Genomic DNA, 72,089 nt, shown 5'->3' on the forward strand with positions numbered 1-72,089 from the left:
TTTGTAGACTTGAATCCTCAGAAGAGGTCAGATTTTCTTCATAAGCTTGGATCCCTAGAAAAGGTCGGATTTGCATTTATAACTTCTTACACCACTTTGGATTTCGTCACTTAAAGTCAGAAAAAGTGTGCATTAGGGAGTAAGGTGCGCTTTTTAGCTGTAGTATCCCTTTTGTTGTAGACATGGTACAATCTAGGTAGATCATTTTTGAGTAAGTTGGATATGTTGTAGTAGTTCTTTTCCAAGTCTTAAGTGACTTTGTTGGAATCTCTTCATTTTGGTGTTGGCTTTTCTTCGTCCGATTTTGGCTCGATGTCATTTTGGATCAGGACAAGGTCGCCAGTTGAAAAATTCTTTGTATGACCTCCTTATGGCAATTTATGCTTGGGATCTGGCTCTTGAAGTCATACCTCGAGAAAGCGGTCGGAATTTCTTTGTAAGCTCTAAGCTTATCCGACCTTGTTGTAAAGTCTGACCTTTAAAAGAGGTCGGATTTTTCATTGTGAGCTTTTAAAGAGATTGGATTTTTATTTGTAGACTTGAATCCTCAGAAGAGGTCAGATTTTCTTCATAAGCTTGGATCCCTAGAAAAGGTCGGATTTTTCTTTCAGGTAAGCTTCGAGGTTTTCGACTTCTTTGTAGAGTTGATCATGAAAGAGGTCGGATTTTTTTTCATAAACACCAAAAAGAGGTCGGATTTTTCTTTATCAGCCTGGAGGTTTTTTATCTCAGTGTAGAGTTTGACCTTTAAAAGAGGTCGGACTTTTCTGTATGAGCTCTAAAAGAGGTCAGAATTTTCTTTGTAAGCTTGGAGATTTTTGACCTCATTGTAGAGTTTAACCTTTGGAAGAGGTCGGCCTTTTCTCTGTGAGCTCGAAAAGAGGTCGGATTTTGTACAGTATTTTTTGATCTGGAGACTTCTTTGCAATTGCTCAGATGGTTATGTTGATCAGTAGATCTATCACAGGAATCTACTTTGGGATGTTGGAAATTTCTTGGGACCTTTGTGCGTATGATCTCTTTAAAGAAAAGATCGTCCCCTCCAATGAAGACTAAGCCTTTGTCATCCTGACTTTCTTTTTTCCTTGGCTCGAATTCCAATTTTCTTGATTTATCTTCAATCTCTCTTCTATTGTGAAGCTCTTTTTGGAGTTGGCTCTCCGATTCTCTTCGTCGTTGTAACTTGTTTTCCAAGAGGCCTCCATTTTTTTCTGAAGTTGGACGCAATTTATCCTTCTAGATGTTGATCATCCACCATTATCAAGGGTTGAGCTCCAGGTTCCCGGCAATGGTGCCAATGTTCCGGGACTTACCTAAAACCGGATGATTGGGCTCGAATGGAAGACCCAAACATTGAAGGAAGGTGGCCTCCGAGTTATCCTACGTCAGCGAGCCGCCGTTCGAATTGTGTGTTTGGAAAGGTGGGAGGTGGTACCTGCAAGACACTCCAATGCCTAAGTCAGCAAAGGGTTAAGCAGGTTTAAGTGTATTGGAACCTAGATGTACCAGAGTATGTCAGGGTATTTATAGGAGACGAGCCAATAACCACGCTGAAGTAGTTCCACTTCTGATGGTGGATAACCGTCTCTTTATCTTAGAATTGTTGGGATCTCCCTTCTAGAAGTGGGAGAGAGATTTACAAAGGCAGTTATTCACCTAGATAAGTGTTAAGTGCCTGCTTACGTCGAACCCGACCTCTTGAAGAAGGTAGGATAAGTGGTGAAGGCCAATCTGCTAGATTGAGCCTTTCAACTTAATTTGGGCCTGGTTTATGATTTGGGTCAGGATATGATTTAACTTAATGGATGTGAATCTGCGATTCCCTTCCACGTAGTTTTTTATTTTGCTATTTATTTTATGTAAAAACTCTTTTAGTCTCTAGCGGTCTATTTACAATTTAATATAAGTATAGATTGCGATAATTTGTAATAGTTTATGTATAAATTTTAAAATTTCTATACTCTATAATAATTTATATAATTAAAACAAGTTTTGATACATGTTTTAAATGTTCGTAATATGAAGAGTTCAAGTGTTATTTAAAAGATATTAGTTTATATTTTTAGAATGTTTTAATTTAATTTGATATATTTTGATTTTGTATATTTAATTATTAGATTGGGGTTTATGTTTGTGAGTTTAGAGCTTTTATATATTTTAACCTAATAAGAGGTTATAAATATCTCATAAACGAGGGTAGTCGTAGTATAGAATGATTTAGAGGTGTAAAATTTTCTTTTGGTTTCGTAATGAAACCATGGTGTGGACAATTGAAGTTGAGAAGTCTCTATTGTTGCATCAGGGAATTGGATAGAAGATTGAGAATCCTTCGATTCAATTTCCAAACTAAGGTGTTGACAATGCAAGTTAGGCTGAAGAGTCCCTTTCTTGTTGAGTTAAGAAATTGGATAGAGAGTAGAATAATTCTCTTTGTATTCAATTTCAATATATCCTTTTTGTTTCTATTTCAATTTCAATTTATCTTTTTTTTATTCCGTTTGAATCTTTATCTTTTTGTTTATCTTTTATTTCTTTATCAATTCAAAAAATATAATCATTATCCGAATGTTGTAATTGATTAATTTAAATTCTACTTTGTTTATTTATGCATTTTGTCTTAAAAAAGATAAATAACTGCATATTATCAGTTAAATATTATTAGGAATATTCGATTTAGTAGGATATCAAATGTCTCCCGAACGGAATTCTTTCTAAAATGGTGCCAAACATGCAAATTGTAAAAAAAAAACAAACGGATTGTAAGTGAAGTTTGGTATGAGAAGAAAAAAAATAATAATTTATTTATAAGAGATAATAATATTTTTATTTTGACAAGTCACTTTTTTTTTAACAAATTTATATAAAATATAATAAAAAATTATCTAAAAAATAATATTATCAATGCAAATTCAATTGATCATTGATTTTTTTTATATAATTTTAAATGAGTAATAAATAAATAGTGAATATATACTAATTGCAAAAATTAATTGAAAATTGGTTAATTAAAAATGATAGATAATAGACATACTATTTAGCCAATTAGTTATAGTTCGAATGGCATAATCTCCACATACTCAATTAACAGGTTTGAGTCTCCTATCTTAGGTAAAAAAAAAAAAAACTATTTAATTAATTATTATGGAATCCTAAACTTGAGAATCTGGAGCAGCAATTTTGTTCTTTTGAGCAGAGGACTTGACGAATTTGTTCCAATATGAATTTCTTTTGCTTGAATGGAAGGAAAAGTAAGAAGAGAAAAAATTATAATAGAGAAAAATTATATTAATGGTTTTATATATTATATATAAATTATATTTCAAATGGTAACTCTGTATTTTTATCCATGTTTGCACTTTTGAATCAGTTTTCTTCGCAACTTTGAAGAGAAAAAATTTACATGAGCTTCATATACACTTTTATGTTTTTTATTCAATTTCTTTGTTGAACCAAATAATGAAAAATTGATTTTTCCATCCATTTTCTTCCCCAGCATGTTATTTCTCTACAAATTCTTCTAATATAAATAATGCATAAATATGCCACATTTTTTATATATATATAACAAAAACTAATATCACATATTAGGTTAATTTACGTTAATAAACCAAAGTCACCCTAAAATTACCTGAATCCCCTAAACTCAATAACGTTATCTAGTTGTCTCTATTTAAATCGAATTTAATGAATTCGAAGTAGGGTAATAAGTAATAAATCTAATTTATATTTAATAATTTACCTCTATCTTATGGTAAAAAGTAAGATATGATACCAAAAAAAAAAAACTAAGGCGTCATAAATTTTTTACTAACAAAAAAAATATACTTTTTCATTTTTTAGACACGTATCTATCTTTTTAAGTTATATATTTTGATTTATATAAATTAATGATAATTAAATATACAAAAAATACTAATTAATAAAGGAATAAAATTTAAGATAAACATGTCCTGAACAAATTGAAATAAAATAAAGACTTTTAATTATGATCATTAATTATAATTACATATATTTACTTCAAGATTTATACTTCAAAAATACAGTATATTAATATTTTGTATTTTTATTTTTTAATTTTATACTATCACAAACATTAGTTACTCTTTAATAATGACAATACTTTTAAAAAAATAAACATAACTAAATTATCTTAAAATTATATAATAATTTTCAACATAACAAAAAATATATACAATTACCTAAAATATAATATTTGTGTAGTAATAGAAATTTAATTGTCAATATAAAGAAATATATAATATCATTTCATAATCAAATAAGTGTTTAATCAAAGAATTTAATATTTATATAATAATATGACAAAATAAATTAAAGTTTGAGTTTAATCATAGCAAGCGTTTAAATTTAAATTTTTATAAATTAATTTATTTGTGTTAAAGTGAATTGCGTAATAAAAAATTCATAAAAATTTCATATATTGAAGTAGACAATAATTTATTTATAAATACAAAAAGTGTATTGAATAAGTAAGAAATTATTTTATTTTAATTTGGTCCATAATTCACATGATTTGAATTTAGCTCAATATATATGATTTGATTTGATTTGATTTAATTATTAGTTGAAAGTATCTCAGTTGCCTATTTTATTCATAGATTTATTATTTTAATGACTAATAAATTAATCAAATTAATTAATTAGTACACACAATAAATTTGGGTTAATAAATTAAAAAAAATTAAAAATACTAACAGAATATTAAAATAAATAAATTAGAAAATACTACCAAATCAAATTGATATAAATTACAATAAATTATATAATATTTAAATATTTAATCAAATTAATTAGTTGATAATGTTAATTTATCGTAATAACTTATAGTTAATGAGTTAAAAGAAATAAATCGAAAAATATTTTCAGAAGCATGCTACGTCAGGTTCATCGATCATTAAGTACAAAAATTCGATTTTTATATAATAGAATAGATAAATTTAAATGCGTAATATTATTCTTATTAAAATTATCTAATTATATTTATGCAACTTAAATTTTTAGAGAAGATTATTAGCGACATCTTATTGGTCAAAAAACTTATTAATGACTCTAGAGTCTTAGATAACTTGATGTGAATTTTTTTTACATTAACTTTAGATAAAAAAAAATTAGTTCTGACATATAATTGAAAACTTAAAATGCAATTAATAAAAATTTTTTATCTATAATTATTAATGAGATATAATCTAGATATAATGAGAAATAAATCATATAAATAAAGATTTTGTATAATAGATAGAGTTAAATTCAAGAATAACGATGTTTTTTAATTAATTTTTTTGATTTATTCAATTACAATAATAATAATAATATATATTTGTCTAACTTAATTTAATTTTCTCGTAGACAATTCCTAATATATTTTATATTCATCTACATTTAAAAAAAAGAAATGAAGGATATATAATCTTTAACACGATGCTCTTTTAGGTATTTAGAAATCTGGAAAAAAAAGCCTTGAAAAACCAAATAGCCACCCAACTTTTCTTACCCTCAATTCTATGACTTCACTCCCAAGAACCCAGGAGAGTAGAATATTGCTTGACTTGCTTTTGAATGCAATAAAGAAGAACATGCAACTTCCATCTCGTCGCCGTTATTTCACCTGCCCAGTTACTACTGTTGTCGTGTCTGTTCTGCCACCGTATGCGTTGCTATGCATCATCCAATTTAATGAATTAATTAAAATAAATAATAAATTATTTATTTTATTTTAGATTTTATAAATGAAAAAACCAATTCACTGATATAATGAATTATAATTAACGTAGTCTAATTAATTAAGTTATATAAATTTTAATAAATTATATTAATATTTAAATATTCAATCAAATCAATTAGTTAATATAATTAAGTCATTGTAATAAATTGTATTTAATGAGTTAAAATAATTAAATCGAAAAACACTATCTGGAGCATGCTACGTTAGCTCCATTAAGTGCAGAAACTCAATTTTTATATAATAGAATAAATAAATAGAAAAAATAAGTAAGTAAGTATTTGCACTATTATACTTCTTGTTCTACTTGATGATTTAAGATATTTGTTTTGTATGTTAAATAATATAAATAATATTTTGTATCTTATATTCATTAAATATTGATATTAAGATGAGAAAATTATGTAATAAATTTTATAAATAGTAATTATAAAAAATAAATAATTATTTATTATCTATAATAATTCTTGGTATACATAGGATCATGTATATATTAGGATATCTATTTTAATTATGTGAGTAATTATTGTTATTTTTAATTTTTTATTATATTAGTAAATAATATTTAAAACTAAAAGAAAAAAATAACTAAAAAATTTTCTTAATTTGAATAAAAACTCTCTTATAAATATAGTAAAAATATAATATGTGATATAGAAAAAAAGCTAAAACGACATAAATTTTTACTAAAATAAAAATATTTTTTTGTTCATTTTGTTTAGACACGTAACTATTTTATTCAGGATATAAATTTTAATTGATATTTTACCAAAAACAAAAAGCAATCAATACAAAAATAAAACTTAAATAAGGCAAATATATTTTGGAAAAAATTAGAATAAAATAAAAACTCCAATTATAACCATTAATCATAATCATATATATTTATTTTAAGATTTATACTTCAAAAATTTAGAATATTAATATTTTTTATTTTTTATTTTTTTTTTAAACTATTATAAATATTCATTGTTCTCTAATAATAGTAATCCTTTTAAAAGAATAAACATAATTAAATAATTTTTAAAATATATAATGATTTATAAAATAACAAAAAATGTATAATTACCTAAAATATATTATTTTTGTGTAGCAATTGAAATTTAATTGCCAATATAAAAATATATATAATATCCTATCATAAACAAATAAGTATTTAATCAAAGAATTTAATATTTATATAATATAAAAAATAAATTAAAATTTGAGCTTAATCATAGTAAATAGTAAATGCTCAAGTTTAAATTTTTATAAATCAAATTTTATCATTTTTTCTCGAAGTAACTTATACGATAAAAAATTTCTAACGCATTATTGATACTCAAATAATAGAAATAATATATTAATAAATAAAAAATATTATTAAAAGTTAAATATATAGATAAAAAATTATAACTTGAAAAAATATCTCTAAAATTTATTACATAAATATTAAAAATTATGTATTTATATAAATTAAATTATATTAAATTGTAAGATATTTAGATATTTAATTAAATTTAAAAATAAATAGTATGCCAATTCAAATAATTTAGATTGAAGATAAAATAAATATATATAATTAAATTATATCATATAACATAATATTTCTATAAATTTCTTCTATAAGAGATTTAATACAAAAATATTTATCATCATCTGTTTAACGTAACAATTTATATTTAGGTGAATTATTCCAAAAAATACCTTTTTCGAATTATTTATTGTTAATATCAGGTCAATTTCATAACATTCAATAATAACATAAATGATTATATTTGAACCACAGAGTTAACCTAAAATAAAATATAGAAATTGATGAGAACAAAATATTAAGACAAAAAATGATTAGAAGCGTAAAAATAAAAAAATATCAAATTTAAATAATGTCAAAAAGAATTTAATATATAAAGATGTGAATTGTAAAAATAGAGGGATACATATATAAAGAAGAATAGCATGCATGCATAAACGTTTTTTCACTATATCATAATTTGCTCCAGCTATACGATGAATTCAGCGGCAGTCGGCAGCTCCAAAAGTTTGCATCGGTGCACCTCGAACACATGATCTGATTTCTTAAGCTGCAAGTATGCCGAGCACATTGCCGTCCAATTCCATCAGCAACGGTAATGTCTAAATTGAGACATTTTTAAGTTATAAACAAACAATCAACGAAATACTATTTATCCATACCTTTTCATTTATCCATAAAAGAAATTTTATATAAAGAAAAAAAAAAGAAAAAAGAAGAGTTAAAATAGCAAGAGCGATACAAATGATGATTCTTATCATTTTGTTTGGCCGTCTATATATATAGAAGACCAGAAAATCATCATTATCTAACAAAATTAATTTGAATAAGCAAGAAATTATCATATTTTAGTTTATTATTTAATTCACATGATTTGAATTTGACTTAATACATATAATTTAATTTGATTTAATTATTAGTTAAAAATATCTCAATTACTTATTTTATTTATAGATTTATTATTTTAATTATTAATAATTTAATCAAATTAATTAATTAATATACATAATTTATACCTAATTTGATTTAATAAATTAAAAAATACTACCAGAATATTAAAAGAAATAAATTAGGAAATACTATTAAAATAAATTGATATAAATTATAATTATTATGTAATATTTCAATATCTAATCAAATCAATTAGTTGATATAATTAATCTCAAAATAAATTGTATTTAATGAGTTAAAAGAAATAAATTGAGAAACACTCACATAAGCATGCCACGTCAGCTCCATCATTAAGTATAGAAATCCGATTTTTATATAATAGAATAGAATAGACGTTAATTCATATATAGTATATAAATATAAATAAATTTAATTAGAATAAATAATAATTTATTTATTTTATTTTAGACTTTATAAATGAAAAGACTAATTCACTAATATAACGAATTATAATTAATGTAGTATAATTAATTAAGTAATATAAATTATAACAAATTATATTTAGAAAAAAATATTTAAATATCTAATCAAATCAATTAGTTGATATAATTAATTCAGTACAATAAATTGTATTGAATGAGTTAAAACAATTAAATCGGGTAACACTCTCCGAAGCATGCCACATCAGCTTCATCGTTAAATGCAGAAATTCGATTTTTATATAATAGAATAGATTTCAATATATCTTTTTTGTTTCTATTTCAATTTCAATTTATCTTTTTTTATTCCGTTTGAATCTTTATCTTTTTGTTTATCTTTTATTTCTTTATCAATTCAAAAAATGTAATCATTATCCGAAAGTTGTAATTGATTAATTTAAATTCTGCTTTGTTTATTTATGCATTTTGTCTTAAAAAAAGATAAATAACTACATATTATCAGTTAAATATTATTAGGAATATTCGATTTAGTAGAATATCAAATATCTCCCGAACGGAATTCTTTCTAAAATGGTGCCAAACATGCAAATTGTAAAAAAAAAAAACAAACGGACTGTAAGTGAAGTTTGGTATGAGAAGAAAAAAAATAATAATTTATTTATAAGAGATAATAATATTTTTATTTTGACAACGTCACTTTTTTTTTAACAAATTTATATAAAATATAATAAAAAATTATCTAAAAAATAATATTATCAATGCAAATTCAATTGGTCATTGATTTTTTTTATATAATTTTAAATGAGTAATAAATAAATAGTGAATATATACTAATTGCAAAAATTAATTGAAAATTGGTTAATTAAAAATGATAGATAATAGACATACTATTTAGCCAATTAGATATAGTTCGAATGGCATAATCTCCACATACTCAATTAACAGGTTTGAGTCTCCTATCTTTGGTAAAAAAAAAAAAAACATACTATTTAATTAATTATTATGGAATCCTAAACTTGAGAATCTGGAGCAGCAATTTTGTTCTTTTGAGCAGAAGACTTGACGAATTTGTTCCAATATGGATGATTCTCCCACACAAGAGAAATTTCTTCAATGGGAACACCCTTTGTCTCTGGCAAGAACTTGTAGATAAAGATACTCATAACAATCACAAAGAATGCAAAGAAGATGAAGAGCCCGAACTTCATATGGCACAACATCGCAGTGAAAACTTGGGCAATGGCAAAGGTGAAGATCATATTAACTGAAACGTTGACGCTCTGAGCTGCCGATCGAACTTCAAGCGGGAATATTTCACTGGGTACCAACCATCCTAGTGGACCCCACGACCATGCAAATCCCGCCACGTAGATACATATGAATACCACAACAGTTAAGGCAAACCACTTGGGAAGAACTCCAGGGTTTCCATCTATTCCAAATTTGCTACCTATTGCAGCTGCGATCACAAGCTATACATACACACATACACAACAAATTAAACTTATATATATACCAACAATAATATTAATAATGAAATTTTTATTTTAGTTAATGAAACACATGTAACTAATATATACCTGACAGATAAACATTTGAGCACCACCTTCGAGAAAAAGCTTTCGTCTGCCAACCTTGTCAACGGTAAAGATGGAAACAAGGGTGGCAAGGGCGTTACAACCTCCGGTAATCATGGCAGACATAAGGGAAGCAGTTCCACCAAAGCCAATAGTTTTGAACAAAACAGGAGCATAGAATGTGATGACATTCATGCCAGTGAGTTGTTGGAAGAAGGGAATGGCTATGGCCATGGTGAGGTGAGGCCTGTACTCACTTTTGAGCAAAGAAGACCAAGGATGCTTGACCTGTTTGGAGGCTTCACTGGCAGCAACAAGATCCTTAAACTCCTCGTCAACATCATTGGTTCCACGAATCTTGATTAGTTCCTCCTTGGCCTTCTCAGCTTGTCCACGCTCGATCAACGAGTTTGGTGAGTCAGGAAGAAACATTGCACCGATGATGATCATTATTGCAGGGACTCCTGCCAAACCTAAGCTATAGCGCCACCCTTCGCCGTTCTCCATCTTGGCAAAAAGGTAGTTCAGAATATTGGCAACAAAAATGCCAATGGTGATTGCCAATTGAAACAACATGTTAAGTGCTCCTCTGTATTTGTATGGAGCAACCTCGGATACGTAGATCGGCACAGACTATCAACGAATAAAAACATGTAATGATTATTATGAATTAGGAAGAAACATCATACAGATAATTATTATTATTAATAGTACCTGATTGGCGCATCCGATTCCAAAACCTAGCAACATGCGGCCAACAATAAGCATCCAAACTTGCTGGGCGAAGCCGTTCAAAGCTGCACCGGCGAGAAAGAGAACACCGCCGGAGATCATGGTGAGGCGCCTACCGAAGGCTCGAGTTACCTTGGATGCAAAGATTGAGGCCACAAGAGCAGCCAAATAGAGAGAGGAAGTGAAGAGTGTGAGCACTTGGCTATCAAATTTACAATATTGGTTATCAGTGGGCTTAATGTTGTGCTCCTTTGCGTACACATCAGGGAAGAATTTCTTCAAAAAAGGATCCATGGAGGTGACTCCACCTGAAATGCCCAAGTCATATCCAAAGATAAGACCTCCAAATGCAGCGGTGACACATGTTATGAAGACTCTGAAAGTGAGTTTTCCGGGATAGTTCTTTTCGGAAGACCCCTTCTCTATGAAACCACCTGCCATTATCGTATTAGCCAACACAAGCAATCAGTTAAAACAGATGAACACTAAACTAGAATAGCTCTTATTTATAGTTGAATTACTTAGCGGATGAGGTTTATCTAACCGATTAATTATCTTTGTAGCTGAATTACTTTGCGGATGAATCTTATCCAAGTGTTTAAAATTTTAAATTTAAATATCTATCTTCGGTTATTCAGTTAGCATCAAATCTTTTTCAAAATCATATATTTTGATTTTTGAATTTTAAATAATCTATTTTCATCTCTTATTTATCTATTTATATATAAGGTGAAAACTCAGGTTCAGTCGATATGAGTTTTCATCTATATATAATTATAATTATAATTATAATTCTTTTGTTGTTTGAGGAAGTGTGATTGTGCGCACTTGTTTAAAAAAAATTTGTAATATATGTAGCTGGTTCTCTCTCATCTTGGCGCAGTAGGTTTGGGGCTACAATATTGATTCGAGCACGAACAGCACCAATTGAATCATAGTAAAATATTTTCATCAGATCAAACCTCATTTAGACGAGGGAGAATACGCATGACTTCAGGTCCTCTGCTGTCAAAATATTGGATCCAACGGCATCAGTAACATCAATGCTTTCTGTTCCCTTCATTCCCAAATTCGGGCTTTAAAGGCAAAAGGTTTCGACGTGAGTGCTCCAACAGGACAGATATCTATCACGTTTCCAGAAAGTTCACTTGTCATAAGTTTCTTAACATATGTCCCAGTCTCCTCTCCACTGCCACGACCTAACATGCCAAGATCCTGAACCCCAGCAACCTCTGTTGCAAACCTAACACACCTGTTTGGGGGGAAAAAAAGGAATTTCACAAGAGCCTTTTAGCAAACCACATAACATTGCTTTACACAACATTTAGCATTCAAGTGAGTAAGTGAAAACATAAAATGGATTGGAAGGTAATTTTTACTTCATGTAAATTAGTTTAAGACAACTCAAAAGAAGCCAAAGCCAGCCCAAACAGGAACAAAATGAAAATCAGATTAACATATCTCCAAGGAAGGCAATTTTCACTACATGTAAATTAGTTGAATACATAATCTTTTTCAAAATCTTCCATAATGTGGTATCGACCACTGACTCATTTTAGAATAAGGGGATGCTTAATTCTTTTAAAGATTATTCCACAAATAAACATGATATAAACCATTAAAGTGGAAGTTACTTATCTAGAACAATATAATCATAGCTTGTATAACATAATGCATTCCTGACTTCCACTACACAGAACCTTTATTTATTTATTTTGATACAAAAAGAAATAGCACCTTTATATCCAAAATTCACACAATTAGATTTGCAAAATATTTACCTTGTACATTGAATGCAACGAGTCATCACAGTCTTCACCAAAGGTCCAAGGTTCTTATCTACCACAGATCTCTTCATTTCAGTGAACCGACCACGATCAGAAGCAAAAGCCATTGACTGATCCTGAAGATCACATTCCCCACCTTGATCACAAATTGGGCAATCTAGTGGATGGTTCATCAATAAAAACTCCATCACTCCTTCTCTAGCTTTCTTTGCAACAGGTGTGTCGGTCTTAATTTTCATTCCTACAGATCAATATCTCATTAGCTTAAATCTTTAACAAGAATCAGATCAATAAAAGGTTAAAAACCCCATCCAAACAAAATCCAAGCATTGTATTCATTTAGTGTGTTCGGCTTAATGCGAATGATAACTTATAATTTCTCTATTATAGAAACACAATACAGGGAAATCAGTTTGCAAAGAGAGAAAGGGAGAACTAGTGAGAAATCTGCAAAATTAACAATTGACACGGATAATTACTAAACACAGAAACAACGGTTTGAAAGTTTGTTATTTTTAAAAAAATATAAAATAAAAAAAGCACCAAAGATAACTGGATTAAAGCTAAATGATATTTCATTACCATCCTCTACAAACTACATCATGTCAACAAGGCAACAACGTAACCCGATCAAACTTCATAATATGTTCAAGGAAGCACAAATTTGGACATAAACTGTTAATAACAAAGTTTTGTACATGCCAGTGGAAGTCAATTAAAGAAAAAAGAAATCATCATATTGTGCCGAATCCCTCTAATCATGAACATGATCAAATTCCAACATGTCATAACCGTATCCGGCAATCACAATACAAGAGGGACACCAAAATGAAATCATATGCATATAATCAACAAAAGGACGAACTACAACAGCTAATCATTCAAAAAGAAAAAAAAGAAGAATAAGAAGCCGACCAGGAAGGGCAGGCATGGCGCAAGAAGCAACAGGCTTGGGAGACTTCTCGACCTCGACAAGACACATGCGGCAGTTACCGGCAATGGAGAGGCGGCTGTGGTAACAGAAGCGGGGAATGTCGACGCCGGCAACCTCGCAGGCCTGAAGGACGGTCATGCCCTTGGGGATTTTCACCGAGTACCCATCCACGAACACCTCGATGGCGTCCTCCGGGTTAGGGAAGTGTACCATAGCGCCGGCAACGGGGTCCGGGGCGGAAGATCCGGGGGAGGGGCCTGGGCCTGGGCAGCTTCGGGCTTTTGGAGCTCGGGCCTGGAGACAACGGTGCGGATGAAGATGTTCCTAGGGTTTTGAGAATTGAGTAGCCTTGAGGTGGGTCTCATGGCCTTTGAAGCTAACAAGCCCAGCCCCATTTTTCTTCCGATTCCTTCTTCTTCTTCTTCTTCTTCTTCTTCTTCTTCTTCTTCCTCTCTCTCTCTCTCTCTCTCTCTCTCTATATATATATATATATATATATATATATGAGATTGTGTTACGGCGTTCCCGTGGGATTTGAGGGGTGCTGTCGGATCGTTGCAGGAATCTGAATCTCCGATTGATCTTTGGGTCTATTGATTTGAGTGGGGAGAGTGTTGGTGTGTGTGGAGTTGAAGGGGAAGAAGAGAAATTATGGTGGGATGCTCCGGTTTATTATTCGGGTTGATCCGGTCTGTATACGAATGGTGTTGGTGAATGAAATGATGAATGTAGAATGTTGTTCAAATGGGCCTCTCAATTTCATGCTGCTTACGCTTATAGTTTCCTCTCCACATTGTTTGGGAGCATTGCCCATTCGTTCAGTCACCGACCTATGCTTGTGATTGTGACCAGTGAGTGACTACGCCAGTGATTTTTTTTTTGGATGTGGCCCAATGGCAGCTAGGCTGATCTGCCCAAAGACCCGAAACCGCCCTACCCGGACAATAAACCGGATCTCACTCAAGCTTCTCTCCAGGCACTAGGAGGACGTCTTCACTCATCATCTTCTAGCCACCACTCTATCGTTGAGAGCCTGTCTCATCTTTTCAACTGTCTCAAAATACATGAGATTTCGTTTTGGGCATAAGCCCAATTGTTGTGAAATAAAAAGCCTAGTCACCACAGACACAAATTATCTCTTGGTCTTGATTCTTTTCGAAAAGAAAGAATATAATAAAAAGGGTAAAGTATAATTTTTGTCCTTGAAGTTTGATAAAAAACTTTAAAAATATTCCTAAGTTTTATTTTGTTTCAATTTTATCCCAAAAGTTTTCGATTTGCATCAAATATATCCATGACGGCTAATTTTTCAAAAAATTTAAGACAAATTCAACAACAATTTCATAAGAACAGGTCTCAACACAAACAAATCAAACATAATTTTCATACATTATTGTTAGATTGGTCTTAAATTTTTTGAAAATTTATCCGTCGATGATATATTTGATGCAAATCAAAAACTTTTAGGACAGAATTAAAATAAAATAAAACTTAGTTATTTTCGAAACTTTTGCCAAACTTCAAGAACAAAAAATATACTTTACCCAATTTATAATTTTTAATATAAGAGGTAAAACATATAAAATAAGTATACAAAGATCGCGTATATAATATATCGTTCCATGTTATATTATGAATCTCAAATATTTACAGTAATTATCTTTTACGATTTTTTTCCTAGTGTATAGTTTTTTATGATTTTGTCTAAAGCTAGGAGGAGATAGAGATTTCTTTTTTTGGTAAAAGGAGACAGAGTTATTAGCAGTTGCCCACTTGTCCTAATACAAAACGTCTCAAATTCAAACTCGTCTACAGGCTCTATTATTTCTTTGGCCTTGCAGGCTTCACTATTTAATTAAGCCAAAATTCATAATTCAGTGTTACGGTGGGTAACCGGAGATTAATTGGCTGGATTCGTTAGGTTGGCCCAATCATCTGAGGAGGGAAGCCTTCGAATGGGTTCGCACCTTTGGGGTCTCCGTCCGACTTGTGAGCGTGAGTGAAATGGGGGTGGTACCTGCAAAGACACTCCGATACCTAAGTCAGCAAGGGTGTGAACAGGTCTAGAGAGTATTGGGACTTAAGGTGGATAACCGTCCAATTATCTTAGGGAAGTTGAGATATGGCTCTTGGAAGTGGGTTGAGAGATTTTAGGGGCAGTTATTTTAGTATTATCTGCCAGCTAATCCTCGTTTCTGACTTCCTTAGAACAAGTCGTGGCGAGAACCGACTTCTCAGGGGAAGGTCGGTGTAATGTGAGGCTTAACCTTGTGGGTTGGGTCTTTCGTTTGGACCTGGGCCCTAGCGTTGGGCCAGGGTATGAACAGTGCCCCTAATCGAGCCCAATTTCTTTTAAGAGTTGGGGTCGAGTATTTTAACTCGGGACCGTAGCCGACCTGATAAGGAACCTACGTGATTTTTCGGAACCGACGTGTTTTAAAAATTCTCAACAGTCGCTTCTAATCAAACGTCACGTCTCTTAGAGGTTTGAGCATTCATACATGGGGGCGGTTACATTGGTAACGGTGCAACTCTTAAATGGCTGCGTCGTTTTACCTTTATGCCCCTAACGTGCTTATAAATACTTTTTCCTCTACTCGCTTGTTTCGTTTCTGAAAACTTTTCTACCTGCACCCTTTACTGTTTGAAAGAAGAAAACTCCTTCCTTTTCGAGTGCTGTTGCTTCCACCTTTCTGCGTGAGGAAAAATGTCAGTTTCTTTTCTTACTCTTTCTTTATAGAGTTTTTCGTTTGCATGGTTTGTTCGGTAGAGTGTGGATGGTAGTCTCGGTGTTTCTCTGCTTAGTTTGAGAGACTTGCCTCGAACCCTTAGAGACCCTATTTTGATTTTTTCTTTTCTTTGTAGGATTCGTCATCTAGAAAAAAGATGTCTATGCTAGAGTCCCTTTCTTTATGGGTTGATGACACCGTGCTTTGGGAGAGTCCCCTGGCAGATACTGAGTACCTTTTCAGTCTGCGTGCTCATCATAGAATCTGTACTTTTGACGAGGATGAACCTAAGTATGAACTGGTTGCCCCGGGTCCGGAAGACCGGATTTATTTTGGAAGAGCTTCTGAGGAAGACCCTCATTTTATTTTTATGTATGAGAGTTTTTTCACCCGTTTGGGCGTTCTTCTTCCTTTTTCTGACTTTGAGATAGCCGTTCTATCTCATTGCCGGATAGCCCCTACTCAGCTTCACCCCAACTCTTGGAGTTTTTTTGAAAATTTATTAATTTATTAGCCATGCTTTAGACTTTCTGACTTCTTTGAAGGTTTTCTTTTATCTCTTCCACATGACTAAGCCCTTCAGTGGGCAAAATAACAAACACCAGTGGGTGTCTTTTCGGGCCATACAAGGCCGGGGAGTTTTTACCCTTTTTGATGAATCCTTCCATGACTTCAAAATTTTCTTTTTCAAAGTTCAAGCTGTAGAGGGTCACCACCCCTTTTTCCTGGATCAAAATTTTTCTCCCCGCTTTCCCCTGTACTGATTAGAGGCCTCTCCTTGTGAGAAATATAGTTTGGATGATTTGGATGAGGTGGAGGCGGCCATTGTGGAGTTTCTCCGAGAAGTATGGGGGAGAGCCCCCTACCTGGATACAAAAAAGTTTCTCCAGGGGTCTCCGACCTTTGTCCAGGCTCAACTAGGTAGCTTTTTGTTTGTTTATCATATTTTCTGACTTGATGGTCGCACGACTTGTTTCTTCCGACTTGTTTTACTGACTTTAGCTTCCTAATTGTTTTTACAGAAATGGCGAAGAAGAATTCCAGGGAGTCTTACTAGAGAGTTCAGGAAGCCAAAGCGAGGTCCCGCGCCAGAGTCGGCGGCGCCAGGGCAGCTGGTCCTTCTCTTCCTTCTCCTCCCTCTCCTTCTCACAACTTGGGGACCCCCATTCGTCCTATTGTTATTTCTTCCTCAACCTCTTCTCTACCGTCCCCTCCTCCCCGATCTTTCCCTGAGCCAGAAAAGAAGAGTCGCAAGACTTTAGAGTCTAGCTCTTCTTTTGAAGGTGAGGCCAAGGTGGATGCGCCTCGATTTGTTCGGAAGAATATCTATCCTCATACTCGTATAAGTATGGATGATGCTTCTGTTCCAAACCACCTTACTATTCTGGCTCAGGAGAGTATCAGGGCGGCAGGGGTGTGCACAAAGTTTCTTGATATTTTTTAGAAGACTTCCCTCAGCTCTTTGGGTTCATCCATGAGGGTTGAGGAGCTAAAGGGGAGGATTCTTTTATATCAGGAGGCTGAGAATAGTTTGAAGGAGGAGGTCGCCGGGTTGAAGGAGGAGAGGGATAATCTCCGGAAGGAGGAGAGGAAGTTGATGGGCCGGTGTGCCATGGCAGAGGGTCTGAGGGAGAAAGCGGAGCAGAGCTATTCGAACTTGTTCCAGGACCTTGTGGAAGTTAAAAAGGATTTGGTAAGAGCTCAGGATGCTTATGTGGATCTGGAGGACTCCATTGCTGAGGGAGCCGAGGAGGCGTGGAGGATCTTTAAGGAGCAGGTCGGGGTTATTGCTCCCGACCTGGATCTCTCCCCTTTGGATCTTGATAAGGTCGTAATTGATGGGGCTATTGTTTCTCCTCCCCGACCTGTGTCTGAGTCCGAGTTGAAAACTCGGGGCCAGAGGATAATAGAGTCCCCTCCCCAACCAGGAGATATCCCGAGTTCCTCGAAGGCTTCCGAGAAGGGTCCCGATCCTTCTGCCCCGTCCTCTGCTGGTGCTGATCTGACTTCCCCTCCTAGTCCTGATGGTGCTCTAATTGCTCTTCCTTCTGGCTCTGGCGATGATCTTCCTCTTGATGGTGGTGACCTTCCTTCTTCCAGTTAATTTGTGATGGCTACATGGGGACCCGGCCTGTGGGTCCCTCATTTTTTGAACAATTTTTTATGTTTTATTGTGGTGGTTGCTCTCTAACATTTTCTTGGCCTTTTATGGCCGTAAACAAAATATTTAAAAATACCCTTTTTGGACAAGGGTTTAGGTTATCTTCGTTGGTTGTGCGCATGCCTTTCTGTTTAGGTTTCGAAAAATCTTTTTGATCCTTGTTTTGAAAAACCTTTTTCTTGGCTGGCTGTCCCCTCTTCTAGGTTTTTCTCAAATTTTTTTTGAGGGCTTGAGACAGTCTTTTCCTTAGTGCTTTCTACAGGTTTTCTGATCTCTTTTTGGTATTCCTTGTACTCAATTTTTTCATTTATTGAGTTCTTATAACTTAGGTTATTTTTGTGATGCATTTCTTTGTTTCTCGATTTTTTTCCGACTTGTTAGTCAGATAATTTTCGAGTTTATCACGATCAACTTTTATAACCTCTTTACACCGACTTGTACCTCGTCGTTTTATCCTGACGACCATCTAGGTCGGTTCATGGGATTTTCACACTTTGTCAAGCTTAAGTCGGCGCGTTTCGTAGAAAGAAAGAAAGCGAGAAGGAATTTATAAGAGATATTGTAAAAGATCTTTATTTATTTGCGAATGTACTTTACTGCTACTAAGGGTTTTTGGCTATATATGACCCCTTAGTCTCTACTGTTATGCCTCGTTAAAAACCCCCCTTCAGAAAAAATCCTTTTCTTTTGGAAAAAAAAAACCATGAAGTTGGGAAAAGAGTACATCACGGAGTAAAGTTCGCTTTTAACTGCAGTACCTTTTCATATTACAAGCATGCCACGACCTATGTAGCTCGGTGCCGTTTAAGTCGGTCACTTTGTAATAACCTTTTCCTAAGACCTTACTAATCTTGTATGGTCCCTTCCAATTAGTAGCGAGCTTTCTTTCCCCAGACTTGTTGACTCATATGTTGTTTCTGATCAAAACCAAATCGTTTGGGGCGAAGCTTTTTCGAATGACCTTTTTGTTATATCTGTTCGTCATCCTTTGTTTCAATGCTGCTTCCCTAATGTGGGCTCGTTCTTGGACTTCGGGGAGTAGCTCAAGTTCTTCTTTGTGTCCTTGTATATTTCCAACCTCGTCGAAGAAGCTCACCCTTGGGCTTTGCTCGTTGATTTCGACTGGTATCATGACTTCTATGCCATAAGCAAGTCGGAAGGGTGTTTCTCCTGTGGCAGACTGAGGTGTGGTCCGATAAGCCCAAAGTCCTTGTGGGAGCTCCTCAGCCCAAGCTCCCTTTACGTCCTGCAACCTTTTCTTCAACCCTGCCAGTATGACCTTGTTTGCTGCCTCGGCTTGTCCATTGGCTTGTGGATGTTCCACCGATGTAAACTGATGTTTGATTTTCATGCTGGCCACCAGGTTTTTGAAGGTTGAGTCGGTAAAATGAGTGCCATTATCGGTAGTGATGGAGTTAGGTACTCCATATCTGGTGACAATGTTCTTGTAGAGAAACTTCCGACTTCTCTGAGCGGTGATGGTGGCCAATGGTTCTTCTTCTATCCACTTTGTGAAATAATCCACTCCCACTATTAGATACTTTACTTGCCCCGGCGCTTGGGTGAATGGTCCTAGCAAGTCCAACCCCCATTTTGCGAAAGACCATGGGGAAGTTATACTAATGAGCTCCTCGGGAGGAGCTACATGGAAGTTTGCATGCATTTGGCATGGTTGACACTTTTTCACAAATTCTGTGGAATCTTTTTGTAAGGTCGACCAGTAGAATCCAGCTCGGATTACCTTTCTGGTTAACGACCTTGCTCCAAGATGGTTCCCGCAGATTCCATTGTGCACCTCCTCTAGCACCTTGGTTGTCTTTGAGGTCGGGACGCACTTTAGTAGTGGTGTTGATATTCCCCTTTTATAGAGGATATTTTTCACCAGCGTGTAGTTTTGTGCTTCCCTCCGGATCTTTTTGGCCTCTTTTTCCTCCTTGGGGAGGATGTCAAATTTCAGGTATTCGACTAAGGGTTTCATCCACCCGAGATCTAACCCGGCGACTTCAAAGACATCTTGAACAGCCTCCGTTTTGACCACAGAGGGTTCGGGGAGAGTTTCTTGGATTAGGCTTCTATTGTTCCCTCCTGGTTTGGTACTTGCGAGCTTGGAGAGGGCGTCTGCCCTGCTGTTGAGGTCCCGAGTTATATGCTTTACCTCAGTTTTCTCAAAGCGCCTAAGATGCTCCAAGGTTTTGTCCAAGTACCTTTTCATGTTAGGATCTTTGGCCTGATACTCTCCGTTTATTTGGGAAGTCACCACCTGAGAGTCGCTGAATACCATTACTTTGGTTGCACCAACTTCTTCTGCCAGCTTTAACCCTGCAATCAAGGCTTCATATTCTGCCTGATTGTTGGAAGCTGGGAACTCGAACTTGAGGGAGACTTCTATTTGCGTTCCCCCTTCACTGACCAGTATTATGCCTGCACCGCTTCCAACCTTGTTGGAGGATCCATCTACATATAATTCCCATGTAGTGGATTTTTCCTCTTGATCTCCGGCGTATTCTGCTAGGAAGTCGGTGAGGCATTGGGCTTTTATTGCCGTCCGGGCTTAGTGTTTCAGGTCAAATTCGGAGAGCTCTATTGCCCATTGAACCATTCTGCCTGCAATGTCTGTCTTCTGGAGGATCTGTTTCATGGGCTGGTTCGTTCGGACTTTTATCATGTACGCTTGGAAATACGGCCGTAATTGGCGTGAGGCTACTACTAAGGAGTATGCAAATTTTTCAAGTTTTTGATACTTTAGTTCAGGGCCTTGTAAAACTTTACTGGTGAAATACACAGGATGCTGCCCAACCTCATCTTCCCGTATTAGAGCTGATGCTACAGCTCTGTCTGCTACTGACAGGTACAGGACGAGCTCTTCCCCGACTATGGGTCGGGTCAGAATTGGAGGCTGGCTCAAAAATCTTTTGAACTTCTGGAATGCTTCTTCGCATTCCGGAGTCCATTTGAACTGGCATCATTTTCTTAGTAGAGAGAATAGTGGAAGGGATCTTAGTGCCGATCCCGCCAAGAATCTGGAAAGGGCGGCAAGTCGGCCGTTCAATTGTTGGACCTCCCTTAGACAAATCAGGCTTTTCATTTCTAGAATAGCTTTGCACTTGTCGGGGTTTGCTTCGATCCCCCTTTGTGTTAGCATGAACCCTAGAAACTTTCCCGCTTCCACCACGAAGGTACATTTTGTGGGATTTAGTCTCATTCCATGTAACCTTACGGCGTTGAAAACTTGTGAGAGATCTGTCAAGAGGTCGGTCTCCTCTTTGGTTTTCACCAGCATGTCATCTACGTAAACCTCCATTAAGTTCCCAAGGTGGGGAGCAAACACTTTATTCATCAACCTTTGATACGTGGCCCTAGTATTTTTTAATCCAAAAGGCATTACCACATAGCAGTAGTTTGCTCTAGGTGTGATTAATGAAGTTTTTTCCTCATCCGGCTTATACATTGGAATTTGGTTGTATCCCGAGTAAGTGTGCATAAACGACAAGTACTGATACCCTGAGATCGCATTTACTAGGGTGTCAATACTGGGAAGTGGATATGGGTCTTTGGAGCATGCCTTGTTCAGGTCGGTGTAGTCGACGCACATCCTCCACTTGCCGTTTTGCTTTTTGACTAGCACTACATTTGCTAGCCATGCCGGATACTTGACCTCTCGGATGAAGTTGGCCTCCAAGAGGGCTTGTACTTGCTCCTCCACCACCTGAGCTCGTTCGGTTCCGAGCTTGCGCTTGCTTTGCTGTACGGGTCGTGATCCGGGGTGTACTGAAAGCTTGTGGGACATGAGCTGAGGGTCTATCCCTGGCATGTCGGAAGCTTTCCAAGCAAAGAGGTCGGAATTATCTCGCAGGAGCTTTATCAGCCTCTGTTTTAAATCTCCGCCTAGACTGGCTCCTATGTTGGTATTTTTTCCTTCCTCTTTTCTGATTTGAACCTCTTCAGTTCTTCCCCCCGGCTATGGCCGCAGCTCTTCTTTAGCTTTTATTCCCCCGAGCTCTATGGTATGAACTTCCTTGCTCTTTCCTCGGAGGTTCAAGCTTTCTTTGTAGCATTTTCTTGCCAATTTCTGGTCTTCCCGTACCGTCGCTATTCTGTTAGGTGTTGGGAATTTCATGCGAAGGTGAGGGGTTGACACAATCGCTCCGAGCCAATTTAGCGTAGTCCTGCCGATCAAGGCGTTATACGCCGATCCGACGTTGATGACGATAAAGTCTATGCTCAGAGTTTTGGAATTTTCCCCCTTTCCGAAGGTCGTGTGGAGGGGGATGTAGCCCAGTGGCTTTATTGGCATGTCTCCTAGTCTATACAGGGTGTCCGGGTAAGCTTTTAACTCCCTTTTATCCAACCCTAACTTGTCGAATGCGGGCTTAAAGAGGATGTCAGCCGAACTCCCTTGATCCACCAAGGTTCTGTGAAGGTTGGCATTCGCCAAGATCATGGTTATCACCACCGGGTCGTCATGTCCGGGCATGATCCCTTACCCATCCTCTTTGGTGAACGAGATGGTTAGGAGATCGGGAGTCTCGTTCCCAACTTGATAGACCCGCTTTAGATGTCTCTTGCGAGATGACTTGGTGAGCCCTCCTCTTCCGAACCCTCCCGAGATCATGTGTACATGTCTCTCTGGGGTCTGTGGTGGTGGGTCTCTTCGATCACTGTCCTCTCGCTTCCTTTTTTCATGATTGTCCGACCTCTCTATGAGATATCTGTCGAGCCGACCTTCTCTGGCCAACTTTTCTATCACGTTTTTAAGGTCGTAGCAATCATTTGTTGAGTGGCCATACATTTTATGGTACTCGCAGTAGTCGCCGCGGTTTTCTCCCTTTTTGTTTTTGATGGGTCTAGGGGCGGCAATCTTTCAGTATTACAGATTTCTCTGTATACGTCTACTATGGAAACTTTTAGAGGAGTATAGGAGTGATATCTCCTTGGCCTGTCGGGACCGACCTTCTCTTTTTTTTTTGGGCTCTCTTTCTTTCTCTTTTGCTGAGTGAGGGGGCCCCTGTCGCCAGCTTGGCTCCTGTAATCTGGCATTTTCCTCCATGTTGATGTACTTTTCTGCTCTCTCTTGTACATCGCTCAAAGAGGTAGGGTGCCTTTTTGATATGGACTGAGAGAAGGGGCCCTCTCTAAGTCATTTTACTAACCCCATGATAACTGCCTCTGTGGACAGGTCTTGAATCTCCAAGCACGCTTTGTTGAACCTTTCCATGTAATCTCATAGAGGTTCTCTGACCTCCTGTTTAACTCCCAGGAGGCTCGGTGCGTGCTTTACTTTATCCTTCTGGATGGAGAACCTCATTAAGAACTTTCTCAAGAGGTCCTCAAAGCTGGTAACCAACCTTGGAGGGAGGCTATCGAACCACTTCATCGCCGCTTTCGACAGGGTGGTCGGGAAAGCTTTGCAGCGAGTTGCATCAGAAGCATAAGCCAGATACATCCGACTTTTGAAATTGCTTAAATGATGCTTCGGGTCTGTGGTTCCGTCATAGAGGTTCATATCAGGGCTTTTGAAGTTTCTTGGAACTTTTGCCCTCATTATGTCCTCACTGAACGGATCCTCTCCTCCCAGGGGTGACTCTTCTCGGTCACCACGGGAGTTCCGACTTCTAAGGGAAGATTCTAGCTTCAAGAGTTTTTCTTCTAACTCTTTTCGTCACTCTATCTCTTGCCTGAGATTTCGCTCTGCCTCTCGTTGTCGTTCTAATTCCTGTTCCAGCTGTTCCAAACGACCTTGATGACCATGGACCAACCCCATTAGCTCGGCTGCATGGGGTGGCCCTTCCTTTCCTGATTCTCGTCCTTCCGAGGAGTTTACCTTTGGGTTTTTAAACCCAGATGTGCTTTCTCTATGCTGGTCGTTGGCTCCCTGGTAAAGGGCCAGGTCCGCGTCGTTATTTTCGGTATCTAGATTTTCTTATTCGGAATCAGACGCTGTATGACCATCCTCTGGTGAGTTGTCCGCCATTACTGGTTGATCTCTCGGGTCTCCGGCAACGGCGCCAATGTTACGGTGGGTAACCGGAGATTAATGGGCTGAATTCGTTAGGTTGGCCCAATCGTCTGAGGAGGGAAGCCTTCGAATGGGTTCGCACCTTTGGGGCCTCCGTCCGACTTGTGAGCGTGAGTGAAATGGGGGTGGTACCTGCAAAGACACTCCGATGCCTAAGTCAGCAAGGGTGTGAGCAGGTCTAGAGAGTATTGGGTCTTAGAGATACCTGAGGGGTGTCAGTGTATTTATAGTGGTGAACCAATAACCACCGTTGGAGTAGTTCCATCTTTTAAGGTGGATAACCGTCCCTTTATCTTAGGGAAGTTGAGATATGGCTCTTGAAAGTGGGTTGAAAGATTTTAGGGGCAGTTATTTTAGTATTATCTGCCAGCTAATCCTCGTTTCCGACTTCCTTAGAGCAAGTCGTGGCGAGAACCGACTTCTCAGGGAAGGTCGGTATAATGTGAGGCTTAACCTTGTGGGTTGGGCCTTTCGTTTGGACCTGGGTCATAGCGTTGGGTTAGTGTATGAATATTCAGCTACATGCTTTTTTTTGTATTCAATTTCAATATATCCTTTTTGTTTCTATTTCAATTTCAATTTAACTTTTTGTATTCCATTTGAATCTTTATCTTTTTATTTATCTTTTATTTTTTATCAGTTCAAAAAATATAATCATTATTCGAATCTTGTAATTGAGTAATTTAAATTCTACTTTATTTATTTATGCATTTTGTCTTAGAAAAAGATAAATAACGGCATATTATCAGTTAAATATTATTAGGGATATTCGATCTAGTAGAATATAAACTGTGTCCCTAACGGAATTCTTTCTTAAAATGGTGCCAAATATGCAGATTGTCCAAAAAAAAAAACAGACTCTAAGTGAAGTTTGGTTTGAGAAGGAAAAAATAATAATTTATTTATAAGAGATAATAATATTTTTATTTTGACAACGTTACTTTTTTTTAACAAATTTATATAAAATATAATAAAAAAATTATCTAAAAAATAATATTATTAATGCGAATTCAATTGATCATTGATTTTTTTTATATAATTTTAAATGAGTAATAAATAAATAGTGAATATATACTAATTGCAATAATTAATTGAAAATGGTAGATGATAGTTATACTATTTAATTGAATAATTAAAAATAATAGATGATAGACATACTATTTAGCCAATTAGTTATAGTTCGAATAACATAATCTCCACATACTCAATTAACAAGTTAGAGTCTCCTATTTTTGGTAAAAAAAAAAGACATACTATTTAATTAATCATTATGGAATCCTAAACTTGAGAATCTGGAGCAGCAAGTTTGTTCTTTTGAGCAGAGGACTTGACGAATTTGTTCCAATATGGATGATTCTCCCACACAAGAGAAATTTCTTCAATGGGAACACCCTTTGTCTCTGGCAAGAACTTGTAGATAAAGATACTCATAACAATCACAAAGAATGCAAAGAAGATGAAGAGCCCGAACTTCATATGGCACAACATCGCAGTGAAAACTTGGGCAATGGCAAAGGTGAAGATCATATTAACTGAAATGTTGACGCTTTGAGCTGCCGATCGAACTTCAAGCGGGAATATTTCACTGGGTACCAACCATCCTAGTGGACCCCACGACCATGCAAATCCCGCCACGTAGATACAAATGAATACCACAACAGTTAAGGCAAACCACTTGGGAAGAACTCCAGGGTTTCCATATGTTCCAAATTTGCTACCTATTGCAGCTGCGATCACAAGCTATACATACACACATACACAACAAATTAAACTTATATATATATATAGCAACAATAATATTAATAATGAAATTTTTATTTTAGTTAATGAAACACATGTAACTAATATACCTGACAGATAAACATTTGAGCACCACCTTCGAGAAAAAGCTTTCGTCTGCCAACCTTGTCAACGGTAAAGATGGAAACAAGGGTGGCAAGAGCGTTACAACCTCCGGTAATCATGGCAGACATAAGGGAAGCAGTTCCACCAAAGCCAATAGTTTTGAACAAAACAGGAGCATAGAATGTGATGACATTCATGCCAGTGAGTTGTTGGAAGAAGGGAATGGCTATGGCCATGGTGAGGTAAGGCTTGTACTCACTTTTGAGCAAAGAAGACCAAGGATGCTTGACCTGTTTGAAGGCTTCACTGGCAGCAACAAGATCCTTAAACTCCTCGTCAACATCATTGGTTCCACGAATCTTGATTAGTTCCTCCTTGGCCTTCTCAGCTTGTCCACGCTCGGTCAACGAGTTTGGTGAGTCAGGAAGAAACATTGCACCGATGATGATCATTATTGCAGGGACTCCTGCCAAACCTAAGCTATAGCGCCACCCTTCGCCGTTCTCCATCTTGGCAAAAAGGTAGTTCAGAATATTGGCAACAAAAATGCCAATGGTGATTGCCAATTGAAACAACATGTTAAGTGCTCCTCTGTATTTGTATGGAGCAACCTCGGATACGTAGATCGGCACAGACTATCAACGAATAAAAACATGTAATGATTATTATGAATTAGGAAGAAACATCATACAGATAATTATTATTATTAATAGTACCTGATTGGCGCATCCAATTCCAAAACCTAGCAACATGCGGCCAACAATAAGCATCCAAACTTGCTGGGCGAAGCCGTTCAAAGCTGCACCGGCGAGAAAGAGAACACCGCCGGAGATCATGGTGAAGCGCCTACCGAAGGCTCGAGTTACCTTGGATGCAAAGATTGAGGCCACAAGAGCAGCCAAATAGAGAGAGGAAGTGAAGAGTGTGAGCACTTGGCTATCAAATTTACAATATTGGTTATCAGTGGGCTTAATGTTGTGCTCCTTTGCGTACACATCAGGGAAGAATTTCTTCAAAAAAGGATCCATGGAGGTGACTCCACCTGAAATGCCTAAGTCATATCCAAAGATAAGACCTCCAAATGCAGCGGTGACACATGTTATGAAGACTCTGAAAGTGAGTTTTCCAGGATAGTTCTTTTCGGAAGACCCCTTCTCTATGAAACCACCTGCCATTATCGTATTAGCCAACACAAGCAATCAGTTAAAACAGATGAACACTAAACTAGAATAGCTCTTATTTATAGTTGAATTACTTAGCGGATGAGGTTTATCTAACCGATTAATTATCTTTGTAGCTGAATTACTTTGCGGATGAATCTTATCCAAGTGTTTAAAATTTTAAATTTAAATATCTATCTTCGGTTATTCAGTTAGCATCAAATCTTTTTCAAAATCATATATTTTGATTTTTGAATTTTAAATAATCTATTTTCATCTCTTATTTATCTATTTATATATAAGGTGAAAACTCAGGTTCAGTCGATATGAGTTTTCATCTATATATAATTATAATTATAATTATAATTCTTTTGTTGTTTGAGGAAGTGTGATTGTGCGCACTTGTTTAAAAAAAATTTGTAATATATGTAGCTGGTTCTCTCTCATCTTGGCGCAGTAGGTTTGGGGCTACAATCTTGATTCGAGCACGAACAGCACCAACTGAATCATAGGGCAAATCGATTCCAGACACCTCAGACAGAGCCCGAATTATCTTCCAATCATCCCTGGAGTCACCACTGTTGGAACTGCAGGCAAAGTTTGTTGAGTGCATCCTTCAGTATTTTCATAGGTTCCTTCCTTCTCACTAAATGCTGCAGCTGGCAAAATGATGTTGGCACGATAAACACTCTTGTCACCATGGTGACCTTGATAAACAACAAAAGAATCAGCTGGGATCTTGTCCAAGTTTATATCATCGGCACCCATCAAATATACAAATTTTGCAGACTCGAGACTTTGTTCAGATTGAGGCACGAGTCCAAGGTCAAGTGCAGCAGCCTGGGCAACATGAAGAAGTAATACATTAAGGCCGTTCCAATCAGGTCTGACAACCTTCCCTTGTTTTGCAATGGTTTCAATAGCTGCAAAAATTGCATCCTGGTCCTTTCTCTCGAAGATTCCAGCACCAACAATGATAACAGGGTTTTTGGCATTTGATATAGTCTTGGAGAATGGGTGGTGGCCCTCAGCAATTTCAAGTAGTGTTTGGGGGCCAGTACCAAGATGTTGGTGGTCATAGTTGAAATCAGTAGCAGGACCGATGTACCCAACCTTGGCTTGAGTTGCTCTGACAGTCTTGCGTATTCTGGCATTAACCATAGCAGCTTCCACCCTTGGCTGCAAATTTGATATTAAACACACAAGATAGTATTAGATAACCAAATACAAAAAAATAATGCACCCAAGAAAGCACAATGTGTAAATAGTAGATGAACTCAGCAAAAATATAGAATACTTCACAAAAATTCTTTGTTGTTGATAGTCTTGTATTCTCTAAACCTACCCATGCCTATAAACCCCAAAATAACAGTTATAGAATCAAGTGCATGGACACGGTAACTACTAAAAAGAAATGGAATTTGAATAAAACAAGAACCATTTGATCATCAGCAAAGTTAGAAAGACGTATATAAGGAATATTTAGAAATGACTCACTAAAATCAGAGACTAGTGATATACCTGGGTACCAACCAACAGAAAGACATCTGGATTCTCAAGACCAGCAATGCTAGTATTCATAATATATCCCGATCTCAAATCTGCACTAGTATTTTCACCAATGCCTTCACACCACACATTATTTGATCCCATCTTATTTACAAAATCTTTTAGTGCAATCATGGACTCAGCATCGGAAAGTTTGCCAGCTATTCCAACAATTTCTTCTGGTTCAACTTTGTGGGCAACCTCAGCTACCATAGCAAGGGCATCGCTCCAGCTGACAGACTTAAAACGTCCATCAGGACCACGAATCATAGGTTCATTTAACCTCTGCCTCTTCAAACCATCATAACAAAAGCGGGTCTTGTCTGAAATCCATTCTTCATTTATGTCCTGCAAAGGGAATGCAGAATAAACTATATCGGCAAACTATAAATATAAAAATGAACCTTCTAGACAGAAGAAAAAAGGTGCTACAGTAACAATGACAAAGAAGCATGGAACTATGAAAAAATATGTTGAACAACAAAAATTTTGCAGGCCAAAGTTTGTGGGGTCCAATATAAGGCATGCAGGGAGTGCATGCAGGGAGTCTAGGTAAAGCACCTCAATCTCCCATCCCCTCCCCTCTCCCCCCCGCCCCTTGTTGAGTGAAAAACTAATGAGGGAATGCAACCCCACCAAAAATACATTAACATGTTAAAACCTTACTGTCCCTCCAATATCTCAACCACAAGAGGATCAAGTGCTCCTTAAACATCTGCAGACTAACAACAGCTTAGTGTATCAACAGAGTGATGATTTTTGTTTACAGAAACAAATAAATTTAAGTGCCACAAAAATAATTGGAGCCTTAGCAACCACAAGAAATTTTTGGATGTGGCCCAATGGCAGCTAGGCTGATCTGCCCAAAGACCCGAAACCGCCCTACCCGGACAATAAACCGGATCTCACTCAAGCTTCTCTCCAGGCACTAGGAGGAGGTCTTCACTCTTCATCTTCTAGCCACCACTCCATCGTTGAGGGCCTGTCTCATCTTTTCAACTGTCTCAAAATACATGAGATTTCGTTTTGGGCTTAAGCCCAATTGTTGTGAAATAAAAAGCCTAGTCACCACAGACACAGAGATTATCTGTTGGTCTTGCAGCCGAGGCTTGGTACTAGTGGCAGGATCTGCTGCCTCGCAAGTAGCTGTACTTGGGTTCAAGTCCCATGAGAAGAAAAATAAACCCTTAAGTAAACTTATGTAGTGTGTGTGAGTGTGTTGTGTGGATGTGTAATACATGAGTAATGCCTAGGATTAGGGGTTGTCTAATCCATCTGACAAAAAAAAAAAAAAAATCTCTTGGTCTTGATTCTCTTCAAAAAGAAAAAATATAATAAAAAGAGTAAAGTATAATTTTTGTCCTTGAAGTTTGATAAAAAGGTTTTAAAAATATTTCTAAGTTTTATTTTGTTTCAATTTTATTCCAAAAGTTTTCGATTTGCATCAAATATATCCATGACGGCTAATTTTTCAAAAAATTTAAGACAAATTCAACAACAATTTCATAAGAACAACTCTCAACACAAACAAATCAAGCATAATTTTCATACATTATTGTTAGATTGGTCTTAAATTTTTTGAAAATTTAGCCGTCGAGAATATATTTGATGCAAATCAAAAATTTTTGGAACAAAATTAAAATAAAATAAAACTTAGAGTTATTTTCGAAACTTTTGTCAAACTTCAAAAACAAAAAATATACTTTACCCAATTTATAATTTTTAATATAAGAGGTAAAACATATAAAATAAGTATACAAAGATCGCGTATATAATATATCATTCCATGTTATATTATGAATCTCAAATATTTATAGTAATTATCTTTTATGATTTTTTTTCCTGGTGTACAGTTTTTTATGATTTTGTCTTTTTGTAAAAGGAGACAGAGTTATTATCAATTGCCTACTTTTCCTAATACAAAACGTCTCAAATTCAAACTCTCCACAGGCTCTACTATTTCTTTGGCCTTGCAGGCTTCACTATTTAGTTAAGCCAAAATTTAGAATTCAGCTACATACTTTTTTTCGGTCTACATCTACGTGGTTATAAATCGAGCCTTTTTTTATATATACATAAACCGAGTTAAAGGCCCACGAAGAAGAAACAATAAATTTTAAACTAAACGGGATAACAAGTAAAAAAAAAAAGAGTAACTAAACGGGATAAAATATTTGTTTAATTCGTTCATATCTATTAACAAGCAAACTATTTCTCTAGGAGGAATATGTTTGTTTATTGATTTTTTAGGCTTTTAAGTAGTTCTTGATGATCAGTGTAAAAAACAATAGAATAGTTCTTAATAAATACCCAAGCCCATCATGGGTTGTTGAGTTGGGTCCCGCCCAATGATTGCTTCCACCGTTTTTCTCAGTGCAATCCAAATTCCAAAGAAAAAAAAATCTATATATGTACAAAACAAAAATCATTATATATGAAAAAAAATTAAACTAAAAATAATTTTATAAAATATGAATATTTAACCTTTATTCATTTATAAAAAAAAGTTATTTTCTCCTTTAGGGAGCTCTTTTTCTCTCAATAGGAGAGTCTTTTAAGAACTTCAGATTCTTCTCCAAAAAGGGAGTTATTTTCAACCTTATTTCAATTACTAAATCTATATTCTCACATAATCCTCGCTCAACTTGAACCTTCAAAAGTATTGGAAAATCTGAAATACACAACAATTCTTCTTTAGCAACCTACAACATGAACAATATTGAAGGAAAAGTCATCAAGCTCAACAAGTCTGGAGAACTGGGATATAAGAAAGAATGCTTAAATGTGGTGGGTAAGTTAATAAGTGACAAGGAGATAAATTTCAAAACATGTAAGAATGCTTTGCTGAGAATGTGGAAAAACCCTCAAGGTGTTGCAGTTACAGACATTGGATGGAAGAAGATGTTATTCAGCTTCAAAGACAGGAAGAAAGGGCTGCAGATTATTCGGAATGGACCATGGAATGTCAAAGGAAACATGGTCAATCTCATATTATGGAGGGAGGGCGAATCAGTTTTCGAAGTTGACCATGACTTCATAAAATTTTGGATTCAAGTGCATGGCATTCCACATGACTTCATGGATCAGATATTCTTATCGGCGAAATGTTAGGAGTCTTGGCCGAAGCTGAAGATCCAAAAGCAGATGGAGTCCTTAGGAGACCATATCTGAGAATCAGGGTTAGTATCAATATCACCAAGGCTCTACCTACAGAATTCTTGTTAGATAGAGAGAAGTTGCCACAATTATGGGTCTTTTTCAAGTATGAGAGGCTGCTGAACAGCTATTGTTTCAACTGTGGTATATTAGGGCATGAGAAGAAAACATGCAAGAATCCAACAGTCATGGCATACTGGGATCCAACAAAGAAGAAATACTCACTGGGACTGGGAGTAAGCTAGGGACGACTAGGTCCAACCATGGGAGGAGGCATCTCAAAACAACAAGGATGGAGAGAAGAAGGGGAGGAGCATGTGCGTGAGCAACTGAACCCTGATAGAGAGAGTGGTGAAGAACAAAGCTCTAAGGAGAGTAGGATTAGGGCTGAGCGAGTACTGCAGCAGAAAATCCAGGAGGAAAGTGTCTGGGAAAACCAAATGAGGAGAGAAGAAGAGATGGCAGATGCAGAAGAGCAGGTAGAAGAAGTACTGAAAATCCCTGATTTTTAGGAAGAGAGGGATACGCAGCGTGACCTAGGAGCAGCCTATAAACTCAGCAATCTCATTAAGGAGATAAGAGAGAGGAACAACGAATGGGCCAATAACAAAAAGGCCCAGAAGGGAGAAAGGAGGTATGAGGTGCAGAAATCAGGTGAAAACGGACAAATAAGGGATATTGGGCCCAACACAAGGGCTTTACATCAGCAAGCATGGAATGTTGAAGGAAATTGGCTGAATAATCATATAACTGAAGAAGAAGAAGAAGTGAACAGCTATAAAATGGAAGATTGGAAGTTGGGCCCTGAAAAACAAAAAAAGAAAAAGAAACCATAGGTCAGGAATTAAAAAGACTTATGTTAGCAAGAATGAGGGACAAAAAAGCGTGTGAAGCCAGAACAGAGGGAAAGGAAAATCAAGAACTACTGAAGGGTGGAACGAAGGATAATGTTTTAAGAAAGCTATCCAAGGAAGCTCAGAATGGAGAACATGAATTTGTGGGTCAGCATGTCGAGCCAGGTGAGAACGTCTACTATGTAGAGTTAGCAAGCGATGAAGATGAAGATAAAGGAACAGAAGCACAAATAGATTGGGAAACACGACTAGCTAAGAAGTTGGAATTGAAGCTGAACTTGAAAAGGAAACGAGAAAACAAACAGGTTCCACTGCTAATATACAGGGAATGGAAGGAGGAGCAAGAGGATAGGGAACCCAAGAAAGTAAAGAACAGCATCACCACTCTGGGCACAGGGGAGTATCAGTTAGCTAAGCATGTCTCTGGTCAGATTAAAGGAATACAAATGGTTGAGGAGGCGGATCTTAACATGCCCCAACCTCAGCCATGAGTATCATTAGTTGAAATTGTAGGGGAATAGCGGCTGCCCCGACAATTTATGAGTTGTATAATTGGTGCGCGAAATTGTGAACTATACTTTTTCACAACTCTCATAATCCCTGGTAATGGCTCCAAAAACTTGGTGCGCTCACTACCATGGCATTACACAACTTCGCACAACTAACCAGCAAGTGCACTGGGTCGTCCAAGTAATAAACCTTACGTGAGTAAGGGTCGATCCCACGGAGATTGTTAGTATTGAAGCAAGCTATGGTCATCTTGTAAATCTTAGTCAGGCAAACTCAGATATATATGGTGATGAACGAAAATAACATAAAAGATAAAGATAGTGATACTTATGTAATTCATTGGTAGGAACTTCAGATAAGCGCATGAAGATGCCTTCCCTTCCGTCTCTCTGCTTTCCTACTGTCTTCATCCAACCCTTCTTACTCCTTTCCATGGCAAGCTCGTATAGGGTCTCACTGTTGTCAGCAGCTACCTCCCATCCTCGCAGTGAAAGCTAATGCACACACTCTGTCACAGTGCTGCCAATCACCGGTGTGGTTCCCTCCCCTACCGGAATAGAATAACTCTTTTGCGTCTGTCACGAACGCCCAGTAGGTTACAGGTTTGAAGCACGTCACAGTCATTCAATCATTGAATCCTACTCAGAATACCACAGACAAGGTTAGACCTTCCGGATTCTCTTGAATGCTGCCATCAGTTCTTGCCTATACCACGAAGACTCTGATCTCACAGAATGGTTGGCTCGTTTGTCAGGCGAGCACTCGGTTGTCAGGCGATCAACCATGCATCGTGCAATCAGGAATCCAAGAGATATTCACCAAGCCTCAAATGCTTGTAGAACAAGAGTGGTTGTCAGTCACTTTGTTCATGAGTGAGAATGGTGATGGGCGTCAATCATCACCTTCATCATGTTGAAGAACAAGTGATATCTTGGATAAAGAACAAGCGGAATTTGAATGAAAGAACAATAGTAATTGCATTAATACTCGAGGTACAGCAGAGCTCCACACCTTAATCTATGGTGTGTAGAAACTCCACCGTTGAAAATACATAAGCATAAGGTCTAGGCATGGCCGAATGGCCAGCCTCCCAATGATCTAAGAACTAAAATGTCCAAAGATGATCTAGAGATCTAAAAGTGATCAAAAGATGAAAATACAATAGTAAAAGGTCCTATTTATAGAAAACTAGTAGCCTAAGGTGTACAAAGATGAGTAAATGACATAAAAATCCACTTCCGGGCCCACTTGGTGTGTGCTTGGGCTGAGCATTGAAGCATTTTCGTGTAGAGACTCTTCTTGGAGTTAAACGCCAGCTTTTATGCCAGTTTGGGCGTTTAACTCCCATTTAGGTGCTAGTTCCGGCGTTTAACGCTGGAATTTCTTGAGGTGACTTTGAACGCCGGTTTGGGCCATCAAATCTTGGGCAAAGTATGGACTATTATATATTGCTGGAAAGCCCAGGATGTCTACTTTCCAACGCCGTTGAGAGCGCGCTAATTGGGCTTCTGTCGCTCCAGAAAATCCACTTCGAGTGCAGGGAGGTCAGAATCCAACAGCATCTGCAGTCCTTTTGAGTCTCAGAATCAGATTTTTGCTCAGGTCCCTCAATTTCAGCCAGAAAATACCTGAAATCACAGAAAAACACACAAACTCATAGTAAAGTCCAGAAAAGTGAATTTTAATTAAAAACTAATAAAAATATACTAAAAACTAACTATATCATATCAAAAACATACTAAAAACAATGCCAAAAAGTATACAAATTATCCGCTCATCACAACACCAAACTTAAATTGTTGCTTGTCCTCAAGCAACTGAAAATCAAATAAGATAAAAAGAAGAGAATATGCAATGAATTCCAAAAACATCTGTGAAGATCAGTATTAATCAGATGAGCGGGGCTTTTAACTTTTTGCCTCCGAACAGTTTTGGCATCTCACTCTATCCTTTGAAATCCAGAATGGTTGGCTTCTTTAGGAACTTAGAATCCAGATAGTGTTAATGATTCTCTTAGTAAAGTATGATGATTCTTGAACATAGCTATTTATTGAGTCTTGGCCGTGGCCCAAAGCACTCTGTCTTCCAGTATTACCACCGGATACATACATGCCACAGACACATAATTGGGTGAACCTTTTTGGATTGTGACTCAGCTTTGCTAAAGTCCCCAATTAGAGGTGTCCAGGGTTCTTAAGCACACTCTTATTTGCCTTGGATCACAACTTTATTCTTTCTTTTTCTTTCTTTTTCTCTTTCTTTTTTTTTTTTTTGAAATGCTTTTTCTTGCTTCAAGAATCATTTTATTGATTTTTCAGATCCTCAGTAACATGTCTCCTTTTTCATCATTCTTTCAAGAGCCAACATTCATGAACCACAAATTCAAAAGACATATGCACTGTTTAAGCATACATTCAGAGAACAAAAATATTGCCACCACATCAAAATAATTAAACTATTATAAAATTCAAAATTCATGCAATTCTTTCTTTTATCAATTAGGCACGTTTTTATTGAAGAAAGGTGATGGATTCATAGGACATTCATAACTTTAAGGCATAGACACTAAGACACTAATGATCACAAGACACAAACATGGATAAACATAAGCATTAAAATTCGAAAAACAGAAGAACAATAACAAGGAAATCAAAGAACGGGTCCACCTTAGTGATGGCGGCTCTTTCTTGCTCTTGAAGATCCTATGGAGTGCTTGAGCTCCTCAATGTCTCTTCCTTGTCTTTGTTGCTCCTCCCTCATGATTCTTTGATCTTCTCTAATTTCATGAAGGATGATGGAGTGTTCTTGATGCTCCACCCTCAGTTGTCCCATGTTGGAACTTAGTTCTCCTAGGGAGGTGTTTAGTTGCTCCCAATAGTTTTGTGGAGGAAAATTCATCCCTTGAGGAATCTCAGGGATCTCATGATGAGTGAGATCTCTTGTGTACTCCATCCTTTTCTTGGTGATGGGCTTGTCCTCATCAATGGGAATGTCTCCCTCTATGTCAACTCCAACTGAATAACAGAGGTGACAAATGAGATGAGGAAAAGCTAACCTTGCCAAGGTGGAGGTCTTGTCCGCCACCTTATAGAGTTCTTGGGCTATAACCTCATGAACCTCTATTTCTTCTCCAATCATGATACTATGGATCATGATGGCCCGGTCTATGGTAACTTCGGACCGGTTGCTAGTGGGGATGATTGAGCGTTGTATGAACTCTAACCATCCTCTAGCCACGGGCTTGAGGTCATGCCTTCTCAATTGGACCGGCTTTCCTCTTGAATCTTGCTTCCATTGTGCGCCCTCTTCACATATGACTGTGAGGACTTGGTCCAACCTTTGATCAAAGTTGACCTTTCTAGTGTAAGGATGCTCATCTCCTTGCATCATAGGCAAGTTGAACGCCACCCTCACACTCTCCGGACTAAAATCCAAGTATTTCCCCCGAACCATAGTGAGATAATTCTTTGGATTCGGGTTCACACTTTGGTCATGGTTCTTTGTGATCCATGCATTGGCATAGAACTCTTGAACCATCAAGATTCCGACTTGTTGAATGGGGTTGGTAAGAACTTCCCAACCTCTTCTTCGGATCTCATGGCGGATCTCCGGATATTCACCCTTTTTGAGTGAAAAGGGGACCTCGGAGATCACCTTCTTCAAGGCCACAACTTCATAGAAGTGGTCTTGATGCACCCTTGAGAGGAATCTATCCATCTCCCATGACTCGGAGGTGGAAGCTTTTGCCTTCCCTTTCCTCTTTTTAGAGGTTTCTCCGGCCTTGGATGCCATAAATGGTTATGAAAAAGCAACGCTTTTACCACACCAAACTTAAAATGTTTGCTCGTCCTCGAGCAAAAAAGAAAGAAGAGAGTAGAAGAAGAAGAATTGAGGAAGAGGGGGAAGATGGTGTGTTCGGCCAAGAAGGGAAAGAAGGGGTGTTTAGGTTGTGTGAAAATGAAGGGTTGAAGAAGGGTATATATAGGAGAGAGGGGGGGGGGGGGTAATGGTTCGGCCATTTGAGGGTGGGTTTGGGAGGGAAAGTGGTTTGAATTTGAAGGGTGAGGTTGGTGGGGATTTATGAAGGAAGGATGTGAGTGGTGAAGAGAAAGATGGGATTTGATAGGTGAAGGGTTTTTGGGGAAGAGGTATTGAGGTGATTGGTGAATGGGGGAAGAAGAGAGAGATTGATGGTGGGGTCCTGTGGGGTCCACAGATCCTGTGGTGTCAAGGAAAAGTCATCCCTGCACCAAATGTTGCTCAAAATCACGTTTTGAGCTATTTCTGGCGTTAAACGCCGGGCTGGTGCCCATTCCTGGCGTTTAACGCCAGGTTGTTGCCCTTTTCTGGCGTTTAACGCCAGTCTGGTGCCCCTTTCTGGCGTTAAACGCCCAGAATGGTGCCAGACTGGGCGTTAAACGCCCAACAGCTAGCATTACTGGCGTTTGAACGCCAGCTTCTTCTCCTCCAGGGTGTGCTATTTTTCTTCCTGTTTTTCATTCTGTTTTTGCTTTTTTCATTGTTTTTGTGACTTCTTATGATCATCAACCTACAAAAAAGATAAAATAACAAAAGAAAATAGTTAACTATAAAACATTGGGTTGCCTCCCAACAAGCGCTTCTTTAATGTCATTAGCTTGACAGAGGACTCTCGTGGAGCCTCAGAGATACTCAGAACCGTGTTGGAACCTCCCAACACCAAACTTAGAGTTTGGATGTGGGGGTTCAACACCAAACTTAGAGTTTGGTTGTGGCCTCCCAACACCAAACTTAGAGTTTGACTGTGGGGGCTCTGCTTGGCTCTGTTTTGAGAGAAGCTCTTCATGCTTCCTCTCCATGATGACAGAGGGATATCCTTGGGCCTTAAACACCAAGGATTTTTCATTCACTTGAATGATTAACTCTCCTCTGTCAACATCAATCACAGCCTTTGCTGTGGCTAGGAAGGGTCTGCCAAGGATGATGGATTCATCCATGCACTTCCCAGTCTCTAGGACTATGAAATCAGTAGGAATGTACTGGTCTTCAACTTTAACCAGAACATCCTCTACAAGTCCATGGGCTTGTTTTCTTGAGTTGTCTGCCATCTCTAATGAGATTCTTGCAGCTTGCACCTCAAGGATCCCTAATTTCTCCATTACAGAGAGGGGCATGAGGTTCACACTTGACCCTAAGTCACACAAGGCCTTCTTGAAGGTCATGGTGCCTATGGTACAAGGTATAGAAAACTTCCCGGGATCCTGCCTCTTTTGAGGCAGTTTCTGCCTAGACAAGTCATCCAGTTCTTTGGTGAGCAAGGGAGGTTCATCCTCCCAAGTCTCATTTCCAAATAACTTGTCATTTAGTTTCATGATTGCTCCAAGGTATTTAGCAACTTGCTCTTCAGTAACATACTCATCCTCTTCAGAGGAAGAATACTCATCAGAGCTCATGAATGGCAGAAGTAAGTCCAATGGAATCTCTATGGTCTCATTTTGAGCCTCAGATTCCCAAGGTTCCTCATTGAGGAACTCAGAGGAGAGTGGTGCACGCCCACTGAGGTCTTTCTCAGTGGCGTCTTCTTCCTCTCTTTCCTCTCCATATTCGGCCATGTTGATGGCCTTGCACTCTCCTTTTGGATTTTCTTCTGTATTACTTGGGAGAGTACTTGGAGGGAGTTCAGTAACTTCCTTGCTCAGCTGACCCACTTGTCCTTCCAAATTTCTGATGGAGGACCTTGTTTCACTCATGAAACTTTGAGTGGTATTTATTAGATCAGAGACCATTGTTGCTAAGTCAGAAGTATTCTGCTTAGAACTCTCTGTCTGTTGCTGAGAAGATGATGGAAAAGGCTTGCCATTGCTAAACCTGTTTCTTCCACCATTATTGTTATTGAAACCTTGTTGAGGTCTCTCTTGATTCTTCCATGAGAGATTTGGGTGATTTCTCCATGAAGAATTGTAGGTGTTTCCATAGGGTTCTCCCATGTAATTCACCTCTTTTATTGAAGGGTTCTCAGGATCATAAGCTTCTTCCTCAGATGAAGCTTCCTTAGTACTGTTTGGTGCATTTTGCATTCCAGACAGACTTTGAGAAATCAAATTGACTTGTTGAGTCAATATCTTGTTCTGAGCCAATATGGCATTCAGAGTGTCAATCTCAAGAACTCCTTTCTTCTGACTAGTCCCATTGTTCACAGGATTCCTTTCAGAAGTGTACATGAATTGGTTATTTGCAACCATTTCAATTAGCTCTTGAGCTTCTGCAGGCGTCTTCTTCAGATGAAGAGATCCTCCAGCAGAGCTATCCAAGGACATCTTAGATAGTTCAGAGAGACCATCATAGAAAATACCTATGATGCTCCATTCAGAAAGCATGTCTGAAGGACATCTTCTGATTAATTGTTTGTATCTTTCCCAAGCTTCATAGAGGGATTCTCCATCCTTCTGTCTGAAGGTTTGGACTTCCACTCTAAGCTTACTCCATCTTTGTGGTGGAAAGAACTTTGCCAAGAAGGCATTGACTAGCTTTTCCCAAGAGTCCAGGCTTTCTTTAGGTTGAGAATCCAACCATATTCTAGCTCTGTCTCTTACAGCAAAAGGGAATAGCATCAGTCTATAGACCTCAGGGTTAACCCCATTAGTCTTGACTGTGTCACAGATTTGCAAGATTTCAGCTAAAAACTGATGAGGATCTTCCATTGGAAGTCTATGGAACTTGCAATTCTGTTGCATTAGAGAAACTAATTGAGGCTTAAGCTCAAAATTGTTTGCTCCAATGGCAGGGATAGAGATGCTTCTCCCATAGAAGTCGGGAGTAGGTGCAGTAAAGTCACCCAGCACCTTCCTTGCATTGTTGGCATTGTTGTTGTTTTCGGCTGCCATGGGTTCTTCTTCTTTGAAGAATTCGGTCAGGTCCTCTAAGGAGAGTTGTGCCTTGGCTTCTCTTAGCTTTCGCTTCAAGGTCCTTTCGGGTTCAGGATCAGCTTCAACAAGAATGCCTTTGTCTCTGCTCCTGCTCATATGAAAGAGAAGAGAAAAAGAAAATGTGGAATCCTCTATGTCACAGTATAGAGATTCCTTGAAATGTCAGAGGAAAAGAGAAATAGAAAGAAGAAGGAGAAGAAGAATTCGAACTTTAAGTAGATAAGGTTCGAATTATGCATTTAGAAGGAGTGGTACTCCATAAATAGAAGGATGTGAGAAGGAGGGAAGAGGATTTTCGAAAATTCAATTAAAAGACTTTGAAAACATTTTGAGAATTTGATTGATAATTTTCGAAAATTGAAAGTGGAAGAGAAATCAAGTGATTTTTGAAAAAGATTTTGAAATTAGAAACTAAAAAGATTTGATTGAAAACTAATTTGAAAAAGATATGATAAAAAAAAATATGATTGAAAGGTTATTGTCTTAAAAAGATGTGATTGAGAAGATATGATTTGAAAACCATTTTAAAAGATATGATTTGAAAATTATTTTAAAAGATTTGATTTGGAAAAATAGTGACTTGCCTAACAAGAAAAGATATGATTCAAACATAAAACCTTCCTTAACAGAAAAGGCAAAAAATGTTCAATCAAATCATTAATTGTTAGTAAGTATCTTTGAAAGGAAAGAAATTAATTTTGAAAACATTTGAGTGAAAAGATTTGATTTGAAAAAGATTTGATTTTGGAAAACTTGAAAAAAATTGATTTGAAAACAAAATCTTCCCCCTAGCACCATCCTGGCGTTAAACGCCCAGAATGGTATACATTCTGGCGTTTAACGCCCAAAATGCTACCTCTTTGGGCGTTAAACGCCCAACCAGGTGCCCTGGCTGGCGTTTAAACGCCAGTCTGCCTTCTTCACTGGGCATTTTTGAATGCTCAGCTTTTTCTGTATAATTCCTCTGCAGTGTGTTCTGAATCTTCAATCCCTTGTATCATTGACTTGAAAAGACACAAATTAAAAATATTTTTGGATTTTTAATAATTAAAATGCAACAAGAATCAAATAACAATGCATGCAAGACACCAAACTTAGCAGTTTGTATACTACTGACACTAATGAACTGAAAATGCATATGAGACACACAAAATACTCAAGTCAATAGAATTCAAAGATCAGAGCAAATGAATCATCAAGAACATCTTGAAGATCACTAAGACATATGAATGCATGCAATTGACACCAAACTTAGGATGAGACACTAGACTCAAACAAGAAATATTTTTGAATTTTATGATTTTTTTTTAAATTTTTAAATTTTTTGTGTTTTTCGAAAATTAAGTGGAAAAAGAAGGTATCAAAATTCTTAATGAGAATTCCAGGAATCAGTGCAATGCTAGTCTAAGACTCCGGTCCAGGAATTAGACATGGCTTCACAGCCAGCCAAGCTTCCAAAGAAAGCTTCGGTCCAAAACACTAGACATGACCAAAGGTCAGCCAAGCCTTAGCAAATCACTGCTCCAAAAGCAAGATTGATACGAAATCAACAAGCTCTTGTGGTGATAAGTTGAAACCTCGGTCCAATCAGATTAGACATGGCTTCTCAGCCAGCCAGATTTCAACAAATCATCATGAAACTCTAGAATTCATCTTCAAGAATTTCGAAAAAAAAAAATACCTAATCTAAGCAACAAGATGAACCGTCAGTTGTCCAGCCTGAACAATCCCGGGCAATAACACCAAAAATTTGATGTTGTTGCCGGATCTTGGCACTGATGTTACCAAAGGCTTGCTCAAAACAAGAACAATCCCCGGCAACGGCGCCAAAAACTTGGTGCGCGAAATTGTGAACTATACTTTTTCACAACTCTCATAATCCCTGGTAATGGCTCCAAAAACTTGGTGCGCTCACTACCATGGCATTACACAACTTCGCACAACTAACCAGCAAGTGCACTGGGTCGTCCAAGTAATAAACCTTACGTGAGTAAGGGTCGATCCCACGGAGATTGTTAGTATTGAAGCAAGCTATGGTCATCTTGTAAATCTTAGTCAGGCAAACTCAGATATATATGGTGATGAACGAAAATAACATAAAAGATAAAGATAGTGATACTTATGTAATTCATTGGTAGGAACTTCAGATAAGCGCATGAAGATGCCTTCCCTTCCGTCTCTCTGCTTTCCTACTGTCTTCATCCAACCCTTCTTACTCCTTTCCATGGCAAGCTCGTATAGGGTCTCACTGTTGTCAGCAGCTACCTCCCATCCTCGCAGTGAAAGCTAATGCACACACTCTGTCACAGTGCTGCCAATCACCGGTGTGGTTCCCTCCCCTACCGGAATAGAATAACTCTTTTGCGTCTGTCACGAACGCCCAGTAGGTTACAGGTTTGAAGCACGTCACAGTCATTCAATCATTGAATCCTACTCAGAATACCACAGACAAGGTTAGACCTTCCGGATTCTCTTGAATGCTGCCATCAGTTCTTGCCTATACCACGAAGACTCTGATCTCACAGAATGGTTGGCTCGTTTGTCAGGCGAGCACTCGGTTGTCAGGCGATCAACCATGCATCGTGCAATCAGGAATCCAAGAGATATTCACCAAGCCTCAAATGCTTGTAGAACAAGAGTGGTTGTCAGTCACTTTGTTCATGAGTGAGAATGGTGATGGGCGTCAATCATCACCTTCATCATGTTGAAGAACAAGTGATATCTTGGATAAAGAACAAGCGGAATTTGAATGAAAGAACAATAGTAATTGCATTAATACTCGAGGTACAGCAGAGCTCCACACCTTAATCTATGGTGTGTAGAAACTCCACCGTTGAAAATACATAAGCATAAGGTCTAGGCATGGCCGAATGGCCAGCCTCCCAATGATCTAAGAACTAAAATGTCCAAAGATGATCTAGAGATCTAAAAGTGATCAAAAGATGAAAATACAATAGTAAAAGGTCCTATTTATAGAAAACTAGTAGCCTAAGGTGTACAAAGATGAGTAAATGACATAAAAATCCACTTCCGGGCCCACTTGGTGTGTGCTTGGGCTGAGCATTGAAGCATTTTCGTGTAGAGACTCTTCTTGGAGTTAAACGCCAGCTTTTATGCCAGTTTGGGCGTTTAACTCCCATTTAGGTGCTAGTTCCGGCGTTTAACGCTGGAATTTCTTGAGGTGACTTTGAACGCCGGTTTGGGCCATCAAATCTTGGGCAAAGTATGGACTATTATATATTGCTGGAAAGCCCAGGATGTCTACTTTCCAACGCCGTTGAGAGCGCGCTAATTGGGCTTCTGTCGCTCCAGAAAATCCACTTCGAGTGCAGGGAGGTCAGAATCCAACAGCATCTGCAGTCCTTTTGAGTCTCAGAATCAGATTTTTGCTCAGGTCCCTCAATTTCAGCCAGAAAATACCTGAAATCACAGAAAAACACACAAACTCATAGTAAAGTCCAGAAAAGTGAATTTTAATTAAAAACTAATAAAAATATACTAAAAACTAACTATATCATATCAAAAACATACTAAAAACAATGCCAAAAAGTATACAAATTATCCGCTCATCAATAATCTATGTAAAAAGGTAAAGCCGCTTATAGTGTTTTTAATGGAAATTAGGGCCAGTCAAGAAAAAATGAATAGGATAAGAAGAAGGCTTAATTTTGACAAGATATTTTGTGTAGAACCACGGGGCTTGTCCGGTGGACTATGTTTGTTATGAACATCTAATACTAATATCGATGTTTACGAGTGGTGTGATAACTATATTAAAGCTAGTATTAACATTAATAATATTCTGAAATGGCAGGGCATTTTTGTGTATGGTAACCCAGTTTTCCAAAAGTGAAGGAAACTATGGCAGGAGCTTACGGTAAGTAATAGGAGCAGGGAAGAACCTCAAGCTTATTTGGGGGACTTTAACAATATTCTAAGTCAAGACGAAAAGGTAGGCATTCATCCACAACCAAGAATTTATTTAGATACATTTAGAAGGTTTGTAGATGATAATGGTTTAATGGATATTGACCTTAAAGGAAGTAGGTACACATGGTACATCAATCCAAGAAACAACTTTATCACTAGGGAAAGACTAGATAGGGTGTTAGTAAATTGAAAATGGCTGCATATATACCATAATGTTATCCTAAAAGCTGCTTCGGCAATAAGTTCGGACCATTGTGCCTTATTTTGGAAACACAACCGCGAGATCGGATAAAAAAAGAATTCAGGTTTGAGGCCTTTTGGACAGAGCATGAGGAGTGCAAAGAGGTAATTAGGAGGAGTTGGCAGCAGGATGATGGAAACAGAAACTGTTGGAATCAATTTACTAGAAAGAGAAGCAGATGCAAAAGGGAGTTGACGGAGTGGAGGAGAAGAAAGTTCAAAAGAGTAAATAAAGAAATAGAAAAAAAGGAAAGTGAGCTACATCAAATACAAGAGGGCGATATGACGGATAGAGATCAAAGAAGAGAGAGAGAACTGAAGAACCAGATATCAGATCTTTGGAAACAAGAAGAAAAATATTGAGGGCAAAGATCAAGGTTTAAATGGTTAAAATGGGGCGACAAAAACACAGCCTTCTTTCCTGCAACAACCATACAGAGAATAATGAGGAATAGAATTGACAAATTGAAAGATGAGGCAGGACATTGGATACAAGGAGAAGTAGACATAATGAGGTTAGTGGAAACACATTTTACTAAGCTGTTTACTTCTGAAGGGGATATGAACCTGGAATAGTGCATAAGAGATATACCAACGAGAGTCACTAGAGAGATGAATGATGAGCTAATGGCAAAGATTAAAGACGAGGAAATTAAAGACGCAATCTTTAGTATGGGAAGCTTAAAAGCTCCGGGGCCAGATGGTTTAAACGGACTATTCTTCTAACAACATTGGGATATTCTGATTAAAGAAGTGTATGGTGTGGTGAGACAGATTTTTGAAAACGATAGCTTACCAGAGGACTTAGGAGAAACAATTATTATTTTGATTCCCAAAGTGACTCAACCGGAAAGCCTAAATCACCTCAGACCCATCAACTGTTGTAATTTCATATATAAGATTGTAACAAGGGTCTTGGTTGGAAGGTTAAGGAAAGTGCTAGATGTCATCATATCTCCAGTTCAGAGTGCTTTTATAAAAGGAAGACTCATACAGGATAATATAGTAGTAGTACAGGAAGTGTTTCACAAATTAAATAGAAAAGGAAATCATGGAAGCAATGACATAGCCATCAAATTAGATATGAATAGGGCATACGATAGATTGGAATGGAATTTTCTGTAAAGGGTCATGGAAAAATTCGGTTTTAGTAAAGAATGGGTGAAGTTGATGATAAGCTGCGTAAAAAGTGCTACTTATAGATTTAAAATTAATGGAAAATTGTTAACCAAGATCTACCCTCAAAGAGGTCTCAGACAGGGAGATCCTCTATCGCCCTATCTCTTTATCTTGGCAGCGGAAAGTTTTACTGTTCTCATGGAAAAGGCGTTGAGGGATAATCTTATTTCAGGAATAAGGTTAGCTCCAACTGCACCGGTCATAACTCATCTATTATTCGCTGATGATTGTATTATTTTTGCAGGTGCGCAAGAAGAGGAGATTTATCAACTAATTCAGATCATAAACAAATATACGGAGGCATCAGGACAAAGAATGAATACTGAGAAATCCGGACTGATTTTTGGAAGTCAGATATCTATCCAAAGGAGGGTAAACATTGAAGAGATCACCAGAATGACATCGTGGGAAGATTCTGGAAGATACCTAGGGTTACCAGCGAGATGAGGAAGATCCAAGAACAAGGCGCTAGAGTGGATACAAGAGGATATTCTAGACAAAATGCAAGGATGGAAAGAGAAACTATTAAATCAAGTTGGAAAGGAGGTTTTGATAAAGGCAGTTATACATGCGATTCCAGTCTATGCCATGAACGTCATCAAATCCCCTAAATCCTTTTGCAAGAAAATTGAATCAGCAATTGCGAGATTTTGGTGGACAAACAATGGAAAGGAAAGAAGCATTCATTGGAAGAGGTGAACAAAAATGACCAAGAGTAAATTAAATGGAGGCTTGGGATTTAAGGATTTAGAATGCCAAAACATAGCACACTTGGCTAAGCAAGCTTGGAGACTTCTAAAAGAGGAAGATGCAATATGGGCTCGGATACTAAAGGCCAGTTACTACCCTAATTGCAGCCTATGGGAAGCGGTAAGAGGAGGAAACACATCATGGAAGAGTATGTTGGTGGGAAGAGATTTACTCAGAAGGAAGGGAAGGTGGAGTGTAGGAAGTGGAGCAGGGATAGATATTTGGGAAGATAATTGTGTGGTAGGAATAGACAAGTTGGGGAGAGGCGGAGAAAATCGATATAGAAGAGTGAGCGAGTTGGTAAGAGAGGGCGAGGGCTGGGACTTAAACAAAATTCATGAAATTTTTCATGGTAATGTGGTTGAACTAATAACCAAAATGCCCATTAGTTTGATTAATAAAAAGGATCACTTTGTTTGGCCGTATAGAAATAACGAACAGTACTCAGTCAAAACCGGATACCATGCTGCGAAGGAAGAGAAAGACACAAAGGAAGAGACAAAACTCAGCAAAACATCGACAAGTCAGAATTTGAGGGAGGTATGGGAGACTATTTGGAGATTACTAGTGCCGAGAAAGGTTAGAATGTTTTTATGGAAAGTAGTGCACGGAATTCTGCCAATGAAAACGAAATTATATCAGTGCAAAAGTGCAGTTTCACCCACGTGTAGCATATGCTAGGAAGAAGATGAGACAATAGAACATGCGTTACTTTTGTGCCCATGGACTAGAGCGGCGTGGTTTGGATCTAGCCTTCAAATTGTGCCTACGGCTGATAATGTGGGATCTTTTGAAAAATGGATGATGAACACAATTGACAAAATCAAGAGTGAGACAGGAAATGAACAGGACAAAATTTTGTGCAATTTGGGATGTGTTTGTTGGTGCATTTGGAAAGCGAGAAATCAGCACATATTCCAGCAAACAAAAATCAACCCACAAAAGGCAATAATCTATTCAGAGCATCTTCCAGCAGAATACCATAATGCAACAAAGGCACTCAATAGAGATAACAAACCTATAATAGGCAGGAATGGTGAGAGTAGGAGAATTACCTGGAGGCCTCCGCCACAAAACAGGGCGAAAGTGAACACAGACGCGACATTTCACAGGGAAACAGGCATGGCAGCGTCAGCAACGGTGGTCAGAGACTGGCAAGAAAAGATCATCACTGGGACAACATCAACTTTAGCAGCAAAAGCTCAAGCATACAGAGAGGCTCTCATTCTCATTAAAAATCTTCAGATAAGGAATTGTATAATTGAAACAGATTGCTTACCTCTGGTTCAAGTGATTAAAGCAGGAATGCCCTTAGCTGAAGCAAACGCAATCATCAGAGACATTCTCCAATTGCTGGAGGAGGCTCTGGATGTGGGAGCTACTTGGACTCCACGAGAAGGCAACAATTTAATTCACCAACTGGCAGCGATGGCAGCGGGGAATCAGCTACAGAGGCAGTGAACAGTTATTCCGCCTGTACAGGTCAGGAATACAATCAGAACAGAAGCAGAATTCGCAATTCTTCAGCATAATCAATACAATCAAAATCAAGACAATCAGGTTTCAGTTTCAACCAGCCTTCAAGGATGCCAAAGAGAAGAGGGGTTACCTGGGAGGGTGGAAACGGAAACCAGTGATAGGCACGCAGCTGAAGGGGAAGAGCGGTTTCAACCCACCACTTTGCAACGGCCGATTAATGACACCAGCAATGACACTATTAACATAGGGAGAATGCTCAGCAGAGGGGATGCCGACAGATTTACTACTTGGGGAGGTTGCGCGGCAGAGGAGTAGTAGTAGCCATATCATGGCTGTGAGACCAGGAACTTCAAGGCAGACCCAAGTGTACCACCAGGAGCTGTATTGAGGCAGGTCTTCGGCGTCGGGTGACTATGGCAGAACACAAGCGGAAAAGCTGGGAATTGGGGCTGGTGGCATCGCTGAGGAGGACCGACTACGTCAGCAGCTCCACGCATCAAGTCCCCGAGCTTCTCGCGGAGGTCTCGAGGACAACGACAGAGTGACGAGACATTGGCTTCGAGGAAGAAGAGAAGAGCTTCGATTAGGGTTGGGCATTAGAGGGTTGGGTAGTTGGGCGAATTCGGGTTCTGGGTGTTAGGTCGGGTCAGTTCTCTGGCCCAGGGCCAAGTAAAAAAAAGACCTTTATTCATTTATAAGATCACACTAACCCAGTGGCATAACTTCATTGCACGTTTCCAACAATGGATGCCACTGAGGGTAATGAGAGCATGCTCAATTTGGTGCTTCTGCTTCCCCGTCAAAACGCACCTCCATTCTCTAATGTGTAAATGCCTTCACTTCATAAAGCTTGCAACTTTGTTCCAACTTTTATCTGTGGTTGCCATTTGATTGAGAGAATAGTAAAAAGCTTAGTAGTGGTGATATATCTACATTTATCCAGAGCAAACCTTGGTAAATGTTATCCTTTGCAGAAGAACAATATATTGTTACAGCTTTTGCGTTTTGATTATGGGAGCGTTGAGGTTTCACCAGGAATCCAGGACTTCTACTGATGCAAAAGGTGCTAAAACTTATAATGATATTTCAGACTTTATTTGTTTCTCTTAACTTTTCTTCTAAATAAAGAAACCATTGTTTCTTCTTGAACTCATTTGTTGATAAGGTTGAAAGTTGATGAGAAAATTAGCAGAAATTTTTGGGGGCTAATGCCAGTTGTTAGACTTATCTAATTGGGATGAGTAATTGGAGTATCAGACAACTATGAGTAATTGGAGTATCAGACAATTTTTGTTCTTCAATTTTCTCTCAACAATTAATAATTTGCATATTCATATGCCAATTTCTAGATTAATATACTATATTTCTTAGCACACTAATTCTAGTCATACAAGGTAACACTTAATTTTGCTAATCACAATGTGCTTGGTGATCGATCAGAAGGAAGCATCACCGCGAAATAAACACCTGTCCTGGTTTAGAAAATTAAAGAAGAAAAAAAACTAGATGGGCGGCTTCATAGAGTAATATCTATTGAGTAATCATTTCCTCTCTTCCTTTCCTTCTTGTTCATCAGCGAGACTCTCCAATTGAGTCTTAAATTTCTCTATTGGCTTCTTTTCATTCTGAAGTAATGAAAAGACAAGATGCTCTGAAACGCTTCATCTCATAATTTGCACTGAGTATGCCTTACAAAACACATATTTTGATCAGAAATTAGTAAACACGTTCCCCTATTTCCTTCTTGCTCAGTAGCGAGTAACGAGACTCATCCAATTGAGTCTCAAGTTCTTCTATTATCTTCTTTTTATTCTGGGGCGCAAACCAAATTTTCCATTTAGATATGAAAGTAGGAACGTATGAGTTCCTCTTCTCTAAGAAAGTGGCCAAGGTAGGAGTACAGAATTTTTTTTTCTTATATATGTTTTCTTTGCATAATATTTTGAGAAGCATTAAGCGAATTCTCTTTTATCTTTGGTATCCTATTTGTTCTTGCCGCAATCATGAGAAAAATTGAATCAAATGGAGTGTTTCTGGAGGACAACTTGTTCATGGATTGCTATTTATATGGCACAAACACTTTTTGCTTGATAAACCATTTAGAGAGAAGGAGTATACCAATTTCATTTTTAGATGCACTTAAATTGAATGCTAGTCAATTGAGTAGCTAAAAGTGAGCAAAATAAAGATTTGGTTTCTTATTTTATATGCTCACGATGGAAGTTAAATAAAAGGTTAATAAAACTTGAATGGATTTTAGATATATCAAACTGTTAGTTCTTAAAAGCGTATTTTTTTCATAGATTCAGTCCTAACGTAATTAATACGAAACATTTTTTATTTTCTATTTTGGTTGAAGATTCTAGTCTTATGAATTTTCCCAGGATTGAAATGTGAGAATTTATATGTAGCCAGATTTGAGTAGCAAAGTGTTTCAGCAAAGACAGAAAGAATTGCTGCAGTTATTATTTTCAATGTGATCCTCAAATTGTAGTCTATTTTACTTAAAACTAATAGATATTGTTATTTTAAGGGCGGCATGTGTATTTGTTTCTTTAGTTTCAAATATAAAAGACAACATTGTTTTGGCATCAAAGTGAATTTGGATGCATTGATGTGTCCAATGAACAAACTATGTTTCTCACCACATAATGCAAACATTCTAGCAGGATACCTGACTTTTAGGCACACAGAGAATTGAAGATAAACAGTGAGTTTTCTATTTTTTTATTATTGTTAAGAAAAATAAGGTGGGTGAGATTTTGTATCTCTTTAATTTGAAGCATAAACTTTAACGATGTGTTTACTTTTTAGGCTAAGAAAGTGAAGAAAGCTCTTCAGCCAGAGTGGCTTAAGTCTCTTCTGAAAAGGACTTTCTTTGAATCTTCCTGTGCAACTCATGCCGTACTTAAGAAAGAGTTAAACCAATACTGCATAACCTGTATCGATTCAATTTGCCAAAATCGTGCATCTGGACCCAAACATGTTCTTCATAAGATGATCACAATCTACAGGCATATTTACAAAGATGTTGTTCATATTGATGCTATGAGAGAGCATATTAACTGCTCACAAATTCAGGTACAATATCTTACTTTAATGTAAGTTTCTAACATATTATTTCATGTTTTTGAATCTTATGGATGTTATTTAACGTACTATTGGTTACCTGAATTTATGTGGAGAAGTCGTAGCAGGTTTGGCCTTTGATAAATCTTTATTGTCTATCATGTGAAATGTAACAAGAAAAAAATATAGCTGACAATATATCATTGCAGCTTTTGCGTTTTGATTATGGGACCGTTGAGGTTTCACCAGGAATCCTGGACTTCTGCTGATGCAAAAGGTGCTAAAACTTATAATGATATTTTAGACTTTGTTTATTTATTTATTTATTACTTCTCTTATCTTGTTCTTCTAAATAAAGAATGTTTTGTTTTTTCTTGAACTCATTTGTTGATACAGTTGAAAGTTGATGAGAAAATTTTCATGAATCCTAGGGGGCCAATGCCAGTTGTTAGGCTTATCTAATTGGGATGAGTAATTGGGGAATAGGTCAACTTTTGTTCAATTTTCAATCAACAATTAATAATTGGCATATTTAGATGCCAATTTCTGCATTAATATACTATATTTCTTGCACTCTAATTCTAGTCATAAGGTAATACTTAATTTTACTAATGATAATATGCATGGTGATCGATCAGAAGGAAGCTCCACTGCCAAATAAACACCTGTCCAGGGTTTAGAAAATTTGGGGAAAAAGAAACAATTCTAGTCATATAAGGTAATACTTAATTTTGCTACTGATAATGTGCTTGGTGATTGATCAGAAGGAAGCACTACTGCCAAATAAACACATGTCCTGGGTTTAGATAATTAGAAAAAAAAGATGCGCTTCATACAGTAATGCTACTGAGTAATCCTTTTCCCTCTTCCTTTCCTTCTTATTCATCAGCGAGACTCTCCAATTGAGTCTCAAATTTCTCTATTGTCTTCTTTTTATTCTGAAGTAATGAAAAAACAAAGATGCTCTGATACGCTTCATCTCAGTAATCTGCACTGAGTATGCATTACAGAACACATATTTTGATCAGAAATTGGTAAATCCATTCCCCCTCTTTCCTTCTTGCTTAGTAGCGAGTAACGAGACTCATTCAATTGAGTCTCAAGTTCTTCTATTGGCTTCTTTTTATTGTGGGGTGCAAACTAAATTTTTCATTTCGATATAAAAGTAGGAACAGATGAGTTCCTCTTCATCTAAGAAAATGGCCAAGGTAGATGTATAGAATTTTTTTCCTTATATATGTTTTCTTTGTACAATTATTTGAGAAGCATTTAGCAAATTCTCCTTTATCTTTGTCATCCTATTTATTCTTGTCACAATCATGAGAAAAATTGAATCAAATGGAGTGTTTCTAGAGGACAACTTGTTCATGGTTTGGTATTTTAATTAAGAATTTATATGGCACAAACACTTTCTGCTTGATAAACCATTCAGAGAGAAAGAGTAATTAGGAAAAAAAAAGATGCGCTGCTTCATACAGTAATGTCTACTGAGTAATCCTTTCCCCCCTTCCGTTTCTTCTTGTTCATCAGCGAGATTCTCCAATTGAGTCTCAAATTTCTCTATTGTCTTCTTTTCATTCTGAAGTAATGAAAAAACAAGATGCTCTGATACGCTTCATCTCAGTAATCTGCACTGACTATACATCACAGAACACATAATTTGATCAGAAATTGGTGAATCCATTCCCCCTCTTTCCTTCTTGCTCGGTAGCGAGACTCATCCAATTGAGTCTCAAGTTCCTCTATTAACTTCTTTTTATTTTGGGGGGCAAACCAAATTTCCTGAAATAAACACCTGTCTTAGGTTTAGAAAATTAGGGGAAAAAAAACAAGATGTGCCGCTTTAGTATCCTTTCCCCTCTTCCTTTCCTTCTTGTTCATCAGTGAGATTCTCCAATTGAGTCTCAAATTTCTCTATTGTCTTCTTTTTATTCTGAAGTAATGAAAAAATAAGATGCTCTGATATGCTTCATCTCAGTAAAGTATGCTTTACAAAACACATATTTTAACCAGAAATTGGTGGATCCATTCCCTCTTTTTCTTTCTTGCTCAGTAGCAAGTAACGAGACTCATCCAATTGAGTCTCAAGTTCTTCTATTGGCTTCTTTTTATTTTGGGATGCAAACCAAATTTTCCATTTTGATATGAAATTAGGAATAGATGAGTTTCTCTTCATCTAAGAAAGTGGCCAAAGTAGGTGTACAAATTTTTTTTCCTTATATATGTTTTCTTTGTTCAATCATTTGAGAAGCATTTAGCAAATTCTCCTTTATCTTTGGTATCCTATTTATTCTTGCCGTAATCATGAGAAAAATTGAATCAAATAGAGTGTTTGTTTGTTTTTGAAAATTTTCTCATAAACTTTCAACTGTATCAACAAATGAGTTCAAGAAGAAATAACGCATTCTTTATTCAGAAGAAAAAGTTAAGAGAAGCAAAAAAAAATATAGAGAGAAGGAGTAATTGGGATATAAGTTAACATTTGTTGTTCAATTTTCCATCAACAATTAATAATTGGCATATTCAGAGCCAATTTCTGCATTAATATACTATATTTTTTAGCACTGTAATTCTAGTCATATGAGGTAATACTTAATTTTGCTAAAGACAACATGCATGGTGATCGATCAGAAGGAAGCTCCACTGCCAAATAAACACATGTCCAGAGTTTAGAAAATTAGGGGAAAAAAATAATTCTAGTCATATAAGGTAATACTTAATTTTGCTAATGACAATGTGTTTGGTGATCAATCAGATGGAAGCACCACTGCCAAATAAACACCTGTCCTGGGTATAGATAATTAAAAAAAACAAAAACAAGATGCGCTTCATACAGTAATGCTACTGAGTAATCCTTTCCCCCTCTTCCTTTCCTTTTTGTTCATTAGCAAGACTTTCCAGTTGAGTCTCAAATTTCTCTATTGTCTTCTTTTCATTCTGAAGTAATGAAAAAACAAGATACTCTGATACGCTTCATCTCAATAATTTGCACTGAGTATGCATTATAGAACACATATTTTGATCAGAAATTGGTAAATCCGTTCCCCCTCTTTCCTTCTTGCTCAGTAGCGAGTAACGAGACTCATCCAATTGAGTCTCAAGTTCCTTCTCTTTGCTTCTTTTTATTGTGGGGTGCAAACCAAATTTTTCATTTCGATCTGAAAGCAGGAATGGATGAGTTCCTCTTTATCTAAGAAAATGACCAAGGTAAGTGTACATAAATTTTTTTTCCTTATATACGTTTTCTTTGTACAATCATTTGAGAAACTTTTAGCAAATTCTCCTTTATCTTTGGTATCCTATTTATTCTTGCTGCAATCATAAGAAAAATTGAATCAAATGGAGTATTTCTGGAGGACAACTTATTCATGGTTTGGTATTTTAATCAAGAATTTATATGGCACAGACCCTTTCTACTTGATAAACCATTTAGAGAGAAAGAGTAATTAGGGAAAAAAAAGATGTGCCACTTCATACAGTAATGTCTACTGAATAATCCTTTTCCCCTTCCCTTCCTTCTTGTTCGTCAGCCAGATTCTCCAATTGAGTCTCAAATTTCTCTATTGTCTTCTTTTTATTCTGAAGTAATGAAAAAATAAGATGCTCTGATACGCTTCATCTCAGTAATCTGCACTGAATATCCATTACAGAACACGTATTTTGATCAGAAATTGGTGAATCCGTTCCCCCTCTTTCCTTCTTGCTCAGTAGCGAGTAACGAGACTCATCCAATTGAGTCTCAAGTTCTTTTATTGGCTTCTTTTTATTCTAGAGTGCAAACCAAATTTTCTATTTCGATATGAAAGTAGGAATGGATGAGTCCTCTTCATCTAAGAAAGCGGCCAAGGTAGGTGTACGAAATTTTTTTCCCTTATATACATTTTCTCTGTACAATTATTTGAGAAGCATTTAGCAAATTCTCCTTTATCTTTGGTATCCTATTTATTCTTGCTGCAATCATGAGAAAAATTGAATCAAATGGAGTATTTCTGGAGGACAACTTGTTCATTGTTTGATATTTTAATTAAGAATTTATATGACACAAACACTTTCTGCTTGATAAACCATTTAGAGAGAAGGAGTAATTAGGAAAAAAAGAAAACAAGATGCGCCGCTTCATACAATAATGTCTACTGAGTAATCATTTTCCCTCTTCCTTTCCTTCTTGTTCATCTGCGAGATTCTCCAATTGAGTCTCAAATTTCTCTATTTTCTTCTTTTTCATTCTGAAGTAATAAAAAAACAAGATGCTCTGATATGCTTCACCTTAATAATCTGCACTGAGTATGGATTATAGAATACATATTTTGATCAGAAATTGGTAAATCTGTTCTCCCTCTTTCCTTCTTGCTCAGTAGCGAGTAACGAGACTCATCCAATTGAGTCTCAAGTTCCTTCTCTTGGCTTCTTTTTATTGTGGGGTGCAAACCAAATTTCCGTTTTGATCTAAAAGCAGGAATGGATGAGTTCGTCTTCATCTAAAAAAATGGCCAAGGTAGGTGTACAGAAATTTTTTTTCCTTATATACATTTTCTTTGTACAATCATTTAAGAAACTTTTAGCAAATTCTGCTTTATCTTTGGTATCCTATTTATTCTTGCCGCAATCATGAGAAAAATTGAATCAAATGGAGTATTTCTGGAGGACAACTTGTTCATGGTTTGGTATTTTAATCAAGAATTTATATGGCACAAACACTTTCTGCTTGATAAACCATTCAGAGAGAAAGAGTAATTAGAAAAAAAAAGATGTGCCGCTTCGTACAATAATGTCTACTGAGTAATCCTTTCCCCCTTCCCTTCCTTCTTGTTCGTCAGCCAGATTCTCCAATTGAGTCTCAAATTTCTCTATTGTCTTCTTTTCATTCTGAAGTAATGAAAAAACAAGATACTCTGATACGCTTCATCTTAGTAATCTACACTGAATATGCATTACAGAACACATATTTTGATCAGAAATTGGTGAATCCGTTCCCCCTCTTTCATCCTTGCTTAGTAGCGAGTAACGAGACTCATCCAATTGAGTTTCAAGTTCTTCTATTGGCTTCTTTTTATTCTAGAGTGCAAACCAAATTTTCTATTTCGATGTGAAAGTAGGAATGGATGAGTTCCTCTTCATCTAAGAAAGCGGCCAAAGTAGGTGTACGAAAATTTTTTCCCCTTATATACATTTTCTCTGTACAATCATTTGAGAAGTATTTAGCAAATTCTCCTTTATTTTTGGTATCCTATTTATTCTTGCCACAATCATGAGAAAAATTGAATCAAATGGAGTGTTTCTGGAGGACAACTTGTTCATTGTTTGATATTATAATTAAGAATTTATATGGCACAAACACTTTCTGCTTGATAAACCATTTATAGAGAAGGAGTAATTAGGAAAAAAAGAAAACAAGATGCGCCGCTTCATACAATAATGTCTACTGAGTAATCCTTTTCTCTCTTCCTTTCCGTCTTGTTCATTAGCGAGATTCTCTAATTGAGTCTCAAATTTCTCTATTTTCTTCTTTTCATTCTGAAGTAATGAAAAAACAAGATGCTCTGAAACACTTCATCTCATAATCTGCACTGAGTATGCGTTACAGAACACATATTTTGATCAGAAATTGGTAAACCCGTTCCCTCTCTTTTCTTTTTGCACAGTAGCGAGTAACAAGACTCATCCAATTGAGTCTCAAGTTCTTCTATTGGCTTCTTTTTATTCTAGGGTGCAAACCAAATTTTTTATTTTAATCTGAAAGTAGGAACGGATGAGTTCCTCTTCATCTAAAAAAGAGGCCAAGGTAGGTGTACAAAATTTTTTCTTATATATGTTTTCTTTGCACAATCTTTTGAGAAGCATTCAGCAAATTTTCCTTTATCTTTGGTATCCTATTTATTCTTGCCACATATTTTGAATCAAATAAAGTGTTTTTGCAGGACAACTTTTTCATGGTTTGCGATTTTAATTAAGAATTTATATAGCACTAACACTTTCTGCTTGATAAACCATTCAGAGAGAAAGAGTATACCAATTTTATTTTCATATGCACTTAAATTGAATGCTAGTCAAATGAGTAGCTAAAAATGATCAGAATAAAGATTTGGTTTCTCAGTTTATATGCTCACAATAGAAGTTAAATAAAAGGTCAATGAAACTTGAATGGAATTTAGATATATCAAACTGTTAGTTCTTAAAGGCATAATTTTTTCATAGATTCAGTCCTAATGTAATTAATACCAAACATTTTTTATTTTTTATTTTCGTTGAAGATTGTAGTCTTATGAGTTTTTTCCAGGATTAAAATGTGAGAATTTATATGTTGTCAGATTTGAATAGCAAAGTGCTTTAGCAAAGACAAAAAGAATTGTTGCAATTATTATTTTCAATGTGATCTTCAAATTATAGTCTATTTTACTTAAAATTAATAGATACCGTTATTTTAATTGCTGCATGTGTATTGCTTTCTTCAATTTCAAATGTAAAAGACAACACTATTTTGGCAACAAAGTGAATTTGGAGGCATCAGTGTGTGTCCAAATGAACAAACTATGTTACTGACCTCATAATGCCAACATTCATATAGGATACCTGACTTCTATGGCACATAAAGAATTGAAGATAAACAGTAAATTTTCTATATTTATTTATTTATTTATTATTATTATTATTATTATTATTATTATTATTATTATTAAGAAAAATAAGGGGGATGAGATTTTGTATCTCTTTAATTTGAAGCATATACTTTAATGATGTGTTTACTTTTTTTTAGGCTAACGAGTGCTGAGAGTAAAGTAGTAAATTGAGCACCACCCACAATCTTGATTTACCATCTCCTAACTCCTTCCATTAAAATTGTGATTTGAATCATCACACTCTGACTATTTCATCTGAAATCTCAAGTCCAAGCTGTTTTAAAGAAATCTGTTCATTCAGTTTCTCCTTTTATTCAAGAAGAAGTAGTGGTAACATAAGATAAATAATAATTTATTTACATAGAATGATAGTTTCTTGTTAACCTTATTACATAAAAATTTATCCACTTTCAAAACATCAACAAATGCAGTACATGAGACAATATGACACACTCGTTCTGAGTTGGTGCCTCTTTGCAAACTGTGCCACTCACTCTCACTCTCAGCCACATTGCAAGCCCCCCTCTTTTTTCTCATTGCACTATTAAACCCATTTTTTCTTTTTTATTCTTGTGTTCTAACTTCTAATGCCACTCATCGTCGCACCATTTTGCCATAGCAATTTTTCTATTTCTTTCTCCCGTTATGTTGCCGGTGCCATATAAACCACTTGTGGATCTTCTTCTTGTGGAAGCCATTGTTAACCAGGCTATACCTTAAACAGTCAGCGAAAATCATTTAGCATGTTAACAACAAATAGTAACACAACACAAGAATGGATCCACTAATCGAAATAAATTGCACCAACGAATCTAATCAAAACAATTTTTCCAATTCAATATATCCTCCTAGAACCGCTAACGGAGAACAGAAAGCCCAAATGGTAAACTAATACAAAAACATAAAAGCTAAAATATTAAGAAGAAGCACAAAAAATGCAACAAAACCAACAAAGAATTACAAGCCTAATTAACAAATAATGCTAAAGTCCATGCTTTTATAATGTACATAATGTCAGTACTAGTAGCAACTTTTCAAACCATGCTTGTTAATAAACAATAAAACAACACGTGTGTTTAATAGAACCAATTAGTTGATAGTAAATAGCTATCAGGAACAGTTTTGAGGATGAAGAGGAAGGAAATGTGATCAAGACTGAATGCTTGTCAATTCATTTAATGAAAAATACTGTTTGTTACAATAAGAGCAGTACATAGACTTTGTGAATTGTAATAATGCTCTGTGGATAGATAAACTGTGCCTCCAAAACAAGGGAGAAACACACTAGGTGGTAACCATTAACATAAAAGCACTAGTGTATTAGAATCTGCAACTCTTGACAGCACAAATTCAATAAACAATTGTGAAAATCAGATTGAGGAGTCAAAAAGGAAATAACAAACTTCACTAACTACTAATTCAGGCAAGATACAACTAACAAACAAACTAACTAATGTCTAATCTTTTGTATTTAAAATCAAATATTGGTGCCTCTAGCTTTTCCAATAAATTTCCATACAACAGTGAGTAGTAATTTCGATAACAAAAAAGGGTCACAACAGGAACATAATTATGATAAATATCTCTCAAATCATCTTTTTTTATTTTCTATACAGTAATCGTCAAAAATAAATTTTAAAAAATAACAATCACAGATTTATAAATCTGCAATTAACAAGCACAAGTAAGCTCAAAAAAATTTATGATACACAAACAATGGAATCAGCAATCAGCAATCACACATTCTCAAATCTTTAAAAAAGATGACACAGAATTCATAAATCTGCAAATGAGGGCAAATAAGAACTCGGATATAACAACTTCAGAAATCTTCAACATTTGAAGCACAAATCATCAATTTTAAGCAAATCAGGGCAAACGTCAATTCATCCAACGAGGGATTTAAACGTTCTCATCAACATGCCGACAAATCAGAAGGTGAGGGTTTCACAAATCAGAAAATGGGGGAATCAAAAATCCCTCTTGAACTTCACAGAATTAACAAGTAAATAACTTAAATTGAAAGAACATACCAGCTCCGTTGATAGAGAAACAGTGGAGACCAGACGCACAGCTCCGAGACGGTGGTGACGTAGACCCACCGGCGTGGATACACCAGCAGCGTCAGAATCCGAGGATAGCAACTGGGGCCACGAAGATGAACCAAGGAGAACTAGAGAGGCACCGCCGTGGTTTTCACCATTAGAGGTGCTACTTGCAGCGGGTCAGGCTCCAGGAGTTCACGGCAGATGAGAGGAGAAATGGTAGAGAAGAGGAAAAAGGGCTTAGGGTTGGATGCTGATGAAAATGAAGTTTGGGGTTAGGATTCTTAATTTAAATTAAGGGCATTTTAGTAATTTTAAATATTTCGTCTCCAATTTTTATTTCGAACCAAACAGGATACTGAGACATAAATTAGTTTTGTACACTTTCACACCAAACACAACACTAATACTTATTTCTGTCTCTGTCTCTTGGTCTCTGTCTCTCTGTTGTCTTTTGGTCTCGCGGATAAATAAGAGAAAGGTAACCCCTGCCAGAGCTCCCTTCTTCTAAAGGCCTCCGGTTATGTAATAATCAAGGAAGCTGCTCTATTTCTTATGTAAAGAGATTCTTTATCATCTGAATTTTCGTTTTTGGTAGCTTCTACTTTTTGATTATCGTATGACTATGCATGAGGTTACTTCAAACTTTATGACATTTTGGCTAAGTTGCTATTTGTGGTTTTATGACATTCTACTTTTTGTTGTGTGGATTGCAGATCCATGATATGTTTTTTGTGTGTTAAGATTACAAATGTATAATACATACATATTTTTTTTTAATTTTATCTAAGTAAATTATTCTTTTTAATCACATTACTTTCATTTTAAATAAATTAATTTTTTATTAAGATTTAAAAGTGCTCAAATTCAAGATTTCACATTTGCAAAAAATCAAATCATAGGTCTAGTACTCTAGTTCATATCTGTGCTTAAACCATCTACATGTGTTTAAAGTTTAAGACATCGTTTCTACCTATAATATCCCTAATACAGTTCCATACTTCCATCATTTGGAGCAATGGACACTCATCATATATGGCATTATGGCAAGGTTGTACCGATATTTCTGGTTCTGTATGCAATAAGGAAGACATTCTAAATGTTATTTTCAAAATTGAAAACCAACTAAACATATGGTCCTTCCAGCATTAACTGTTGCAGACTGTATAGTCTGTAGTAATCGTATTGCCATGCTTATGCTTGTTTTTTAGTGAAGGCTTTATGTTTATCCTAAGGTATTAAGTAGTCTCTTGTTTAATTTATCATTTTCCTAATTCGTTGCTTCAATACAATTAAATGGTGTCTAGTTTTATATTGACATATCATTACATTGTGACATTGAGGGGACAATTTATAATATATATATATATATATATATATATATATATATATATATATATATATATATATAGAGAGAGAGAGGGGGTGAATTTTAATCAATCCTCTCTAAAATAACGTGTAAGTTATCCTTCATGATGTGTTACATTCTAATTGGTCATTATCTTAATCATAGTTGGGTTGCGTTATTTTATAATTTATTATGAGATGGGCAATGATATAATTTCTTAAAATGTCAAAACCTCCCGTTAATTGAAACACTTTTTCACTCCTTTATTCTTTTTTCATCATGTAGTTTCGATCCTTCCAAACATCGCCATGTCCTTCGTGACAAGAAACGCCGAAGTTCGTCATTTACTATCTTCTCACACAATCTCTCTTTTCAATGCATCATCTCTTAAACGACGTCGTTGAATTTCCATAGTTAGTAATGTTGTCGTCCTTCTCAATATAACCGGCGTCGACTTGTTGCTATCTCCTGTCCTCACTCGATACCTCTTTCTGCCGTAGATTACTTCTTACCAATATAAGTAATAGTTAGTCTACTTATTAATTTTTTTTATTAAAAAATATATTTATTTAATTACACTATGTAACGTATATTTATATGTAAAATATAATATAATAAAACAAATTTATTCAAAGTACTTAAAGTATAATTAAAATAAAAAATATATAAATATAATAATAAAATTTGTACTCTAAACAAGTAAATATATCTTTTATCATACATAAATTATTTAAAAAATAAATAATTGTTAAAATTAATAACACAAATTTAAAAGGATAAAATCCAACTTTTTTATAAGTCTTTTTTTACAGAATTTTTATTCTTTTAAATTTTAATTTATTCGTACTTTGTTATTTAATTAATGATTAAACAAATTATTTTTATGAGAAATTATTTTTGTAGTATCTTAAAGAAGAGACCAACATAACAGTTTAAAAAATAATTTAAAAATAATATTTTAAATAAAAAAGAGTTAATATTAAAATTTTTAAATACAAAAATAAATTGGATAGATATTTAAGAAATAAATATGCCTAAAATAAATAAAACAAATAAAAATAATTATCTATTCTCAATCGTACTCCCATTTTGTGTGTTTTATTTATTTTAGGTATATATTTTATATTTATCTCTTAAATGTTTATATAATTTATTTTTGTATTTAAAAAATTTGATATTAAATATTTTTTATTTAAAATATTATTTTTAAATGATTTTTTAGATTGTTATATTGGTATCTTTTCTAAAATAATACAAAAAATAATTTCTCATCAAAATAATTTGTTTAATTATTAATTAAATAATAAAGTACTAATAAATTAAAAATTAAAAAAATAAAAATACTATAAAAAAATATGATAAAAAGTTGGATTTTCTCATTTTAAATTTGTGTTATTAATTTTAATAATATATTCATTTTTAAATAATTTATGTATGATAAAAATAGGTTTACTTATTTAGAGTACAAATTTTATTATTATATTTGTATGTTTATGGTTTTAATTATACTTTTAAGTAGTCTGAGTAGATTTATTTTATTATATTATATTTTACATATAAATATATGTTCTATTATGTAATTAAATAAAGATATTTTTTAATAAAAAAAATTAATAACCAAACTAATTAACTAACTATTAATTGTGTTGGTAAGGAGTGGTCCACGACATAAAGAGTAATCGAATGAGAGGACAGATAGCTACGACGTCGACGCCGAAAGGATGGCAAAGTTATGGCCGATGGGAATTTAACGACGTCGTTAGGGGAGATGATATGCGGAAGAAAGAGAGACTGGGTGAAAGGACAGTAGATCGTGACCACGTCGGAGCGGCGACGACGACGACGGCAATGCTTGAAATGACCTTAGCTACCTGACGAAGAAAAAAGGGGGGAGTGGAAAGGTGCTTCGATTAACAGGAGTGTGGAGTTTTGATATTTTAAGAAATTATATCACTAGCCATCTTAAATAATAAATTACAAAATAACTTAACTATCGTTAAGATAATGACAAATTAAAATATGACACATCATGAAGGATAACTTACATGTTATTTTAGAGAGGATTGAGTAGAATTCACCAAAAATTTAATAAATAAAAGGAAAAATTGTTTTAACATTATTATATATCCTATTTTATTTTATACCTCTTTTTCTCAAATTAAAGTTTATTGGTTGACTTTATTTTATTTTTGTAATTAGATTATATTTATTTATTATATTTTTAAAATATAAATCCAACAAAAATATATAGTTAAAGTCGACTAAATAATATTCATATGGTCGTCAACATAAGATTGTCATAAAAAAGAATGTTGATTATTATCATGAGAAATTGAAGGAAGAAAACAAGGTTATTATTACTATTACTTGTAGTATTATGTTGTTGGAAATAAGGCCGAAAGTAAATTGAGTTGGGTCGAGTTAGACCAAATTCAGGTTCGATTTATGAAAATTGAGCTTGGCTCATTAACAATTGAGTTTATTTTTCAAGTTTAAACTTGACTCATCTAAAATTTATGAACCGGTTCGAGCTCACGAACTAACTTAAATAACATGAACATAATATATAATTTTATATTAGTAAATTATAATTTATATATACTAAAAAATATACTTTTATATATTGTATATCTATTAATTATAAATTTTTTATTTATATCCTACATCAAAATTATATAAAAATAATTATAAAATTTTAAATAAGAACACTAATATATATAAAATTATATGGTGAAAACTCAGGTGAAGTCGACTTCACATAAAGTTTATATCTGAGAGCCGTTAAATGAAAATTTAGTCAAATCAGTCAAATCATCTGACGGCTCTCAAGTATCAACTTCACGTGAAGTCAACTGCACATGAATTTCCACCAAAATTATATACTATTATTTTATATGTATATATATAATATTAAAAATATAAATTAAATATATATAAAATATATGTATTAAATTAATAATTTAATATATTTATATATATATAATCGAATCAGTTTATGAATTAATAATAAGCTAAACTAATTTAAATTTAAATTTGATTCATTTAATTTATGAGTTCAATTTTAAATTTAAATTTGATTCATCAGCTCACAATCAATTTATCAAATTATTAATGAATAGAGTTAATTAAAACTGACTCATAAGTCATAAACTCACTTGGTTCACTTTCTCCGTATTAAAAATAATAATCATCTATGCCTATGGTTCAGTTTCTAAAGCTATATAATGGATTTGAATCCGTAACTCCAATCCCTTCCACGTACGTTTTATATTTTTCTATTTATTTTATGTAAACTCTTTTAGTCTCTACTCTCTAGTGATTTATTTATAATTTAATATAAGTATAAATTGCGATAATTTGTGATAGTTTAGGTATAAATTTTAAAATTTTTATACCCCATAAAGATTTATATCATTAAATTTTTTTGGAAGACCTCTTTTCTATGAAACCACCCGTCATTATTGTATTAGCTAACACAAACAATCAGTCAAAACAGATGAACACTAAAGAAAAATAGTTCTTATTTATAGTTGAATTATTTAGCAGATAAAGCTTATCCAACTGATTAAATACCTATTTTCGATTATTCGATTATCATCAAATTTTTTTTAAATTATATATTTTAATTTGATATTTGAATTTTGAATTATCTATTTTTATCTTCTATTTATCTATTTATATATAATTATAATTATAATTTTTTTGTTCCTCGAAGAATTGTGATTGTGCGCACTTGTTTAATTTGGATAAACACCCGTATGTAGGATTATTATTATTATTTCATATTTTTTATGTTATTTACTTATTTTAAAGTTGTTAAATTATTATTATTTAGAAAATGTTAGTAATTATATTTTATTAATTAAAGAAATTAAAAAATAAGACAAATTATATAAATAAATAAAATATAACTAAAAATTATTCGATTACAACTTTTGAATAATAGGTATATTTTTATTCTAAACTTATTTGATGTCAACTGCTTTTGTTTTGAGGCATAGAAAATTAGAAATTGATACTAAAATTTCAGTTTTTGTTTTTAAAATTTCAGTATTTTAGTATCTTAAAAAGTAGAGACTCAGGATACTGAAATTTTTTAAGATAGAGACTAAAACTTTAATAAAATTTTTTACTTAAAATATCCTCATTTTAATTAATTAATTCTAACTTTATTTTTTGTGTAAATTAAATTAGAGTTTCATTCTTATTTCAATATCTATCTTCTACATTATACCAAATACAACACTGAGACTTATTTCAATCTCTATCTCTCAATTTTAATCTCTAAATCTTAATCTCTCAATTTCTGTCTCTCTTCTAAACGCTACCTAAGCATCTCAATTTATTCATATCTATTATTTCATTCCATGTAGCTTTGAAAACTGAACTATAAGCATAATTGATGATTATTTCCAACAACATAATACTACATAGTAATAGTCATAATAACCTTATTTTCTTCTTTTAATTTTTTATGATAATTATCAATCTCCTTTTTTATTATAATCTTATATAGATGGGCATATGAATATTTAGTTCACTTTAACTATATATTTTTGTTGGATTTATATTTTAAAAATATAATAAATAAATATAATCTAATTATGAAAATAAAATAAAATCAATCAATAAACTTTAATTTTGTTAGAATATATTAGGATGAATTAGTTTTTATTAGAATTATTTAGCATATTTAAATGTTTATTATAGGATATTATATTTTTATTATTTCGATTTTCTTAATACTTATAAATAGTTTTTTATATTGTATCATTTTACACAATTTAAATAAACACAAACCTTTTTTTACTATTTTTTTTATTTTCTAACAAATTTGATCAAAAGAGATATAAAATAAAGTATGATGTACAATAATGTTAAAACAAATTTTCTTTATCCATTAAATTTTTTTTATTCAGTTTAATTTGATTATGAAAATAAAAAAACATTAATAAACTCAACTATATATTTTCTAATTAAAAAAATTAAATATTTTTATTTTTGGAAGACAAAAGTTTGAAAATAAAAAACATTAATTATTTTAATTTCACCTCTTATAAAAAACATTAGATAATAAGATTTTGTCTTATATTTATAAAAGTCAACATAAAAAATCAAATAGGCTTATCAAGTTTATATACATTTGTTTATTTTATTAGAAAATTTTCAAAAAAAAAAAAAATCGAATCAAACTGATATTGATTTTATTCAAAATATATAGTTGAGTTTTTATTCAAATTAAAGTCAGATAATTATATTGAATTACAAACACCGCCAATATAAACTGAGTTTAATTTAATAAATTTGATCTCGTAACAAAAAATTTAATGGATAAAAAGAAAAATTATTTTAAACTTATTATACATCCTACTTTATTTTATATTTCTTTTTCTCAGATTAAAATTTATTGGTTGACTTTATTTTATTTTCGTAATTAGATTATATTTATTTATTATATTTTCAAAATATAAATCGAACAAAAATATATAGTTAAAGTCGACTACATATTCATATGGTCGTCAATATAAGATTGTCATAAAAAAGAATGTTGATTATTATCATGAGAAATTGAAGGAAGAAAATAAGGTTACTATTGTTGTGATAAACTTGATGATGTGGATGACCATTCAATATATGGGTGGCTGAAGTTTCCTATGAAAGAGTGAAGCTTCCAAGTTAAATTGAGCATTAATGAAGTTTGAAAATTCAAAACTTCACTCATGTATAAATAGAGGTTTAAGCCTCAGACATGACATATGACACAATATACAAATACAAAAATCTTCTCTCTCTATACGTACAAAATTCTTTTATCTTTCTCTTTATATACTACAACATATAATATTATTAGATATATTAATCATCCTTATTATATTAGGATAGTAATCATTGTGAATATTATTATTAAAGCTATCTAATTATATTACATTATTTTATAATTATATCTTTCTTATTTATTTAGTTGTTTTACAATACATTATCAGTACGAAACTCTAACCAAATTTTAGAAGACTCTAGGTAACAAATTTTCATTATGTTGAAACTCTTTCATCTTGAATTTAATGCTCTTGACATATCTAGAAATAATTGTTTATCATGGATATTAGATGCTAAAATCCATCTTGATTCAATGGATCTTGGAGATACCATTGAGGCTGAAAATAATACATCGCAGAAGGATAAAGCCAAAGCCATGATTTTTTTCGTCGTCATCTTGACGTAGGATTGAAAAATGAATATTCCACATTAAAAGATCCTGCAGATCTGTGGAAAGATCTTGAAGAAAGGTACAATCATCAAAAGACGGTGATACTTCCTCAAACCCAATATGTTAGAGAAAATTTTCTCAACCTTCCATGTCTCGAATGTGTTCCTGCAGCAGCAGTATCGAGAAAAAGAATTTAAAAGATATTTTGAGTTAATTTCTTACTTTGTTGTTGCTGAACGCAACAATAAGTTACTTTTAAGAAATCATGAAGCGCGTCCAGATGGTGCCGCCCCATTTCCTGAAGCAAATGCGACAAATTATAACCCCAAAAGAGGTAAATGGCAAGATTTTGATAACAAAAAAAAATTATGGAAGGAAAAAAAATTATATTCACAAGAAAGGATCTCACCAGAAGTGGGATAAAAAAAGAAATAATGGGTAAAGTAAATCAATTGAGGATAAATACTTCCGTTGTGGTGGAAAGGGCCATTGGTCACGTACCTGTCGTACCCAAAGGCACCTAATTGATCTTTATCAAGCATCCTTGAAAAGGGATGACAAAGAAAAGGAAACAATTTTTATTTCAAATAATGAAAATTCCACCACTCATTATGAGGTATCTAATTTCTTTAAGGATTCTGAAGAAAATATTGGCTATTTGATCAATGATGGAATAGTTTAATATGTGTGTTTGCTAAGTATTCATATGAATAATTTTACTGTGCATGTACTTTTACTCATATTATTATTATTATTATTATTATTATTATTATTATTATTATTATTATTATTATTTGTTTTTGAAGAAAAATGACAAAGACATATTCTGAAGATATTGCCTTGCGGATAGTGCAAGTTCGCACACTATTCTTAAAAGTAATATATATTTTACCCATCTTGTGCCAAAAGAAGAAAATGTTAATACTATTATTGACTCAGGCAATGTGATAGAAGGCTCCAGAAGAGTTATAATTTTGTTTCATGGAGGAACAAAATTTATAATAAATAATGCACTATTGTCTACCAAGTCTCGAAGAAACTTGTTGAGCTTTAAAGATATTCGCCGAAATGGATATCATATTGAGATTATGAATGAGGAAAATCATGAGTACTTATGTATCACAACTCATGATTCAAATAAGAAAGTTATATTAGAAAAGTTACCCTCACCTTCATCTGGGTTATATTATACCAAGATTAGTACAATTGAATCACATGCCATTGTAAACCAGAAGTTTACTAGACCAAATGAATTCATAACTTGGCATGATAGATTGGGTCATCCGGAAACAACCATGATGAGGAGAATTATTGAAAACTCTCATGGACATTCACTAAAGAACCAGAAGATTCTTAAAACTAGTGAATTTTGTTGTGCTGTATGTTCTCAGGGAAAGTTAATTTTAAGGCCATCACCAGTAAAGATTGGATTTGAGTCTCCTAAATTCCTAGAAAGAATTTAAGGTGATATATATGGACCTATTCATCAACCATGTGGATCTTTTAGATATTTTATGGTCCTAATAAACGCATCTTCGAGATGGTCACATGTGTGCTTATTGTCTTCTCGCAACCTGGCGTTTGCGAGATTACTGACTCAAATTATTCGATTAAAAGCACAATTTCCAGAAAATCCAATCAAAGCAATTCGCCTTGATAATGCTGGTGAATTTACTTCCAAAGCTTTTGATGCTTATTGTATGGCTAATGGAATAAGTGTTGAACATCCAATAACTTATGTTCACACACAAAATGGGTTAGCAGAATCACTTATTAAACGCCTCCAATTGATTGTTAGACCCTTGCTTATGAGAACAAATCTCCCAACCTCGACTTGAGGACATGCTATTTTACATGCCGCAGCACTTATTCGTTTGAGGCCAACGAGTTACCATAAGTTCTCTCCTATGCAATTAGCTTTTGGCCAGCAGCCAAATGTCTCCTATTTAAGAATATTTGGGTGTGCGATACATGTTCCCATTGCACCACCTAATCGCACCAAAATGGGACCCCAAAGAAAATTAGGGATATATGTTGGATATGATTATCCCTCTATAGTGAGGTATCTTGAGATACAAACGGGAGATGTATTTAAAACCCGGTTTGCGGATTGTCATTTTGATGAATCAAAATTTTTAACATTAGGGGGAGAGAATAAGCTTCCTGAAAAGAAACTTAATTGGAATGCATCATCGTTGATGCATTTAGATCCTCGATCAGGGCAATGTGAACTAGAAATTCAAAAGATTATACATTTGCAAAGAATAGCAAATGAATTGCCTGATGCATTTTCCGATACAAAGAGGATAACCAAATCTTATATACCAGCAAAAAATGCCCCTATTCGAATTGATGTCCTAGTAGGACAAGTAGCCACTGAAACAAATTCACGCCAGAAGCGTGGTGATAAACGAAATTTAGCATGCCGAATTAGAATTCAAAGATGAATATGATCGTTAGTATAGTCTAATCGACACTTAAATCTCGTACCAAACAATCCTACAATCTATATCCGAGAGTACTAGTCTCCCGAGTCGTCCTCCCTTGGAATTGTCAAAGTGTGCATCTTATTGATTAGTAAGCCTTGTTGGATTTCTTTGAAGGTTTTAGCAAAGTAATGAGAAACAAACAATCAATCATCAAAAGACTTGGCTTAGGGTTGGCACGCATTAGAAATTCTATCCTTATAGTCCATTCAATGATGACAACAATTAGGCCTTGCTTCATTTAGTTATCCCCTAGGTATAGAGGAAAGTCAAATGAAAACAATCAACTTGAGTCACAAGTTCTAGCTTCACCTCATGGGAATCTAGCTTTAGTGCACTCCAAGCCAATTAGCAATTCCTAATTCCAAATCAACAATTGACACAACTATTCAACTTCTTCTAATGACCAAACCCTATGCCAAGTAAGAAATTTCTACTCCATAACTAGTGTTGACATTTTATCAAACATGTGATGAGCAAGAAAGAAAGTCATAGTAAAATGAGAAGAAAAAGTAGAATTAAAAGTATTGCAACACAAGGATCTAACAACAAGTATCAAAGAGCAACAATGAAAATCAAATTCTCAAAGTATTGATGAAATCCAAAATTACAAAGTTGAATTCTAGATCTATGAGAATTGATCAATTACAACTACTACTTGAAATTGGAGAAGAAAATCTATGACATGAACAAAGTGGAGTGAGAATTGTAATGGATCTCACCAAAAAAGTGATTGAAAATTCAGAAATTGGATGAAGATGAACCCTAGTGAAAAGCTTGGAATCTCTCTCTCCTTCTCCAAAAGTGTAACTAACTATCCCTCAAAATATCTAAAATCTAGAAAAATGAACTAAGTGTCCTTAACCCTTGCTCCTTTGGTCTTCTTAAGCTTTTCCCGCCAAGGCATTTCCTAAAAGTGGAATTCTTAACTGCCTCCACGCCTAAGTCACGTGACTTCTTAAAAATCATATTCGCAAATCGGCGCGCACGCGCAAGGTACGTGCGCGCGCCACCGAGGCGTCTTGTAATGTGCGCGGAGGCGTGATGTACGCGTGCGTGCCCATTAAGATCATGGCTTAGCCGCTACTCAAGCCGGCTCGTGGCTTGGCTCTTGGCTTCGGCTTCAAGTTGGTCTATCCACGCGGACGCACCAAGTGCGCGCACGCGCCCATGCCAAGATTTCCAAGGCTTAATTCTCTTGCTCCCTTCCTTTGCTCCCATCCTCCTTCTCTCTTCCGGTCCATCCCTGCCCTATATTCTGGAACCACTTAACACACAAGTCACGGCATCGAATGGCATCAAGAAAAGATTAGAAATGTATCTATTTTAGTGCAAAATAAGCATATTTTCATTCATGGGGCAAAACTAGGAAAGGAATGCAAAATCTCGTATTTTCATATAGAAAGTGTGTGGAATCATTGATAAAACCCCTGAAATCAGCACAAGATAAACCCTCAAAATGGGGTTTGTCAACCTCCCCACACTTAGATTCCAGCATGTCCTCATGCTTAGAGAAATGCAAAGAAACACCGAAGACCGAGGGATCGCAAAAGTATAAGACTCATGAAATGCAACCTACTTATGTGAATGCAACTATGACTAGTGCTATTATCTACTTGGTTAGGAACAAATCAGCTTTCTTATGACATATGTGAGCATATGGGGCACAATGGGGGTCAATGTATAGGACTTGCCAATTTTTAAGCATCAAATGCAATATATGCAATCTTTGCATGAGGAATGCTCGTGAGGGCCGGGAAGCAAAGGATTGAGCATCGAACCCTCACCGGAAGTGTTGCACTCTAGTCGCTCGGTGTTTGGGGTTGATTCACTCAATTCTCCTAATCATGCTTTCCAAGATTTGTTTTTCTTCTAACAGTCGACAATTATTCAATGCATGCATACAATTATCACGAGGTCTTTTCCTTGGGTTGTAATGGGGCTAGGGTTAAGGTAGGAGGCATATTTGGTCAAGTGGGCTTTGCGATTTGAATCTTTGATAGGTTTAGGCTCCCCATCTAACCTATGACATCCTATACAAATTGGTCCTAACCTAACTACCCATTATTCATCTTCCCACATACTCATGCATTCCCTTTTCATTTTACAACACATATGCATTGACTTTTATTTGCTCATTACTTTGGGGCACTTTGTCCCCTTTTTCTGTTTTTCTCTCTCCCCTTTTTTTTCTCTTTTTTTTTATATTATATATATATATATATTTTTTTTTCATATTGCTT

At 35.4% G+C, this 72,089-nt stretch overlaps 2 protein-coding genes, 1 non-coding gene and 1 pseudogene across 4 annotated transcripts; 1 reads left to right on the top strand and 3 right to left on the bottom strand.

Annotated features, from left to right (window-relative positions):
• Window positions 1-9,456: 9,456 nt before the first annotated feature.
• LOC130936188 (sugar carrier protein C-like) lies at window positions 9,457-14,369 on the bottom strand. 2 transcript variants are annotated; one of them, XM_057866220.1, is made up of 6 exons: window positions 13,593-14,369; window positions 12,672-12,918; window positions 11,853-12,142; window positions 10,873-11,324; window positions 10,162-10,791; window positions 9,458-10,053 (listed from the first exon to the last, which is right to left on the bottom strand). In XM_057866220.1, the coding sequence occupies exons 4-6, from the start codon at window positions 11,182-11,184 to the stop codon at window positions 9,592-9,594; spliced, it is 1,404 nt and encodes a 467-aa protein (XP_057722203.1). In that variant the 5' UTR covers window positions 11,185-11,324; window positions 11,853-12,142; window positions 12,672-12,918; window positions 13,593-14,369; the 3' UTR covers window positions 9,458-9,591. The 2 variants fall into 2 exon arrangements, with proteins under 2 accessions (XP_057722202.1, XP_057722203.1); XM_057866219.1 differs by lacking the exons at window positions 11,853-12,142; window positions 12,672-12,918; window positions 13,593-14,369 and having other exon boundaries at window positions 9,457-10,053; window positions 10,873-11,331.
• An 11,426-nt stretch (window positions 14,370-25,795) lies between these two features.
• LOC130934626 (sugar carrier protein C-like) lies at window positions 25,796-27,537 on the bottom strand. The gene is made up of 3 exons (XM_057864178.1): window positions 27,079-27,537; window positions 26,368-26,997; window positions 25,796-26,257 (listed from the first exon to the last, which is right to left on the bottom strand). The coding sequence occupies exons 1-3, from the start codon at window positions 27,535-27,537 to the stop codon at window positions 25,796-25,798; spliced, it is 1,551 nt and encodes a 516-aa protein (XP_057720161.1).
• Window positions 27,538-27,900: 363 nt separating this feature from the next.
• LOC130934628 (NADH dehydrogenase [ubiquinone] iron-sulfur protein 1, mitochondrial-like) lies at window positions 27,901-30,085 on the bottom strand (annotated as a pseudogene).
• Window positions 30,086-39,940: 9,855 nt separating this feature from the next.
• LOC130938296 (small nucleolar RNA R71) lies at window positions 39,941-40,048 on the top strand. The gene has a single exon (XR_009069467.1). It is a non-coding gene; the product is annotated as a small nucleolar RNA R71 (small nucleolar RNA).
• Window positions 40,049-72,089: the final 32,041 nt, after the last annotated feature.

Source organism: Arachis stenosperma, chromosome 6, assembly GCF_014773155.1.
Source record: "Arachis stenosperma cultivar V10309 chromosome 6, arast.V10309.gnm1.PFL2, whole genome shotgun sequence".
In the NCBI taxonomy this organism is placed as follows: domain Eukaryota; kingdom Viridiplantae; phylum Streptophyta; class Magnoliopsida; order Fabales; family Fabaceae; genus Arachis; species Arachis stenosperma.

Excerpts from the sequence above, each read along its gene's own strand:
- LOC130936188 (XM_057866219.1), bottom strand. The coding sequence starts at position 11,331 with ATGGCAGGTGGTTTCATAGAGAAGGGGTCTTCCGAAAAGAACTATCCC. Across the intron at positions 10,792-10,872 it reads GAATCGGATGCGCCAATCAG|TCTGTGCCGATCTACGTATC; the intron begins GTACTATTAATA and ends ATTCGTTGATAG. Across the intron at positions 10,054-10,161 it reads CTCAAATGTTTATCTGTCAG|CTTGTGATCGCAGCTGCAAT; the intron begins GTATATATTAGT and ends GTGTATGTATAG.
- LOC130934626 (XM_057864178.1), bottom strand. The coding sequence starts at position 27,537 with ATGGCAGGTGGTTTCATAGAGAAGGGGTCTTCCGAAAAGAACTATCCT. Across the intron at positions 26,998-27,078 it reads GAATTGGATGCGCCAATCAG|TCTGTGCCGATCTACGTATC; the intron begins GTACTATTAATA and ends ATTCGTTGATAG. Across the intron at positions 26,258-26,367 it reads CTCAAATGTTTATCTGTCAG|CTTGTGATCGCAGCTGCAAT; the intron begins GTATATTAGTTA and ends GTGTATGTATAG.